The 71,525-nt window shown below is 45.0% G+C and overlaps 1 protein-coding gene across 2 annotated transcripts; it reads right to left on the bottom strand.

Moving 5' to 3' along the window:
• Positions 1-11,058: 11,058 nt before the first annotated feature.
• Positions 11,059-56,352, bottom strand: TRIM29 (tripartite motif containing 29). Of its 2 annotated transcripts, XM_087703786.1 has the most exons (9): positions 55,395-56,352; positions 37,644-37,739; positions 32,337-32,570; positions 31,356-31,554; positions 26,056-26,142; positions 24,954-25,070; positions 20,518-20,619; positions 17,900-17,976; positions 11,059-11,194 (listed from the first exon to the last, which is right to left on the bottom strand). In XM_087703786.1, exons 1-9 carry the CDS (start codon positions 56,235-56,237, stop codon positions 11,132-11,134), a joined length of 1,818 nt encoding a protein of 605 aa, XP_087559912.1. In that variant the 5' UTR covers positions 56,238-56,352; the 3' UTR covers positions 11,059-11,131. The 2 variants fall into 2 exon arrangements, with proteins under 2 accessions (XP_087559912.1, XP_087559913.1); XM_087703787.1 differs by lacking the exon at positions 20,518-20,619.
• Between the last annotated feature and the right edge of the window lie 15,173 nt (positions 56,353-71,525).

Below are 71,525 nucleotides of genomic sequence, written 5' to 3'. Positions count from 1 at the left end.
GCTGGCCCCTGGTGTAGTGGATAAGGAAAGAGACTCAAGAAGAACAACTCACTGGATTTTAGGCTGAACACACCCAAATCCTCACCACACTTCTCAATAGGCTTCACAAGATTCACGTGTGATTTTTGATCCTTAGATCAAAGCAAAGTTGGAAGCCTATTTTTCTGCTGTTGGATTTCCACCATTTCCCCAGCTAAAATACAACCACAAACGGAAATGCTTCTCCTGAGAGATTGAATTCTCCACCCCACCTTTTTTCTCCCTCTTCTAAAGGAGATTCACACCACAGTCCATTCATCAAATCACAGCCATCCAGAAGCTGGCTTGAAACAGGCCATAAATCCAGCCAACCATAAAACAAACAGCCTTTCAGCCACAGACAATGAATGAATGCAGGAAGATTTTTCAGAAACGTCTCTATCATGATCAATATGATGTTGAAGTGTAGGGCAGCCTCAAAAGACAGGCCAGGTTAAGCTAAAATGAGAATAGAGTGGTTTGTTGTTCATCAACAACAGGTATTTGAATCAGGCCGTTACCTTAAACCAGTGCTTTCCAAACCTGGGGAAACTTTACCCCGCATTGAATTAAAAAGTAGTTTTTCTTTGAGTAACCAACTACCCACCATCATATGGACTTTTAAATTGACCTAAAGATTGAGTTAGGGATGCAGTGGCTCAGTGGCTAAGATGCTCAGCTTGTTGATCAGAAAGGTTGACAGTTCAGCGGTTCGAATCCCTAGTGCTGTGTAACGGAGTGAGCTCCCGTCACTTGTCCCAGCTTCTGCCAACCTAGCAGTTCGAAAGCATGTCAAAAATGCAAGTAGAAAAATAGGAACCACCTTTGGTGGGAAGGTAAGAGTGTTCCATGCACCTTTGGCGTTGAGTCATGCTGGCCACATGACCACAGAGACGTCTTTGGACAGTGCTGGCTCTTCGGCTTTGAAACAGAGATGAGCATTGCGCCCTAGAGTCGGGAACAACTAGCACATATGTGCGAGGGGAATCTATACCTTAAAGATTGAATATCTATTTGAATGGAAGGAGTAAGCATGAGCTTAAATGGACTCCGGGGGATAGTAGAGGATAGGAAGGCCTGGAGGAACGTTGTCCATGGGGTCGCAATGGGTTGGACACAACTTCGCAACTAGCAACAACAACAAATGCGGTGTGAACCCAAGCAGAGGATTGAAAAAGACAGAACTCCGAATTATTCCCAGCGATGTTTCTTGAGGGGGTAGGGAAATAGCGCTAATTCCACTCAGGGGTCAATTTTGCTCAGTTCTGTTCTCATGGGTAGCAGAACAGAAAGAACAGCTGTACCAAGTCAGATCACTTCTGGTCTAAGACTCCTTAATAGAAAAGCGTCGGAAGCCACGAGCTGAATTCACCCATGAAATGAAAGAGTGGCACAGAGATTTATATTGTAGCATTTTAAAAAAAAAAATGGGGGAAAAGTTTCCAGAGTTTCTTTATCCCTGAAAGTTCTTTTCGCAAGGATAGCAGGAGGATATCTGAAGTTTTTAGAACATGGGAATCAGAGGTGGGTTCCTACCAGTTTGCACCTATTCGGTAGAACCGGTTCGTCAAATCTACCGAACGTGTTAGAAGAGTTTCCACCAGTGGACCCAGAAAGCAGGCCGCACCTACAGAAGAGGTTCCAAAATTGTTTGAAACCCACCACTGGTCCTTGGATATGATTATTCTACACTATCATGCTCATATTTATAAAACTCAGTGCCTCTGTGAAAGGGAAGGATGATTACTGCGTTTGTGGTGCAATCAGAACATTGCGTGTGTTGAAGTTGTTTTAACGCAAACCAAAGATGCCTTTTAAAAACAAGTTTACATCATATTCTTATGCATGCCAGTGCTGTGTGTGAGGCCATTTAAGGTGGTTCTGACAAGTTGGCATCTTCATATCCGGTCACATGAGTGGCAAGCCACTCCCATCCGGTCACATGGGTGGCAAGCCACTCCCACAAAGGAGGCCACACCCACAAAGGAGGTTCGAACCATTTTTGAAACCCACCACTGATGGGAATGCTCATCTTCCCCAAAAAATCTTGTGCTCCGATCCTCACGCCAACCAAGGAGGGCCTTTGCTCAACTCTGGGTTGTGTTTACATGATCTCCTCTATCAACAAATCCTGAATTAGATAAACAGAATTTGCATAAGGGTAATATTAAACACGTATAACAATGTGATTAACAGTGAAAAGCTAGGATTAAGTAATTTGATAAATGCTTGAAAGATCAGGATCGATGCTAGAAGTGCATATTGAAATATTGAATAATGAAAAAAAGGAAGGATCGCGTCTTAGAATGATAGGGGAATACATGTGATACAGTTAGTAATAGAATACTACTTCAATCTTAGAAAGTATCAGCAGACAATCCTACCTTTTAACGCAGAAGCAATTCTGCAGAATGATGTAGCAAAATATTTTTGTGTCAGGAAAGGGTTAAACTTGATTACCTTTGATATTCCTTCCAATTTTATTATTCTTTTTGTCATTCTGTCTTTGGAGCTACATTCAAAATTATTGAGAAGTAAGGATTTCAAGGTGCAGGAGAAGGAAATAAGATAGAAATCATTTCGGGAACCTGATGATACTTCAGGACATAGAGCTGATTTACACACAAATATCTAAGTAGAGAGTCTTGACGTAAAATAGCTTTACAGCTCTCTTCCTCCTACTTCTATTTCCAGAGGAAATGCCACCATCATTGGAAAAGTAAAAGAGATTTCTGGAAGGTTGCTGGAGACTGGCCAGGGGCCCGTAACACCCAAATGTCCAAGAATACAAATTGCCCAGAGCACTGGTCTTGTGTGAATCATCAATCTCTCTGTTTCCATGTTTCTCATCTGTGAAATAGATGCATTAGTGGATCTTCTTTGATCGTGCTTTTGTGCTGTTCTGGTCACAGATGAGTTTTGTGTCTTCCTTCTTTCTTTATTCTTCCGATTTTTAAAAACTGCTGTAAATTTGCATATTAGGAAATACCTCCGTTGCTCCTTCCTAACACACATATTAAGAGGATAGGATAGGATAGGATAGGATAGGATAGGATAGGATAGGATAGGATAGGATAGGATAGGATAGCATAGCATAGCATAGCATAGAATAGAATAGCATAGAATAGAATAGAATAGAATAGAATAGAATTTGGAGAAGGGAAGGGAAGAGAAGAGATATTGGAATAAATAGAGAATAGAATAGAATAGAATAGAATAGAATAGAATAGAATAGAATAGAATAGAATAGAATAGAATAGAATAGAATAGAATAGAATAGAATAGAATGAAGGGAAGGGAAGGGAAGAGACATGAGATGAGATATTGGAATAAATAGAGAATAGAATGGAATGGGATGGAATGGGATGGGATGGGATAATACAATACAATACAGTACAATACAATACAGTACAGTACAATAGCAGAGTTGGAAGGGACGTTGGAGGTCTTCTAGTCCAACCCCCTGCCTAGGCAGGAAACCCTACATCACTTTAGACAAATGACTATCCAACATCTTCTTAAAGACTTCCAGTGATGGAGCACCCACAATTTCCGAAGCCACTTCTGTTCCACTGGTTAATTGTCCTCCCTGTTAGGAAGTTTCTCCTTAGTTCTAGGTTGCTTCTCTCTTTGATTAGTTTCCAACCATTGCTTCTTGTCCTGCCCTCTGGCGCTTTGGAGAATAATTTGACACACACAGACCCCTCTTCTTCTTTGTGGCAGCCCCTCAAATACTGGAATGCTGCTGTCATGTCACCCCTATTAAGTGAGTTCACACCACCAAGCCACAACCGGCATGTTTTGTGAGCCCATCTACCCAGCTATGACTTGTAAATCATGGTAGAGTGTTACCCAAAGGGAGTCCATGGTGATTTATTTTGCAGGCTTAGCTTAGCATGACCTGGGACCTCTTTTTTTTTTTTCCAACCTGGTCCGAGTGCAATGCATAAATAAAGCTCACAGTTCTCTGTGTAACTCCTTAAGCCAATTCTACGTTTTGCTGCAAAATTTGGGCCACAGCGGATGGCATCTGTAATGGTCAGCTCAAAAGAAAGAAGGAGTTCTAAATTGCAGAGCCATTTCCAAATCCACACAGCAGGGAGCTATTAAAACAACTGAGAACCAAATCTTCTCTTCTACCTCCCTGGGCTTAGCAAGAATCATTCTAAAGAGCATTCTATTAACCTTAATCTCTTTAAACAGATATAAACTCATTTTGGAAAATGCAGGAGGTTAATGTGTAGTCGAACCTCCAGGAAGTGGTCAAGCAATGTAGCCGATACATGCCTGGAACTTGCAGTAATTAATTTCTACGTGTTCCCTGCTTTCTCCCCCATGTAAATTAAAAGAACTAATCTCTTCGATTGTCAATCAGCCGTCGCCCCACTTCTCTTAGGAGGACCGAGCTTCATCGATTAAGTGTGGCCCAGTCTCTTTGGATAAGAATTAACTGTTCCTCACGGTTCCACCACAAAAGCGCGCTCGACTAAACCGCGCCCGACTAAACCACGTCGCTGACGTCATCAACAGGGCGACAACAGCGCGGAGACAGAAGCACGCTGTAAACCCTAAACCTAAAATTAACCCCTAAACCTAACCCCCCTAAACCTAATCCTAAACCTAACCCTAAACCTAACCCTTAACCTAACCCTAAACCTAATCCTAAACCTAACCCTTAACCTAACCCTAAACCTAATCCTAACCCTAAACCTAACCCTAACCCTAACCCTTAACCTAACCCTTAACCTAACCCTAAACCTAACCCTAAACCTAACCCTAAACCTAACCCTAAACCTAACCCTAAACCTAACCCTAAACCTAACCCTAAACCTAACCCTTACCTTAAGTTGAATCGGCTTGCTTTCAAAGCGCTATTTAAAGCACCCTTCTTTCTCCGCGCTGGCTGTTGTCGCCCTGTTGATGACATCAGCGACGCGGTTTAATCGGGCGCAGCTTAGTCGAGCGCGGTTTTGACGGGTCACGGTTCCTCACCACCATCCCAGATCAATTTCATGCAAGCTGAAAACCTTGCTGCCAGGGTGGGGGAATTCAAAGAATTTGGATCCCCATCAAGATTGCCAAGGGGAGCGGTGGCTCAGTGGCTAAGACGCTGAGCTTGTCGATCAGAAAGGTCCGCAGTTCAGCGGTTCGAATAATGGAGTGAGCTCCCGTTATTCGTCCCAGCTTCTGCCAACGTGGCAGTTTGAAAGCATGTTAAAAATGCAAGTAGAAAAATAGGGCCACTTTTGGTGGGAAGGGAACAGCGTTCCGTGCGCCTTCGGTGTTTAGTCATGCCAGCCACAGAACAACGGAGACGTCTTTGTACAGCAGCTTAGAAATGGAGATGAGGACCACCCCCTGGAGTCGGGAACGACTAGGACGTATGTGTGAAGGGAACCTTTACCTTTACAAAATGGCCAAGTGTCCGAATTTTGACCAGGTGATCATGGGAATGCTGCAACAGTCATAAGTATGAGCAATGGTTATAGGTTACTTTGTGATGACCCAGGGTATGGCACAAAAGCAACATAGAACAGTTCTAACTCCCCTTTATTGCTCCAACTTTGACCCCAAATGTCCCCACGTTTAGTACAAGTCCTGAGGCAAAGCTCTCTCACACACCTTCGGCAATCTCTGGTTTGTAAGAGATTGTAAGCCAGGTTAACCAAACAGTAACCAGAGCAAGAAGTTCAGTGAAGCAGACAAACTGGGCCAGGACAAGACAGACCACAGTAATTTCCAGGCGTCAGCAGAGCTGTGTTCCTACTGGTTCAGACTGGTTTACCCAAATAGGTAGTAACTTAGTGGCCTGGGTCATTAGAACGGGTAGCAACCTAGGCCTGTCACGCCCCTGAGCTGGTTCTCCTACAGCGGCGCCATCTTGTTTTTTGGTTCCGCGAACAATTTTCATTGCAAACATTTATATATATTTTTCATTTTTAAAGATTTGGCGCATACGCAGATCTTTTTATTTGCAAATGCGGATGCGAGCAGAGTCATTTTTTTTCCGCGCACCAAACCGGGAGTAATGCTGGCAGCAACCCACTCCTGGGCATCAACAAATGCGCATGTCCCTGACAAATGCCCCTCCCACCAGGACCTCCTTATATCTCAGTCCCTAGGTGTGCCTTCTGAAGGGGACAGGGCATTCTCCTCCCTTGCAGCCAGATCTGTCTGCATTGGTCTCGCCTTCTCTCTTCTCTCTGTGCTCTAGGATCAGGAGGGAGTGGTCCTTGATCTTTGCCTGAGCTCTGTCTCTCCTGCTCCTCCCTGTTTGCAAGTCTTTCTAATCCTGAAAAGCCTCACCCGGACTTACTCAGCCCTTCCCTGGTTTCCTCCAAGGCCAATGGAGCCATCCTCTGGATCTCTGTCAGCTCTTGTTCCAGCTCATCTTCCCCCGCAGATTCAGACTCCAACCAGGGGCGATGACACACTTTTTCCTGGAGCGTTGTAACTTCAAGCAGTTACTAAATGAACTGTTGTAAGTCTAGGATATGGGGTCAGCAAACTGCGGCTCTGGAGCCGCATGTGGCTCTTTCCTCCCTCTGCTGCGGCTCCGTCACTGGTTGGGGCCACAATTTTGAGAAGTTTCGGGGGGGAGAAGCACAGTGCGCCAGGAGAAGACTCTATGGCAAGGGGAGGGTTTTCCAGTTGTCTCCACAATTGATAGGGCTTTCGGTTATGACAAGTAGAGGAAAAAGGACGTCGCGCTAGGAGAAGACTCTATGGTGGGGAAACTGAACTTCCAGTCAGCTCCAGAATTGAACGGGGGGTTTCTGGTTGGGACCTTTGTGGCTCCCGGTGTTTTCTTTTCTGTGGGAAATGGGTCCAAATGGCTCTTTGAGTATTTAAGTTTGCCGACCCTTGGTCTAGGACTCCCCGTATTATTATTATTGATACATTAAGGATGCTTTATGCTGCTGATAATAATCCATCGAGGGTAGCAGTAAGTGTCAAAGGGACAGAGCAGCCTAGAACAGAGCAGCCTAGAACAGAGCATAAAAACCAGCTCTACAGAGTCGAGGTGGCGCAGTGGTTAGGGTGCAGTACTGAAGGCCACTTGAGCTGACTGTTATCTGCAGTTCAGCGGTTCTAATCTCACCGGCTCAAGGTTGACTCAGCCTTCCATCCTTCCGAGGTGGGTAAAATGAGGACCCGGATTGTTGTTGGGGGCAATATGCTGACTCTGTAAACCGCTTAGAGAGGGCTGAAAGCCCTATGAAGCGGTATATAAGTCTAACTGCTATTGCTATTGCTATTGCTCTTACAGACTGAATAATGGAATCTATGACCTTCACACCCCGCCTATCACTGTCATCCTCCTCTTGTCCTTTGCCTGCATGTTTTCCTTCTCCGCCAGCTATAAATGGGGAAACGATGTTTTCCTCTTGATCCGAAAAAAGATCAGCCAACGTGACAGCCCAAATATCCAAACTAGCGATATTCAGGGGCAGAAAGCGGCAGAACGCAGCCGAGAACGGCGTGTGAACTGCAGTGAGGCAGTGACATCTGCTGTCCATTTCCGTCTCTGCAGACCTCCCAATTTTTTGTTGTTTTGGTTTGTGATGCTGTCGTAGCAAATTACAGTCACCCAGGTCTCGAACTTGGGCTAGGGGCAACAGGGTGAGCTCCCGTTCCTTGGCTCACCTCCTGCCCACCTAGCAGTTTGAAAGCATGCAAATGTGAGTAAATAAATAGGTACTTCCCACTTCAGTGGGAAGGTTACAGTGTTGCAACATATAGTCATGCTGGCCATATGACAATGGAAGTGTCTTCGGAGAACAGATGGATGGATAGAGAGATAGATGGATAGGGGGAAAGAAGGAAAGAAGGAAGGAATATGGATGGACAGATGGATGGGTGGAAGCAAGGAAAGGAGGGAAGGAAGGAAAGAAAAGAGAATAGAATAGAATAGAATATACTTTATTTGTATGCCGCCCTTTTCCCTGAGGGGACTCAGGGCGGCTCACAACTCAGGGGGAGGGGAGGACAAACAAGTTATAAACATGAAAAACAATACATTGTTAAAAGAAAGCACAACAGTCATGCCATTCGGGTGGGGTTAGGGTCTTTAGCCCCAGGCCTGCTGGGACAGCCAGATTTTAAGGGCAGTGCGGAAGGTCTGGAGGGTGGTGAGGGTACGAATCTCCACGGGGAGTTCATTCCAGAGGGTCGGAGCAGCGACCGAGAAGGCTCTCCTCCGGGTAGTTGCCAGGCGACATTGGCTCGTTGATGGGATTCGGAGGAGGCCTAATCTATGCGATCTTATTGGTCTAGTGGAGGTAATTGGCAGTAGGCGGTCTCTCAAGTACCCAGAGGGAAGAGGGAAGAAGAAGAAGAAGAAGAAGAAGAAGAAGAAGAAGAAGAAGAAGAAGAAGAGGAGGAGGAGGAGGAGGAGGAGGAGGAGGAGGAGGAGGAGGAGGAGGAGGAGGAGGGGGGGGGAAGAGGGGGAGGGAGGGAGGGAGGGAGGGAGGAAGGAAGGAAGGAAGGAAGGAAGGAAGGAATATTCCTTCAAGTCATTTTAAACAGGTCCCCCACATTCTGACATATACTGTAGGCCATCCAAGGGTGCTGATGTGTCTTTATTTTTATTGCATACATTGGAATGGACAAGGAAGTCTACTGTGAAAGGCCCCCAAAATAACAGTCTGGAATGAAACCCAACATCACATTCACTTCTCAACCCTGTCACCTTCTTACAAAGTTTATCCTTGGAAGAAATTCTTGATGCACCCACAACTGGCTCCGCTTCTCCCAAATCCTGAGATCCTCTCAATCTTGTGGGAGATGTTGAGGATTAGATACCAATTTTGAGATCAGACAATCTGGTTCCCCTGGCAACTCTAAGACATTCTTTCGATCTGGAACATTGCACAGGCATTCCACTCATCCTTGGCCTGATTCTTCGCGTCCAACGAGAAAGACACCAAAGGGAAGATGCACCCGCATGCCCACGCTTTTAAAAATAACTTCCCTCAAATGTAAACCGAAGCACTGAATCAAAGCACATCAGACAGTATCATCAGTGGAGAAGACGAACATAGCTAAGACATCTAATCAATCTTCTATGGATTTTTCTCTCTCTCTCTCCTCTTTTCTTCTGCAATTTGAACAACCAGGAGGAGGAGAAATTGGGATGATGGGCAATTCACGTAGCCTTTTTAAGCTACAGGTTCATCACCGTCACATGACTAGTGACCAGAGGGAAGCAGCTAATATTTAGTGTGCTTTGATTCTTTGATTCCAAAGCACCTGAAGGCAGGACAAGAAGCAATGGATGGAGGCTGAACAAAGAGAGAAGCAACTTAGAACTAAGGAGAAACTTCCTGACAGTGAGGACAATCAACCAGTGGAACAACTGGCCTTAAGAAGCTAGGGGTGCTCCATCACTGGAGGCTTTTAAAAGGGGACTGGACAACCATTTGTCGAAAATGGTATCGGGTCTCCTGCTTGAGTAGAAGGTCGGACTAGAAGACCTCCAAGGTGCCTTCAACTCTGTTATTCTCTTATTCTGATTGCTATGTCAAAGCAGATGGTTTGTTGTGGTCTGCCGGAGGCCTGCAACAGAGTCGGACAGTGAGGAGGTTGGGGAGGAACCTGGGCCAGTCCTGGAGTCTGGAGGAGGCTCAGATGAGGGCTCTGCATCAGAGTCAGAGAGGGGGCCAAGGCCATCTGGTAATTATGTACTTCCTCGGGAGCCTCCAGAGTCTGACATCAGCAAGTCAGAAGAACAGCGGGAGCCTGTTCCCAGTGCGCGCATGCGCAGAGCTGCCAGAAGACAAGAACAATTAAGAAAACAGGGTCGACTTGGGAGCAAGTGTCAGCCTCTGCTTTGCTGCTTGCTTTCGGCTGCCATTGAAACGGGGGTGGGGGCATGGTATTTGGGTGGGGAAATTGTTCAGTGCTGGAGTGACTGTAAGAAGGGAGCTTGTTCTCCGCATGCTGCAGAGAGAGGAGTTTCCCGCCAAGGCCAACTGTCCGGCATACCAACCTGATGATGATTTTTGAAGATGTCACCCACATGACACCTGTGGGGTGTACGAATTGGACTATGGGATGGGGTTGCCAAGGGGAGGGGGTTGGGTCGCATATTGATATCTGTGATTACGCACGCTTTTGCCTCAGATCTTGCTTTGCCTAGCTGCTATCTACTCATGGCCAGTAAAAGTACTCTTAATTCTGCAAAATGGAGTTGAGTGGTTTCTTTCTTGGTTACTGTGGGAAGCAGCCCTGACAGTAAGGCTTGGAGATGATTGGCCTCCACTCCATTTCTTTTTATAAGAAATAAAAAGAGGGTTTTGGGTACTAAGATTGTGATTTATGCTTTCTTAGGAACAGGGGTGGGTTTCTCGCCCCGTTCCAACCGGTTCGGTTGGAACGGGGCCGGCGGTGTCCTCGTGCACGCGCGCGGTGCATGCATGCGTACTAGCGTCTGTGCGATGTTCCTGCTCCTCCTGGAGGATCGCGCAGGCGCTGTATGCATCCTGCGCATGCGTGGAAGCGCAGAACTCGTCAAAACCGGGTAAGGAGCACGGGCGGGCGGATGGGCCCTTCGCCGTTCCCGGAAGTTACTTACTTCCGGGTTCGCCGACCAACCGGTTCGCAGGGACTGCCGCGAACCGGTTGAAACCCACCCCTGCTTGGGAAGCCTAGGTCAGAACATGACTTTAGAACAGTGTTGGCCAACCAAGTCTCCATTAATGTCAGCAAGAGTTGGACCTGCAGCTAGAAGTGGGCTGCTAAAGTCACAGTTTTAAGCAGCAGCTTGTTTGCTTAAACCCAACGTCTCGTGGGAATACTCTGAGTAAACACTGGCAAGGCATTAGTAAGAGCAAAGCAGTTACATGAGGAAAGGGGAATTCGTTAGTCAACCAACATCTATTTGGAGTCAACCTACTTCTCAAGGGCTGCAAAGCATGGATCGAAAAGAGCAGGGTGCCACCCACTTCCGCCCAGGATGAGATGTACATCCTTTCCTCTAGAGCATCCACCCACCCACCCACCCACTTTAAAAAAAAAAGAAAGAAAGAACTAGGACAATTTGATTAATACAATAGCAGGAATATCCATGGACATTCTGGTGAGATGTCTTCCTCTTCCACCACCGTCTTGTTCAGGGGGCTTCATTGGAAGTGACGCCATTGCCCTTGTTGACGTAGAAGGGACGGTAATGAGACTGGAAGGAGAAAACAGAGAAACAGAGCAGTGAGTGGGCTGGTCTCCACTGATCTCCATCAATCTATGTTCCTGTGGCACTAAATTATGTCTGCCTGCATGTCTGTCTGTCTATCATCTATCATCTATCATCTATCATCTATCATCTATCATCTATCATCTATCATCTATCATCTATCATCTATCATCTATCATCTATCATCTATCATCTATCATCTATCATCTATCATCTATCATCTATCATCTATCATCTATCATCTATCATCTATCATCTATCATCTATCATCTATCATCTATCATCTATCATCTATCTAGTGCTGGAGAAGACTCCTGCGAGCTCCTTGGACTACAAAGCGGTCAAAATGGTTAGTCCTAGAGGAGATCAACCCTGACTGCTCTTTAGAAAGCCAGATCCTGAAGAGGAAATTCAAATCCTTTGGCCACCTAATGAGAAGGACAGAGTCACTGGAGAAGAGCCTCATGCTTGGAAAGGCAAAGGGCAAAAGAAGAATGGGACAACAGAGAATGAGGTGGCTGGATGGAATTACCGAAGCAGTAGGTATGAGCTTAAATGGACCCAAGAGGATGGTAGAGAACAGGAAGGCCTGGAGGAACATTGTCCATGGGATTGTGATGGGTCAGACACAACTTTGCAACTAACAACAATATCTATCCGTCCGTCTGTCTGTCTGTCTATCTATCTATCTATCTATCTATATCTATCTATCCATCTATCCTTCCATCCATCCATCCATCCATCCATCTATCATCTACCTACCTATATCTATCATCTACCTACCTATCTCTCTATCTCTCTATCTCTCTATCTCTCTATCTCTCTATCTCTCTATCTCTCTATCTCTCTATCTCTCTATCTATCTATCTATCTATCCATCCATCCATCCATCCACCCATCTATCATCTACCTACTTATATCTATCTATCTATCTATCTATCTATCTATCTATCTATCTATCTATCTATCTATCTATCTATCTATCTATCTATCTGTCTTCTATCTATCTATTTATCTATCATCTACCTACATCTACCTACATCTACCTACATCTATCTATCTATCTATCTATCTATCTATCTATCTATCTATCTATCTATCACTACCTACTTTTATCTATCTATCATCTATCTATCTATCTATCTATCTATCTATCTATCTATCTATCTATCTATCTATCATCTACCTACCTATATCTTTCTACATCTATCTATCTATCTATCTATCTATCTATCTATCTATCATCCAATTCAATTTTTATCCTGCCTTTATTATTTTGAGAAACTTAATGCAGTGACCATATCTAATACTCCTTCCTGCACCTATTTTCCCCTGTGAGGTGGATGGGGCTTAGAGAAATGGACTGGCTCAAAGTCACCCAGATGGCTTTCATGCCTAAGGCAAGACTAGAACTCACCAACTCCTGGTTTCTACCCTACCACTTTTAGCCACTATACCAAACTGGCTCTATGAACATTTGAGGAGCCCCTGGGCCCAAGAAGAAGTCCTGGATCTTCTTAAGATAGACCCCTTTTGGAAGTTCTTACGCAATTATTGTAAGCTGCCCGGAGTCTTCCGAGAGTGGGCGGCATACAAAATTAATAAATACTAATACTAATACTAAACACAATAATTGTGCCCAGTCACAGCACATTAAATTGCCTGGAGACAAAGCATCATGGTTAAGTGCTATCTCCCACTCTCCTTAGCCATGCAGAACTTCTTATGTTGCTCCAAGCAAATGGACCTACTTCCAAATGAAGCTCTGATCTAGCCTCATTTTCCATTTGGGTTTTCTAAGAGCACTTTTGGGGTCCCTGTAAATCCAAGAGGCATGGCCTAAATCCTCAATGCTTCCTCTGGCCCTTCAACAGCCCGATCACGGTCTCCAGAAATCTCCCAGTGGCAGATTCCGAATTGTGAATGAGAGAGAAGGAGGGAGTTATTAAATGCATGACTGGAGAGTAATCGCACGGCCTATATTATTTTTAATTAAATTTAAATGTCAAGGAAATGAAGTCCATTTCATTTTGGTCTTGATTTCCTCCCACCCAGCCTGAAGAAAGCCTATACTCCGGCAACTCTCGCTCAGCCCCTCCAAAAATTAGTTGAGGCAGCTTCTTGTAGAGCAAAGAGATGATAGATGCAGGGATGGGCTTTGTGTATTTTAAAATTAATACTATTGTTGTTTCTAATGCCAGGCTCCAGCAAATCAATTCTGAGAGGGTCTCATTAAAAATTTAAATTACATCTGGCCCCCAATTTATTTCTTTTTGCAACCCTGAGCTGATGCAAATCTTTCCTTCTAAAGAAGATGGCCAAAACCAAGAACATCTTGTCATTAAAGGAGAATACCATGTTTCCCCGAAAATAAGGCAAGGTCTTATTTTCTTTTGACCCCCGAAATAAGCAGTTGGCCTTATTTTGGGGGAGGTTTATTATTTTTGAGGTGCTGGAAGCAGTGAGGATGGTCACCTCATGGCTGCTGCTGTGTTGCAATATTTTCAAGGATGGCTTACCGCATTTTTCGGAGTATAAGACACACCTTTTTCCCTAAAAAGAGAAGGTAAAAATCTGGGTGCTGAATACAGCATTTTTGGCCTCCCGAAACCCCGCGCCCTTCGAAAAATTGGACATGCAGGGGGTTTGGGAGCCTTGCAAAGTGCTCCCCCTGGGCTGGGGGAAGCAAAAACAAACAGAAATGGCCTGTTTTCGCTCGTTTTTACTCTCCCCCGCCCCCAGGAACACTCTACAAGCCTCCCAAAACCTATGCATGCCCTGTTTTATGGGAAAAAATGGGCCTGTTTTCACAAAAAATGGGCCATTTTTTGCTCGTTTTCCCCTCCCCCCAGCCTCCAGGAGCACTTTGCACGCCTCTCAAACTCTCAGTATGCCCCATTTTTCACAAAAAAAATGAGGTGTGCAGAGGGTTCGGGAGGCTTGCAGAGTGCTAAAACATTTTTTTTAAATTTACCTCTTCAAAATCTTGGTGTGTCTTATACTGCAGTGCGTCTTATATTCCGAAAAATATGGTATTTTAGCGCATGCATTCAAAAGCCCAATTGGGCTTATTATTTGGGGACGCCTTATTTTCGGGAAAGATTAAGATTAAAATTAAGATTTAGTTTATTTGTATGCCGCCCTTCTCCGGGAGGGACTCAGGGCGGCGAACAACTCAAAGGGGGAAAAAGGGAACATAAAATACAATAGACAGGGTATTTATAACCCAGGGTTGAAATGAAGGGTCTGAATTCATTCTTTTTTCTTCCTGATGATGTTTCATCATCCAAATTAGGTAACATCATCGGTGCTTTGAAATGCTGTCAGTCTAAAAGCATGAATGCCCTGCCTTCAATTATACATGACATCAGCATAATTTTGTCCCTTAAAAATCAGGGTTTTTTGTGCCATCAGCAATATTGAAGCACCCCAATATGATTCCTCCCTTTTTCTACAAGGATTGTGACATCTCACAATGACAAAATGGTGAACTCCCACGGATGTCACCGCACCCAACACCCCTTTATCTCATTCCCAAGTGCTGATGTGGCAGTTTTAAGCCATCTTTACTTGCACTGATGCGTTCTCTCTCTTCCTCCGGCACCATCCAAGAAGTTCTAGACATCTTGAGGGATCTAGAATCTGTTTGGCTTTATCTCCAATTCCCTCATAGCAGGGATCTCCAAATCGGGCAACTTTAAGCCTTGTGGGCTTTCAGCTCCCAAAACTTCGCAGCCGAATTCCAGAATTCCACAAGTCTTAAAAGTTGCCCGATTTGGAGATTCTTACCTTAGAGTCATGAGAACAGGTCTACGATACGTTTTTACACCAGAACCTGCCTTTCTGGACACTCCTTCCAAAGGCTAACTCCTCACCCTGGCTGAAGCGCCAGAAAGCTTTGTAACCAGTTGACAAACTAGTAAAACCAACTACTTTTTAATCACTGTTGATGAGCTAATTTCTCCCTGGCTTGACCCCTGGAATTCACATTTTACAGATCTTACTTTTAGAATACAGATTACTCAACGGTGTACCTACTTCAAGTGGTTTTTAAAAGCCCAGTTATTTGGCCCAGCAGTCCACCAATGCTTCTGCCAGCTTTGTAAAATCCAGTTCAAGTGTGTTTTGTCTAGGAACGCTTAAGCGTTGTTTATTTATTCATCTGATTGTTTGCTGTGGTGTCTAACTGGGGAATATAAATGGACTTTGCAAAGACAGGGTAGTGCTTCTGAATATTGACAAAGCTAGTGCATTGGGTCTGCTCTCTACAGGAACAACGTAAGGTTGTGGGGAAATTGCTGGAATGCAGAATAGGACATAAGGAAGGCACTGCCTTCCATAAGAAGTCGCTCTTGCAGTGGTGGGATTCAAATAATTTACCAACCAGTTCTCTGCCCTAATAACCAGCTGGGTAGGTGGGGCTCGGTGGTCATGTGATTGTGGGTGTGGCCAAGTCAATGTCACTCAGGTCGATGGGCACTTTGCCTTAGTTGTTACAATGGCAATAAGGGTTAACTGGAGAGGCAGTTTCTATAAGCAGGGCAACAAAGATTAGGCTAGAAACAACACCAGAATGTTTCCCTCCTGCCTTCCTTACAGGATTAGCCCTGTAAAGTGGGAAAAAACAAAAGATTTCTTCCAACAACCAGTTCTCCGAACTGCTTAGAAAGTTACCAACCGGTTCTCCCGAATAGGTGCAAACCGGCTGAATCTGACCACTGGGCTCTTAGTTCAATTTGCCATTCACCTGAGGCAGGTAAGGGATCCAGCAGAATAAAAAACCCTTTTTGCATATTTCAGAGGTTTGATGCTGGCACGCAGAAGCTCAGAATTCATTAAAGCAGGGATCCAAACCTTTTGGACCTAAGGAACCACTAAATTCATAATTTTAAATCCTGCAGACCACTAATATGATCTGCCTAATGACTGGCTGAGTGGGCGTGGGCTAGGTGGTCATATGACTGGGTGGGCATAGCCACCTTGATGTCATTCATGTCGAGGGGTGCCTGGCCAGCCTCTACTCGCCCCTCCCCTCCCAGCCCCTCCTCTCCTGCCTGCCTGGGCTCCTTAGGGCCCCAACAGGAAGCAGTTGCTGGAGCTAAGCAGCCGACATGAGAAAGAATTGGCAAAACAGCTCAGTTCAAATTGGATCTGACCGAGAAGGAGGCTCAGCAGAAGCACCTCAATGAGGACTTGGAGCATAGGCTTTCCAAGCAGAGGAAAGACCTGTGAGAGTACAAGGCCAGGTACTGGCGCCTGGAGGCTCAGTGGGCTGAGATAGCAATAGCAATAGCAGTTAGACTTATATACCGCTTCATAGAGCTTTCAGCCCTCTCTAAGCGGTTTACAGAGTCAGCATATCGCCCCCACAGTCTGGGTCCTCATTTCACCCACCTCGGAAGGATGGAAGGCTGAGTCAACCTTGAGCCGGTGAGATTTGAACCGCCGAACTGCAGATAGCAGTCAGCTGAAGTGGCCTGCAGTACTGCACCCTAACCACTGCGCCACCTCGGCTCTCTGAGATGGTGAGCCCATTCCAGGCCATGATGCAGTCCCACTGGAACGAGGCCCTCTGGCTCTTCGCCACCAGTGGTGCTTCCCTCCAGCCTTCACTCAAAGCCCCTCACCAGGAGGCTGAAGAAGACCCCAAGTCGGAATTTCTGCCCCCCTCCGACCCACACAAAAAGACCCCGAAGGGGGAAACTCTCTGCAGCAACACAAGCATTCATTGCACATATCCATTCCAGGGGCCGTAGTTTGAGGACCCCGAATTTAGGGCAATATAAAAAAATAGCAATAGCAATAGCAGTTCGATTTATATACCGCTTCATAGGGCTTTCAGCCCTCTCTAAGCGGTTTACAGAGTCAGCATATATTGCCCCCAACAACAATCCGGGTCCTCATTTTACCCACCTCGGAAGGATGGAACGCTGAGTCAACCCTGAGCCGGTGAGATTTGAACAGCCGAACTGCAGAACTGCAGTCAGCTGAAGTAGCCTGCAGTGCTGCATTTAACCACTGCGCCACCTCGGCTCTAATAATGCAAATAATTTTTCTGCGGACCACCACCATTTTCTCAGTTGGTGACCGCTGCATGAGAGCGGTGTTTCTCAACCTCTGCCATTTCAAGATATGTGGACTGGCTGGGGAATTCTGGGAATTTGAAGTCCCCACAGCTTAGAGCTGCCGAGATGAAGAAACTTTGCAATAGAATCACAGTGAGGCATACAATTTTTTAAAAACCCCTTTAGTATTTTCTGCTGTTTCTTAGGATGCTGGGCAGTTAATTGGTTTCAGGGTCAATATTTTCCTCCCAAAACAGAGCTTAGCCAATATCTTGTCCTTGATCCTTGTTGAGAGTTGTTTGGAAACCCTAAGCCAGTGTTTCTCAACCTTGGCGACTTTAAGTCCTGTGGACTTCAACTCCCAGAATCCCCCAGCCAGCACGGCCCTTGCAGCCCTAACCCTTTAGGGAAAAAAAAAAACCCAGGGGTGTTCAAACTTGACAGCTTTAAGACTTGTGGACTTCAACTCCCAGAATTCCTCCTCTCGCTCTTCATCTTGATGATGTGCGGCCGGGCGGGGGAGGAGGGAGCTGGAACCGGTTCTAAACAGCACTGTAGATTTGTGGAACCTCTTCTATAGAAGAGGTTAGAACTGGCAGGAACCCACCCCCTGGCAGGGCCTTACCAACATGCTTTGCTTGGAAGATTTCCATGTCTGTGGCTGGGCCTTGGCCGTCTGGTGCCTCACGATGGACGGATAAGCTGGGAAGGAGACACAAGGCAACAACCATTACTTCCAAAAATGTGCTTTCTCGGCCGCACTGGTGTGCTTTGCTGAAGTTAGCCCAGTCAAGCAATCCCAAGGAGCTTTTGAGCAAGACTGGTATCCAGATAGTCCTCAGCTTACAACCACTTATTGACCATTGAAAGTGACAGCCTGAAAAAAGTGACTTCGAACCGGTCCCCTCACTTGCGACAGGATCACAAGGATCCCCAAAATTCGGGCACTATCAAGCCACCATGTGTTTCTTTCACTGTCCTCACCTTATGACCATTTCAGCATCCCGTGGTCACACAACCGCCCATTGTCACCTTCCCAACCAGCTTCCGAATAGTAAGATACACGAGGGAAGCTGGATTGGCTTAATGACTGCCTGATTCACTTAAAAACCGCAGGGATAAGGGTGGCGAGAAAGGTCGTAGGATTGAGTGCGACTCGCTTCTCAACTGCTACACTGAGCACTGGAAATGGTGGTCCCCATTCTGATCATAAATGATTTTTTAATTCCCATTTCTCCGGCCTGAAAACTCAAACAAACAGGCCTTCCCACATGCAAAAACATATGGGTAAAGTCTAGGTAGTCACCATTATTGCTGAAAATTGTTCGGAATAATGAAGTTGGAAAGGACCTTGGAGGTCTTCTAGTCCAACCCCCTGCTCAGGCAGGAAACCCTACACCACTTCAGACAAATGGTTGTCCAACACCTTCTTAAAAACTTCCAGTGTTGGAACATTCACAACTTCTGGAGGCAAGTTGTTCCATTGATTAATTGTTCTAACTGTCAGGAAATTTCTCCTTAGTTCAAGGTTGTTTTTCTCCTTGATTCGTTTCCATCTGTTGCTTCTTGTGCTAACCTCAGGTGCTTTGGAGAATAGCTTGACTCCCTCTTCTTTGTGGTAACCCCTGAGATAGTGGGACACTGCTATCAGGTGACCCCTAGTCAGAGATGGTATTCAGCAGCTTCTGACCAGTTCTGGAGAACCGGTAGTGGAAATTTTGAGTAGTTCGGAGAACTGGTAAATACCACCTCTGGCTGGCCCCGCCCGTATCTATTGTCTGCCTCCCAAGTCCCAACTGATCAGGAAGAAATGAGGATTTGAAAGTATCCTCCCCTGCCATGCCCACCAAGCCACGGCCACCAAGCCATGCCACGCCCACCAAGCTACGCCCACAGAACCACTAGTAAAAAAAAATTGAATCCCACTATTGCCTCTAGTCCAGTAGTGGGTTCCTACCAGTTTCAGATTGGTTTGGCTGAACTGGTAGTGGTTTGGCGGGCTGGGTCGCTGGAACCAGCAGCACCGAGGCCTGCCACGTCCCTGAATGGTTCCCCTGGTGGCGCCATTGGTGCTGCCATCTTGTTTTTCAATTTTAATTGTACTGCTCATGCACACGTAGCGTGCGCATGAGCGAACTGTCAGTAGTGCCTGGTGGAATCCACCCCTGCCTGTTGTGGCTCGGCTGGAGCCTTTGGAGCTGTTATCAGACTCTGACAGCGAGGGGCCCTGTGAGTCACGCTTGGAAGAGGAGGAGGGCTCTGGACAGGGGTCTGACTCCGAGCAGGGCTCAGAGAGACTAGTTGGTCCCCAGGTAATGACTGACCCTTGGATCAGTGGGGAGGAGACAAGAGAGGCTAAGCAAGGACCCTCCTGTGAGTTGTTTCGGGATGCACGTAGGAGAAGAGCTGACCGAGGTAAGGCACAATTGAGGACTCATAGGAGGTGATTACACACAGCTGTTGCTCGTTAGAGTCTTCTCCTACAGATAAAAGGACTGATGGTGCCACGCCCTGGTTGCAGACATCAACGTTGTTTGTTTGTTCGAGAATTCAGTTTCGTGCCTGTTCGAGTTAGTGTTTATGATTCAAAGAGACACTTGGATAAGTGATTTTGCTTTCTGATTTGCTGTAAGAGTTTTGTTTCTGCATTTGCTGTGTAACCTTTTTTGCCAGAGACTTCATCTATGTTTATTTTGGGCTCGCAGCCAGCGTGAGCCGGGACTGATAAAGACTTTCTTTTGTCAGCTTTGTGTGACTGTAGTTTTGGAACAGGCTAAGTGGGAGGCCAGAACAGTTTGACTTCTGCCCGGACAAACCTCCATTTAATTAATTATGGAGCAATTACATGCTGAAAATACGCAACTGGCTCAGTCATTACCTGGGGACCAACTAGTCTCTCTGAGTCCTTCGGGATTGGGCGGCATAGAAATCAAATCAACTCAACTCAAACTCAACTCAACTCTGAGCCCTGCTCGGAGTCAGACCCCTGTCCAGAGCCCTCCTCCTCTTCCAAGCGTGACTCATAGGGCCCCTCGCTGTCAGAGTCTGATAACAGCTCCAAAGGCACCAGCCGAGCCACAACACCTGTCCTGGTCCTTCTCTTCATTGAACTAGATATATCCAATCCCTGCTATTCCCGGAGTCAATTGTGGTCGAGAACTACCTGTAACCAAGAAGACAAACGGAGAGGGGAAAGACAAGATAGGAATTAAGGGGCCAATGGAAGAAGAAACCCTGAAATACCATTCTTAGTATAGAGGCTGCCGTCAGATTGCTTGCTGAAATCCCCAGGTGAACTCTGGCCCATTGGGGGGAACTGATATGGCATCTTGGATCCATTGCCAACTGGAAAATAGAAGAAGCAACATGATGGTGAGATGGGTAGAATCCCCCAAGCCTTCTAGCCCATTGGCCGTGATCCCCCAAAAGTAACCAAGAAGGACTGATTGACTGGCTGATTGATTGATTCAATTTACGTGTCGCCCATCTCGGAGGCGAATTTGGCTTGAGGAATCCCGGAGTCTACACCAAGAGAAGATCAAGAATGGTTCAGGTCTAGCGCGAGGACCACCATGTAAGGAAGCAGATTAAGTTTTCTGCTCAGAAGCACTGAAGATCTTAATCTGTTACATCAAGAAGAGGAAAATTGAACACCTGAGCTCCATAGAGATCAGGAAACGGTGGGGAGGTCGGGGGAAATCTCCAGCCCTTCAAACTTTTGGGGTTTCCGTTGGCATAAGCCCAGATGCCAAGTTCTCCTCAAATTTTCCAGGGTGCCTGAAATCGTACACATATCCCTCCAAAAATATTAACTGATAAATATTGCATTAACTCGCATTGTTACTTTTTTAAAGAAAAGAAATCCGCCAATTAAGCACATCCAATGTTCTTTTTGCCCTCAGTTGAAAGGTCTTAGGCAGGGTACAAACAACGTTTCTCTCTTGACTGTGTCCAACTTGCCCTGCCTGGCTCTGCTGGTTGAAGTTTTGACATGGTGCAAAGTTGAATTTGAAATTGGGCTGAAGTGGTCTGTGTGTGTGTGTCTGTCTGTCTGTCTGTCTGTCTGTCTCTGTCTCTGTCTTTGTCTCTGTCTGTCTATCTGTCTGCCTCTGTGTGTGTGTGTGTGTGTGTGTTTCTCTCTGTTTTTCTCTGTGTGTGTTTCTCTCTCTCTTCTGTTACTCTCTGTTTCTCTCTCTTCTGTTTCTCTGTGTGTGTGTGTTTCTTTCTCTCTTCTGTTACTCTCTGTTTCTCTTTCTTCTGTTTCTCTCTCTTCTGTTTTTCTCTCTCTCTGTGTTTCTCTCTCTTCTGTTGCTCTCTGTTTCTCTCCCGTTTCTCTCTCTTCTGTTTCTGTGTGTGTCTGTCTGTCTGTCTCTGTCTCTGTGTGTGTTTCTCTCTGTGTGTGTTTCTTTGTGTGTCTGTATGTGTGTGAGAGAGAGAGTCTGTGTGTCTGTCTGTCTCTCTCTCTTTCTCTGTCTGCCTCTGTGTGTGTGTGCTTCTCTCTCTGTTTTTCTCTCTGTGTATGTTTCTCTCTCTCTTCTGTTACTCTCTGTCTCTCTCTCTTCTGTTTCTCTCTCTTCTGTTTCTCTCTCTTCTGTTTCTCTCTCTTCTGTTTCTCTCTCTTCTGTTTCTCTCTCTTCTGTTTCTCTCTCTGTGTGTGTTTCTCTCTCTCTTCTGTTACTCTCTGTTTCTCTCTCTTCTGTTTCTCTCTCTTCTGTTTCTCTCTCTTCTGTTTCTCTCTCTCTGTGTGTTTCTCTCTCTCTTCTGTTACTCTCTGTTTCTCTCCTGTTTCTCTTCTGTTTCTGTGTCTGTCTGTCTGTCTGTCTCTGTCTCTGTGTGTGTTTCTCTCTCTGTGTGTTACTTTGTGTGTCTATATGTGTGTGAGAGAGAGAGTCTGTGAGTCTGTCTGTCTCTCTCTCTCTTTCTCTGTCTGCCTCTGTGTGTGTGTGTCTGTCTGTCTTTATCTCTGTCCCCCCCTTTTTTCCTGACTCCCACTGAATTGTATTTGCGAAGGCATTCAAACATAACAGCCTGACCCAGGTGCCCTGCGGTTCTATTCAGCTGCAATTTCTCTTTGTCATCTTCCAGAGCACAGAGCAATTTTTTTTCCCTTTTGCTAAGCAAATGAAGCAACAGCAGGGAGGAGCCCCTTGCCTCAAGTCACAACATCACTGGGTCTAAACTGCTAAACTCCGCCAAGCCTCGGCATTTGCAAGAGCCAAGGTGGCGCAGTGGTTAAATGCAGCACTGCAGGCTACTGCTAGATCAGCAGTTCAGCGGTTCAAATCTCACCGGCTCAGGGTTGACTCAGCCTTCCATCCTTCCGAGGTGGGTAAAATGAGGACCCGGATTGTTGTTGGGGGCGATATGCTGACTCTCTGTAAACCGCTTAGAGAGGCCTGAAAGCCCTATGAAGCGGTATATAAGTCTACTGCTATTGCTATTGCATGGAGCACCAGCTAGTTTCAATCCATTTCCAGCAGCAAAACCCACCATTTGACCCAAGACAGGTTGGACAAAAGGTTTGAAAGAACTTAGGTGGAAGTAAGAGTTTTCCCCTGCTCAGTTGTGTCTGCTCATCTCCGGTTCTTAGCCAAGGAAGATAGGAAAGCTCCCTTGGAACGAGCTCCCCGTGGAGATTCGGACCCTCACCACCCTTCAGGCTTTCCGCAAAGCCCTTAAAACCTGGTTGTTCTGACAGGCCTGGGGCTGACGAGTTCCCCGCCCCCGCTCGAATTGTGTGGTTGTTGAGTGTTTTTTAAATTGTTGTAGTTGTTTGTCCATTGTCTTTTTCCTCCTGTTTGTATTCCCCCCTCCTTACTTGGTTTGTGAGCCGCCCTGAGTCCCTCTGGGAATAGGGCGGCATAGAAATGCAATAAATCAAATCAAATCCCTTGGGTAACCTAACCAGCATTGCTTGGAGACATTCCCATGGTCATGTGGCCAGCATACAGTATGCCAAAGGTTTACAGAACGCTGCTACAGTCCCACCCAAGTGGTACCTATTTATCTACTCACACTTGCATGCTTCTGAATTGGAAGGTGGGCAGGAGCTGAGGCACGTAATAGGAGCTCACTCCATCATGCATCATTTGGGTCTTGAACCTGGGCTGTTGACTTTCCAGCCAACGAGTTCAGTGTCTACATGTGCACCATGTGCCGGAGTACTGGAAACCCAAAGACCAGCTGGACAGCATGCGTATGCCTGTTTTTTGGGTCGATTTGGGGGCATTTTCAGGCCGTTTCTCGTGCTGTTTTCAGACTGTTTTTCAGGCCAAAAATGGTCTGGAAATGGCCCCAAAACCAGCCTGAAAACAGCCCAAAAATAACCTGAAAATGCCAAAATGCCCTGTTTTTTTTTGGCCTGTTTTGGCCACTTTTCAGGCCATTTCCAGGATGTTTTTCAGTGCTCTGGCACCTATGAAGACCAGCTCGCCGGCGTGCATATGTGCCAGAAACCAGAAGAGGTTCAAAGTGCTAGTCGTTACTTTTAAAGCCCTACATGGTATCGGACCTGGCTACTTGAGAGACCGCCTCCTGCCAATTACCTCCCAAAGACCAATTAGGTCGCACAGACTAGGCCTTTCTCCGGATTCCATCTGCCAGCCAATGTCGGCTGGCGACACCCCGGCGGAGGGCCTTTTCTGTGGCAGCTCCGGCCCTCTGGAATGATCTCCCTGCTGAGCACTACCCTTCCGGCCTTCCGTAAAGCAACTAAGACCTGGCTGTTCCGGCAGGCCTGGGGCTGTTGAGTTGTCCAGCCCCACTTCAGGTTTGTGACTGTTGTGTAATTTTAAACTGTTGTTTATTTTTTTTATATCCCCCTTCCCTTTTATATCCCGAGGTGGCGCAGTGGTTGGGGTGCAGTGCTGCAGGCCACTTCAGCTGACTGCTATCTGCAGTTCGGCGGTTCAAATCTCACCGGCTCAGGGTTGACTCAGCCTTCCATCCTTCTGAGGTGGGTGAAATGAGGACCCGGATTGTTGTTGGGGGCAATATGCTGACTCTGTAAACCGCTTAGAGAAGGCTGAAAGCCCTATGAAGCGGTATATAAGTCTAACTGCTATTGCTATTGCTATGTATTGTAAGCCGCCCTGAGTCTCATTTGAGAGTGGGCGGCATACAAAATTTAATAAATAAATAAATAAATAAATAAATAAATAAATAAATAAATAAATAAATAAGAGCAGCTGGCAACGGGGTGCCCACCCACAGAGAGGGCTCTGTGGGCCACCTCTGGCACATGTGCCATAGGTTCGCCATCCCGGCTCTAGGCAATTGCTTTATACTGTAATAGCAATAGCAATAGCAATAGCAGTTAGACTTATATACCACTTCATAGGGCTTTCAGCCCTCTCTAAGCGGTTTACAGAGGCAGCATATCGTCCCCACAGTCTGGGTCCTCATTTCACCCACCTTGGAAGGATGGAAGGCTGAGTCAACCTTGAGCCGGTGAGATTTGAACCGCCGAACTGCAGATAACAGTCAGCTGAAGTGGGCTGCAGTACAGCACTTTAACCACTGCGCCACCTTGGCTCGCCATGGTAATGCCACCGTTCTGACACAGGGGAAAAAGCAGACTGCAAAAGAGTTACAGACCTGGGCGCAGAAGCAAAGTTGGAGGGAAGGTGAAAACCTCCCAAAAGGTTGGACAAATTTGGGGGTGAGGCGTGACCAATTACCTTTCATGGAGAATGCCGAGTTCGCAGCTGCAATGGTCTCTTCGGCAGTTTGCATGGAAGAAAACTCCCAGCCGCGAGTGTTGTAATTTCCTCCAAGATTTCCTCCCAGGTTTCCCCCTAAAGGAAAGAATTCAAGCCAGGCAGCCATCAGCAAGATGGGTGAGCTTCTTTTGAGGTCGTCATTGAAACAAGGGTAAGCGGGAGATCGGAAGGAGATAATTGACTCTTTGGGGGAAGGAATTTTGTTCAGAAAACATGTTTTCATTTCTCCATAATGGCTTCCTCTGAGTGGGCATTTAATGACTCACTCGTGATTTATGCCTTGGTCCAATTAGGCGAGAACTTGCATTGCGGAAGGCAGAAATAGAGAGGTCAAGATGCTCTTTGTGAGCCAGGTAAGGAAATTGGAGAATTGTCTCTATTTACAATATTGAGGTAGAGGTAAATGTTCACCTCGCACATATGTGCTACCTGTTCCTGACTCTAGGGGACGGTGCTCATCTCCGTTTCAAAGCCGAAGAGTCAGCGCTGTCCGAAGACGTCTCCCTGGTCATGTGGCCGGCATGACCAAACGCCGAAGGCGCACGGAACGCTGTTCCCTTCCCACCAAAGGTGGTCCCTATTTTTCTACTTGCATTTTTTAACATGCTTTCTAACTGCTAGGTTGGCAGAAGCTGGGACAAGGAACGGGAGCTCACTCCATTACACGGTGTTAGGGATTCGAACTGCAGAACTGCCGACCTTTCCGATCGACAAGCTCAGCATCTTAGCCACTGAGCCACTGCGTCCAAATAGATTTGGACCAATTAGGTGGGCACTTACATTGTGGGAGACAGAAACAGACAGGTCAAAATGCTCTTCGTGAGCCAGGTTAAAAAAAACAGGGAGAATTGTCTCTGTTTAAAATATTTAGCCTGTCTATTTAATCGTGGCTTGCAGAGGAGGAAGTGAGGAGAATCAAGTTATCCTCTCCTGGTTTCTAGTCTTGGGACACTGGAGCAAAATTTTGCTTCAGATCAAAGTCAGGAAGAAGAAAAACCATCTCCAAAACACCCAAAGTGGACAATGGGGTACGTTGTGTAGAAAGGGTAGTTTTCATTACCTTTTGGTGACAAGAACATGGAAAACCTCTTCAGGTTATCTGGCTGATTCCAGTCGGAAAAGTTGTTCATCATGTAACGGTGATCGCCTACAAAATGAGGACACCGAAGAAAGAATCATAGTTGTTAGGGGATAGATACACAACCACCACAAAATGAGAAGGATGAGATGCAGCATTGTAAAAGCAGGGAAATCTGTATTTCTTAGCTAAGATGGAGTTCTTCCTTCATGTGGAAATCTAAGGTCAACAGTTGATGTGGGTCACCAATGGGCAAGATGGGTGTGGACTTCCATCGGTCAGAACTGCTCCTGTTCTGACCGAGGCTTCCCAAGAGCATGAAGCAAACTCCTTGTCCCAACAAAAAAAAAACCCCTATTGTTAATTGACTGTGAATTCTGCTCATTCACATCCAGAAAAGTCTTTCAAGGGAGGATTTACGGTCACAGACCTTATCTGGCTTGGAGAGCTGCCAGGGTGATATCTGCAGAACTTGGCCAGGAGTCTTGGAGAGTCACAAACCAATGAAGAGAACTAATTGTCCCCTGCAAACTCCACTCCCTTTTTTCTCCTCTTTTATTTCCTCTGGGAGGGGCCATTCACTGTCCACCTGTCGCCTTACTCCCAAGTCGACTCCTGTTCTTCAGCTGTTCCCTCCCTATGCATCTGCACACTGGGAACAGGCTCCAGCTGTTCTTCTGCCTCACTGATGTCTGACTCTGAAGGCAGATGATAACTGGCATAAGGCTCTGGTCCCCTCTCTGCCTCCGAGACAGTCCCTCATTGGAGCCTTCCCCAGACTCCAGGACTGGCCCATGTTCCTCCCCAACCTCCTCACTATCTGAATCTGCTGCCAGCTCTGCTTGCTGGTGTCGGGCCATAACAGCTCCATCACTGGAGGCTTTTAAGAAGAGACTGGACTTCCACTTGTCTGGAATAGTATGTCTCCTGCTAGATGACCTCCAGTTACTCTGACCGTTTAGTCAAGTGTCCCAATTAGTCGGGAAAAGGTGGCAAGTTAACCACGAAGAGAACCAAGCATTACTTGTTCAAACTCCAGCGTGCAGAGGTTGGTGCCCTGCAAGGATTCACGAGACAGCAGAAATCTCATTGGAAGCTGGCATTTTATAGTTTGACTCCCCCGCTTCCTGTGCCTTTCTTCCTGTTACAGCTCAGAGGGTAGGAAGTGATCACTTTGGGCATCGCCCATTAGATTCACCCTGTATCAAAACTGCAACGTAGTTGCCTTTAAATGAGATGCCAATTAAAGAGGTGAATATTAAGGTCTTCCGTTTTCCCCTTGTGGGCAAAAGTAGGTGAGTTAAGCAAGATGTTGTGATGGCTAGGTGTGGCCGATATTAATTGTAGAAGAGAATATTTGTGGTGTAAGGTTGAACGGTGGGGTCCTTGGTGCTTTTCTGAGATTTGGAATTTTCTTGCAGATGTTTCATTACCCATCTGGGTAGCATCATCAGTGCTACAAGGACACGAGGTTTGCTCTCTACACCACTCAAAAAAGAAAATAAAAAAAACTTGGAAAGGAAACAAGAAGGGCAAAAGATTTCCTCCGCAGGAATCAACATCCACATAAGGACGGATTAATGCCAAGATTAATACTACACCAACAAACAAACAATAAACAATTAGCAATAGCAATAGCAGTTAGACTTATATACCGCTTCATAGGGCTTTCAGCCCTCTCTAAGTGGTTTAAAGAGTCAGCATATCGGCCCCAACAACAATCCGGGTCCTCATTTTACCCACCTCGGAAGGATGGAAGGCTGAGTCAACCTTAAGCCGGTGAGATTTGAACAGCCGAACTGCAGAACTAGCAGTCAGCTGAAGTAGCCTGCAGTGCTGCATTTAACCACTGCGCCACCTCGGCTCCTTAATTAGTTACCCAGTCAAGGAAATACCAACTCAGACAAACACTCAAGCCCTAAATTGCAGCCTAATCAAAGAACCCACAAGAACACTTGCACCGACACGGACAGGAGAAGCCACTAGTGTGTAGACAGAGAGAAAACCCCCACTCCCTCCTAGTACTGATGATATTCCCTAGTTGGGTCATGAAACATCTGCAAGAAAGCAATCAGGCTCAGAAAGCAGCTAGGACCCTATAGTCCTCTTTCTCCTCCTTCTCCTCTTCCTTTTCTTCCTCCTGCTCCTCCTCTTCCTCCTCCTTCTCCCTGCACACCCCACTTCCTTCTAGCATTGATGAAGTTACCTAGTTGGGTAATGAGACAGCTGCAAGGAAACAACCAGACTCAGAGAGCACCAAGGACCACACAGCTGCTTTCTCCTCCTCCTCCTCCTCCTCCTCCTCCTCCTCCTCCTCCTCCTCCTCCTCCTCCTCCTCCTCCTCCTCTCTGCAAACCTCATTCCCTTTTAGCACTGATGATGTAACCTAATTGGGTAATGAAATGTCTGCAAGAAAACAACCGAGCTCAGAGAGCACCAAGGACCCCACAGTCCTCTTTCTCCCCCTTCCCCTTCCCCCTTTCTTTTTTCTCCTTTCCCCTTTCTTCTTTCTTTCTCCTTTCTCCTTCTCCTTCTCCATCATCTCCATCTCCTCCTCCTCCTCTTTCTCTCTGCACACCCCACTCCCTTCTAGCACTGATGATGTTCCCTAGTTGGGTCATGAAACATCTGTAGGGAAAACAATTCAGCTCAGAGAGCACCGAGGACCCCAACAGTTCAATCCTAAGCTACAAAATATTCTCTTCTATCGTTCTTGGTTTTGTCCTTGTTGTTAGGATGAAAATGTCAAGGTCATTTTCATTGTTGAAATTGCTACACGTGCCCCCAAAGCAGTTGTGTCCAGGGATGGAGAGATTGAAGTTTACAAAATGCCAAGCACAGTGTTGTGTTCAGAATCCTGGTTTTTTGTTTACGCAGCAACATTGCACACAGGGACAAACGGGGGAGGGGAGAAGATTCTGTCGCAGTGCTGCACCTGCCGTCGTGCAGATGTTGACCTCTTTGCAGAGGCTCATGGATCACAAAATCATTAGCCAAACAGATAAAGAAATACACAATACAAATATCAGGTTATTTTCCCTTCCCTGCCTAATGTAACGTATACCCCTTGCAGTCAAAATTGAGAGGACTTGCTTTATTTAAGAGCAACACTTTGAGGAACGTAATATACGCTGGGGGGGCTATTTAATACTCCCACCATCTGTCTCTTCTATTCCTAATAGCTTGCGTATTTTGAAAAAGATGTATCTCCAGTGCTCTGCATGCATTATCTCTACTCATAGTGTAACAGCCTTGTAATGTAGGCTCACAACAGCATTCCCCCTCCCGCTCCCCAGTTTATAGGAAAAAAAGGTGAGGCTGGGAAAACATCAGAATGATATTACTGCAAGCTCCAATTCTTTCCAATCAGTAGTGTGAATAAGGTTATAATGAATTGTGGAGAGACACACACACACACACACACTCTCTCTTTCAACTCAACTTTTCTCCACTATGGTCATTCTCAGGTATGTATAAGCTGCTGGTGTGGCTGAATGCTGGCTTAGCAAACCAGCAAACAAATCAGATACCTGGAATTGCATTAACCACTGTTCCTTCATATATTCCCTTATATCTCCATATATCTATTTACATGTATGTGTCTGTCTGTCTGTCTGTCCATTTACTCTATCATTTATCCATATCTATCTATCTATCTATCTATCTATCTATCTATCTATCTATCTATCTATCTATCTTTCTACTATCCATCCATCCATCTATCTCTATTATCTCATCTATCTATCTCTCATCTATCTCTCATCAATCTATATTATCTTTGATCTATCTATCTATCTATCTATCTATCTATCTATTTATTTCTATCTATCTATCTATCTATCTATCTATCTATCTATCTATCTATCTATCTCTATTATCTGGTCTATCTATCTATCTCTCATCTAACTATCATCAATCTCTATTATCTTTGATCTATCTATCTATCTCATCTATCTATCTCTATTATCTCATCTATCTATCTATCTATCTATCTTATCTATCTGTCTATCTTTCTTTCTACTATCTATATCTCTATTATCTCATCTCTCAACTATCTGTCTACCTATCTTTCTTTCTTTCTACTATCCATCTATCTCTATTATCTCAACTATCTATGTCTCATCTATCCGTCTATCTCTTTCTTTATCTATCTCTCATCTATCTATCTATCTATCTATCTATCTATCTATCTATCTATCTAGCTAGCTAGCTAGCTAGCTAGCTAGCTATCTATTATATCTATCTATATCTATCCATCTATCTATCTATCTATCTATCTATCTATCTATCTATCTATCTATCTATCTATATATTATATCTATCTATCTATCTGTCTGTCTGTCTGTCTGTCTATCTATCTATCTATCTATCTATCTATCTATCTATCTATCTATCTATCTATCTATCTATCTATCATCTACCTATCTATATATCTAACTGTATGTCTATCTATATTTATCATCTGTCTGTCTGTCATTTCTGCAGATGCACTGGGGTCTCCAAATCTCCATTGCTTAGGTGCATCTAAAGTCTAGAGAGAATTTTGGGACCTTTCTTTTGGCCAGCTAATAACTCAAGGTAGGTTTGATCAAAATCTTAACGAAAGAATCAGGGTGGAGGTTTCCACAGTGACTTTCAGCTAGTAATGGATCAAAGACTTTTTCAGCAAGTACAAGCGGTCTCCTCTCCTCTTCTTCCCAAATGAAAAGATGATAAAAATCAACCCTTGGCCATCTCCTCCCCTTGCCCTGGGCTAAGCATCTATCAAGATTCCTTATCCCTGTATCTGGAGGAATTCATTGTTTGTTCTCACTGCCCCTTACAAGGTGGTGAATGTTTATCTCCAATTTACAGATAAGTATCTCAAAAATGAGAGATCAAAATTGCATTCAGCATTTTTCTTCTTTTCCTAATTGTGATCTAGCGATTCTCAGGGTAGCAATCTGACTAAGAATTATGTTAAATGTTAGCTGGGATTATGAGTGATTGCACAACACAGGTAAAAGCAGAAAGACTCAGCAATAAAAGATTATTACTAGATCTACATTAAAAAAAAAACCAACTGATGTGATGCCACCCATGATATCATCCTCAAGCTTGCCTGAGGCGCTTTTAACTAGTACAAGTTCAACAATGTTCTCCTGGCTATGGGGAACAATGGATCAACATGGTACAGATGCTTCCTCCTGGATTTCACCATAACTACTTGCCCCTCCCAACCTGTGTGAACAAGGTGGCCCCTTTTCACAGTTGAATGGACATCCGCTCTCAGTTCCCCCTACCATTTTCCATGTGGTTCCTCTCAATGAAATTCCTGCTAAGGTCTGCCTTGCAGATTTTCTCAACGTGCCTCATGCATACATTCAGGAGGTCATCTCTGAGGATCCCCATTGCTGGACTCATGTTCTCTCCTTCAAGCAAGATGCTATATGTTGGCAGAGATGGAGGGATAACATAGCTTCTCATCATGGCTCCAAATTCCTGGGAAGAGAGAAGGGAGGAGAAGAGAGAAGAGAGGGGAGGGGAAGGGAAGAGGGAAGAGGGAAGAGGGGGGAAGGAGAGGGGGAGAAGAAAAAGGAGAAGGAGGAGAGGTGGTGTTGGTGATGGAGAGGAGGAGAAGGAGAAGGAGACATTTCCAATGTCAAGCTATATTGCAAAAACATAAGAGGCTGCCAATTTCAACACATACTTAATGGGATAGGTTTGCCTGAAATGCAAGCCAAATTAAATTCTTCCTTGGCTAATTAACGTTATTAAAGCTATCCCGGGTGGATCCTGCCCTACTGCCAGGCAGAGTAAACATGCATCCCCATTAATATGTATCAACAATTTTAATGGTAGGAGGGCAACATTGCTACCAGGTAAAAAAAACCAGACACATTGACATGGAAATAGAAGCTTTTCTTAGTCTAAGGCAGGGGTCAGAAACCCATGACTCTGGAGCCGCATGTGGCTCTTTCATCCCTCTGCTGTGGCTCCCTGTTGCCAGTTGGCTCTACAATTGATAGGGCTTTCGGTTAGGACAGAGGAAAAAGGATGCCATACTAGGAGGAGACTATGGTGGTGGTGGGGGGAAACCAGACTTCTGGTCAGCTCCAGAATTGAATGGGGGGGCTTCTGTTTGTGGCTCTTTGAGTGTTTAAGGTTGCCGACCCCTGGTCTAAGAAGATTGTGTCATGGAGTCAAGCCATTAGCAGTTGATCAGGCTGAAAGTCATGCTTGTTGATGGATGTTGTTGTCCCGAGCAACCGAGAAAACTGTACCTGTAGGAAGAGCACAGAGTCGCTGATTAGGCCAATCTGTTCCCTGGTTTCCTTGTCCTCCTGCAACAGTTTCACTCTGTCTTCCAGTTCCTCCACGATCTCCTTGATGTTCTCCACCGCCACCTTCTCCCGGTGATCCAGGCCAGCCTTGACCTCATCCCGCTGTTTCTCCATGTCACGGATCAGCTCTTTGAAATGCTGGTCTACCGTGGCTTTTTCGTTGGCAGTAAAATTCTAAAACGGAGACCGAAACCAAAAAGGGAGAAGAGAAAAGCCATTTTCCATTTTAAAAAAATCTGAAACAGGCATTGCACAGCAACTATTAATTTAAGATCTGCCTTTAGGACAGGGTTCTATGTTTTGAATAGGACGTGAACCTCTCTTTTTATGAAAAATCCTCGCTTGAGACCGAGGGATTTTAATCCTTTCTGAAAATTCTCACCATAAATCAAAGTCCCCGAAGACTTGGGGCATAATTCCCAGAGATCTCCAAAAGTAGCTTTCAAATTATAATTTCAAAGTATTCATACAGGAAAAGTTATTAAACACAGGGCCGGGGTGTAATCTTTAACTGGATGTAATCTTAATAGCAAATGACTGCAACTTCTTGGAATGTGGCTCTCAGATAAAAGAACATGTTAGCTTCTTTTTCCAGTAATAGGTTCACCAAAATTTCATTTCCATAGTCATGTATTTACCATGTTTCCCTGAAAATAAGACAGGGTCTTATTTTCTTTTGACCCCTGAAATAAACGGCCTTATTTTCGGGGAGCTTATTAATTATTTTCTCTCTTTTTTGGGGAAAAAGTTTTTTATTGTTTTAATTAAACAAAATATATAAAAAAAAGAATCATCTTTCATTGCATCTTGTAGAAAGCATGTCGATTGGTTACAAATAGTTTTTGTGCATTTCAACTACAATCATTACATACACTTCCTTCATATTGACTTATACAATTTACATCTGGAATCTTCATATATTCTACTACCATCAATGTATCACAATTCTCATTCAGCTAAAATTATTTGAACGTGCTTTTTTATCCAAAACCCTTTATATTTAAAAAACATAACTATCTACTGGCATTTATTAGCAATTTCAATAAACCTCCTGTAATATTATACTTTGTGACATATTCTAACAAAGAAATCAATTAATAAAATATCTGAACATTCCCCCCACTACTGCCAGCACATGTAGATCCCATTAAACATTATCCATTAACATTTCCTTGATGTTATTGTAATTAATTAAAAATTATTTACTATATATATATATATATCACATCTCCACTCATCAGACTCAAGAAAAATTTCATTTTTATATATAATCTAAACAAGAGCTTATTATTTCTGAGGTGCAGGAAGCAGCAAGCATGCTTACCTCATGGCTGCCGCTGTGTTGCAATATTTTGGGGGAGGGCTTATTTTCAGAGGAGGGCTTATTTTAGCAAATGTGCTCCAAAGCCCGATTGGGCTTATTATCTGGGGAGGTCTTATTTTCAGGGAAACAGGGTAAATATTGGATAAATAGAGAATCTAGAGGTGGTCGTTTCAATTTTGTCATTTTCACATTCTAGATCTATGATGGCACCTGAAACCATTTCTGAGAGCATGCAAGGCATTGCCCTGTCAGCTCCAATGTGCATTCATGTGCTGGCCAGCTGATTTTCGGCTGTTTTTCGCTGAAAAAAAATCACTGTTCTGGCTGCTTTCGTTGGAACAACCACTTCTGAGCAGCGTAGAATCCCAAGGAAGGTGAAATACAAAAAAGAAATCCAGTATTTAATACTACATATACTTAGAGCAACCAGGATTGCCTTTGCCCAGAAATGGAAAAATAAATTGAAAATGAAGATGAAATAATTATTTCATCTTCAAATGAAGATGAAATAATAAGAAAGATTATGGACTGTGCCAAAATGAATAAACTAACTAAAGAAATCCAGGGAAATGAAGAATCAGAATTCTACCAGCTATGGGATAAATGGTATAGGTGGATGGAGGAAAGAAATAAAAATCAATGAAAGAATATAACAAAACTCAAAAACAATAGTTATGCGTAAAATAAGAGGGTTTAAAATGGTGAAATCCAAATGAAACACAATAGAAGGGGAAATAATATAAGGTGAGCAGTATCAATTGATGATTGCTATTATAAAAAACAGGAAGTTCCTGTTTGTATTGCATTGTATAAATGTGGTGTACATCTAATTTGTGTGTTTGTGTGTAATTTACATGTTTGTTAATAAAAAAATAAAAATAAATAAAAAAAAGAATGCCAGGGAAGGAACTCTGCATTTTTAATTTTTTTAATTTGCCGAGCAAGGGGAAACCGCAGAAGTTGTCTGCCAAAATCATGCCACGACTTGCTGCCGAGTTCTAACTAATCCTCCCCTTGTGGCTTCCTCGTTCATTCGTAATGCTTCTCATCCCCCGTTCAAGTTGGGATAGGTTTCTGCTGAGAACTTTTTTTCTTCTGCTAAATTTCTCCCCCAAACGCAGACGGTTTCTTTGCGGTCCCAACAAGAAGTCCATATAGAGATGATGTTGTGAAATTCTGGGACCTATGTGTGGGTGTGAGTGAATTCAGGATTCTTAGGTATGTGGGTATCAGTGGTGGGTTTCAAATTTTTTTAGAACCTCTTCTGAAGGTGCGGCCTGCTTTGTGGGAGTGGCTTACCGGCCATGTGACTGGGTGGGAGTGGCTTGTCAGTCATGTGACTGGGTGGGCGTGGCCAACTTGTAAAATGTGGTGAAACTCACTTAACAACACTCTTGCTTAGCAACCAAAATGTTGGCTCAGAAACTCTGGCATTTGAAGCACATAAGTCTTAAAGCTGTCAAGTTACAAGACCCTTGTACCCCTAACCCTTTAGGGGGAAAAACCCCAGGGGTGTTCAAACTTGACAGCTTTAAGACCTGTGGACTCCAACTCCCAGAATTCCTCCTCCTGTCATGTTGGCTCAGGAACTCTGGCATTGAAGTGTGCCAGTCTTAAAGCTGTCAAGTTACAAGACCCTTGCACCCCTAACCCTTTAGAAAATAGCAATAGCAATAGCAATAGCAGTTAGACTTATATACCGCTTCATAGGGCTTTCAGCCCTCTCTAAGTGGTTTACAGAGTCAGCATATTGCCCCCAACAATCCGGGTCCTCATTTTACCCACCTCGGAAGGATGGAAGGCTGAGTCAACCTTGAGCCGGTGAGATTTGAACAGCCGAACTGCAGAACTGCAGTCAGCTGAAGTAGCCTGCAGTGCTGCATTTAACCACTGCGCCACCTCAGCTCAGGGATGTTCAAACTTGACAACTTTAAGACTTTAAGGTTTAGATAGGACTTTTAGAGGTGGGCGGGGTGATTGGTGAGCCAGCCAATCAGTGAGCGGCAGGCAGGGCCAGTGTGGTGCAGACAGGTGGGGAGAGAGAGCTGGATCCGGTTCTAAATGGCATGGTAGATTTGTGGAGCCTCTTCTATAGAAGAGGTCAGAACTGGCAGGAACCCACCCCTGGTGTGTATAGCCCCAGACTAGAGACTTCACTATTATAAAATTCACAGGAAATAATAGTAATAAGAGATCTGGATTAATTCTACTTTGGTTAGATCTCATTCCATGGAAAGAGGTATGTCCTGGGCACCACACCTTAAGAAGCATGTAGAAAACTGGAACAAGTTTGTCAAAGACCAACAATGACATCCCACCAAAAAGATTAAAGGATATGGAAACATAAAGAGAAGTATGAGTAGAGGGGAGATCAAACACCCGAAGAAGCAAAAGATTCAAATTTAATCTTCATTGTTCTGGGGTGAATCATTTGGAAAAATGGATTTCAGCTAAAGGGCAGCAAATTCTTACTTGGGGTGGGGAAAGCCTATCAAAAAAGTTATGGACCACAAAACCAGTTATATCCTGTTCCTACATGGGGAAAAGCCAACATGGCACAAATTAAAAAGTGATTGGTAGCATCTCTGCATGATGTCACTCGGGATCCATCACCTCTAGGGTGAAAGAGGAGACTAAGGAGTGAAGAAGTGGGCGTTTCCAACCAAGAGAAAATAACCCATGCCAAGTTCCATGGGGCTTCAGCACTGGGTCAAATAGACCTTGATGGAGCTGATGAGCAGAAAGCAGCATGTAGGAGATGACCAGGATAAACCCAAAGGAGGGGTCAAGCAATCAGTCATGAGTACCTTCGCTCCCACAAGAGATCTGAATCCCACCCTGAATTCCATGGATTTATCTACCGCCAATTTGCTTGGACTGTTAGTAGTTCGGATTCTTGTAGAGAGTTTACGCTTGCAATCAATCTTCATACTCATTTGAACTGCCTGGATTGTCTGATTTCCCTGGCACTTGACGCAGCATCATGAAATCCCCAAAGGACCATGTGGACGTAGGATGGGTGCCCAACCAACATGGGCCAAGGCTCAGTTGCCATGGACGATCTGATTGGTATCAAGCGAACTCGAAATGGGAAGCCAAGGGAAACCATGAGATGAGGATAAGGATGTTCGTCCCTCGTGTTCGAAGAGGACCTCATCAACTAACGGGTTGTGGGCTGTCCACGGTGTGTCCGCAGGTAGTTGGTAAGGCCTATGTTCTGCCACATGCCAGGACACCACATACACTGCAGTGGTGGGTTGCAAATCCCGTTCCAACCGGTACAGTTGGAATGGGGCCGGCAGCGTCCTCATGGACCCGTGCAGTGTGTGCATGGATTCAAGTGCCTCCATGATGCTCCAGCTGCTCCGCGGAGTGTCTCGCAGGTGCTGTATGCACCATGTGCCATGTACATGCACGGAAGCGCAAAAGCCTTTAAACTCCAGTAAGGAGCTCGGCCGGGCAGGTGGGCCCTCCGGAGCACCATACCGGGAGGGTATCCAATACTCCGGGCTGGCTCTGGTATGTGTGTACTGGGGCATACCCCCTGCAATCCACCACTGATACATTCCTATCTCGGGGGTGAAATTCAGCAGGTTCCGGAGAACCGGTAGCGGAAATTTTGACTGGGGAGGGAATGGAGATTTTGCAGTATCCTTCCCCTGCCATGCTCACCAATCTGCGCCCACAGAACCAGTAGTAAAAATAATATGAATCCCACCACTGCCCTAACGACCACGAGAAGACCGAAGAGCAGTGGTGGGATTCAAATAAATTAACAACCGGTTCTCTGCCCTAATGATTTCTTCCAACAACCAGTTCACCAAACTCCTCAGAACGTTAACAACCGGTTCTCCCGGAGTGGTGCGAACCGGCTGAATCCCACCACTGCCGAAGAGGAAGGACATTGGGGCCACCACACTCACCTTGATACGGTCTCTCTCCTTGTGCCACTTGTCCACTTCATCGTCAAGCTCCACGATCTTCAGCTGCAGCTGCTCTTTTTGCAAAGACAGTTCGGTCTAGAGGAGAAAGGAGAGAAGGAGAGGGATGAAACCACACAGCCCCAGTTAACTCTCCTATCTTTGGCCCCGAATCACAAGTGCCTCCAGCTATCGCTACTTGGCAGGTGCTGAGTTGGACTTGGAAACCACCCACGTTCCGATCATTCTCTGGTGGAGCCCAAAGCTCTGAGCTCCCCGAGCAAAGCTGTGAAGAATAAAGAGGCTTAGAAGCCATCAGATCTATATTTTTTTTATTAATCGCTTGGGAAGAAATGGGAGGGGGAGGAATGGACTTGTTCATCAAGAGGGGCAATGAGAAGTAGTAGATTTCAAAACCCCAGTTGTGCTTGAATCAAAGAACTGTGCCCAGGGTGCGCCTTTACAACTCAAATGCTTTCTTCGTGTAATTACGGGTGATGTCACCTTAATGTTGCAATTGATCGGGAGATGCCTTTGGTAGGAACAGGGTTGCAACAATGCTTGGGGATTTGGGCCTGGCGTGGGTTCAAGAGAAGGCAGAGGAGGGAAAGGGAGGCTGTTGTTGAGCTTGACCTCAATCCATCCATGCTCCTGCCCCTTCCCCGTTTTAAGGTGCGATGGGTTCCTTGGCAAGTCCATGAGCCAAGTGACAGTTTCCTAACACACGAAGGACCTTAGGAGAGAATATTTATGGCTCAGGGGTTGTTGAACTGTGGAGTCCCGGGAGCTCTCTGAGCTGGATTGTTTGTTTACAGACATTTCATGACCCAACTAGGGAACATCATCAGTGCCAGAAGGGAATGGGGTGAGCGGGGAGGAGGAGAAGGAGAAACGAGAAGGGAAAAAATGCTTTAAAAAGCTAAAAAAAATAACTTCCGATGAACAAATGGCTCACAGAGCTGCGCGATCATCGGAAATTTTTTTTTGACTACCAGTTCACGGAACCAATGACAATCGTCCCTACTGGTTTGTGCGAACCAATGCAAACCGGTAGCATTTCACCCCTGGATGTATACCCTGTTAACACTCAGTCCCATGTCAGTTCTATGTAGCGTATTTTTGGAGTATAAGATGCACCTTTTTCCCTCAAAAAAGAGGCTGATAATCTGGGTGCATCTTATACACTGAATACAGAATTTTTGGCCTCCTGAAACCCCACCCCTCTTTGCAAAAATGGCCATGCAGAGCCTCCAGAGTGCTCCTGAGGGCTGGGGAGGGCAAAAATGATAGAAAAACAGGACATTTTTTGCTCATTTTGACCCCCTAGTCCCCAGGAGCACTCTATAAGCCTCCTAAAAGCTATGTGTGCCCTTTTTTTGACAAAAATGGACCTGTTTTTGTGAAAAAAATGGGCCATTTTGGGGAGATCTGCAGAGTGCAAAAACTTTTTTTTTATTTGCCTCTTCAAAACCTTGGTGCGTCTTACAGTATACTCTGTTGCGTCTTATACTCCGAAAATTACGGTATTCACTTCCAAATGAACCCCTGGATTCACTGACAAGCCAACACGTTGCACCAACAAAGTTGATACAGTCCAGCATCCATTTCGAGCAGTGGTGGGTTGCTAATCCTGTTCCAACCGCTTTGGTTGGAACGGGGGCAGCGGCGTCCTCGTGCGTGCAATTCACGCATGCATCTTAGTGCCTGCGCGATGCTCCAGCTGCTCACGGAGAATTGCGCAGGCGCTGTATGTGCCATCCAGCTGCTTGTGGAGAATCACGCAGGTGCTGTATGTGCCATGTGCCTGCGTGGAAGCGCAGAAGCCTTCAAAGACCGGTAAGGAGCGCGGGTGGGCAGGTGGGCCCTTCGCCATTCCCGGAAGTTACTTACTTCTGGGTTCGCCGACCAACCAGTTCGTGGGGATCGCCGCGAACCGGTTGAAACCCACCCCTGATTTAGAGACACATGTAGTTGGTTCCTGAGGAGCTCAAATTGAATATCTGAAGGCCAACGATCGGCTTTGTTCATGATGTACAGAAATGCACTTTGTATAAAGGAGGAGGTGCCGTTTCGTATGCCATAGCTAATTAATTCATTAGCGCTCGGGCTTCACTTACGGCATTCACCTCCTCCATGCAAATCAGGCCTTCCAGCCTCAGGTAACATCCCAACTTTTGCTGAAGGAATGGATCAGGTTTTGCTTCAGCTGCACGGGTCCCCGAGGCTGCACCTGACCGCCCCCCAGGAACCACTCCAAAAGTTGCTTCATTGTAATTTTTAATTTGGCAGGAGAGGAAAAAGAGATGAAAGGCACGGAGGGTAATCATGTGAACTGTATGAAATTAACATAATTTAATTTGCATGGAAATTAAATTACAGGCCGCTTAATGCTGGGCCTTGACCGAGCTCCTGCTGGTAGCACCTTGTTTTCATAGTCTCCACCCATCCCTCTTCAGGTGGCCCAAGGCCCTTCAAAAGTTGGATCAGCTCAGGATGGGGACCTTTCCAGACTTCAGATCTCCAAGCCAAGCACCTTCTCTTTTCTATCTTGGATCAGACGATGCCTTGGCAGGAGCATAAAAGGCAATATTTGAAAGCTTCTCCCTTAAGATAGGGATGGGATGGGTTGAAAAAAAAAACGTTTCTCACTCATTTGGACGACTTGCAAAATTCGGCCTGCCTGAAGCAACCCTGACACCATTAATGAGAGTGCCTTTTCTCACATTTCTTGTCTGTTTGCAAAAATATATATATATCAAAATGCTTTTGTTGAGAGCTGGTGTATAGACTAATAGCTACTGTGTTTCCCTGAAAATAAGACAGAGCCTTGTTTTCTTTCGACCCCCGAAATAAGCACTTGGCCTTATTTTCGGGGAGGTCTTATTATTTTTGAGGTGCAAGAGGCAGTTGAGGAAGGAGGAGGGACTATATTTCAGGTTACAAGAAAGTCTCCTCTTCTTCCATGCTCCGTCACTGCACAAGCGGTTTGCACCCTGATTCCCATTAACAGTCAAAGCACTTGAATGACTTATCCTCTTATAGGAGGTGTGAAAGGCAAAATAATGCACAATAGGAGCACGCAGAGGAGACATTGCAACGGCTGGCATCCTTCCAATCTAGGCAGGAGTTTTAAAGAAAGGTTTGTTGAGCAGATTGTAACCATCCTGTTCTGGGGTGCCATAATGAGTTGGGGTTACTTACCCAACGTTATGACTTTGTCAGATGTGTGTGAGGTGGCAGGCTGAACCAAAGCAGGCCTCAAGCCTGAACCAAACTAGATTTGATTTGATTTGATTTAAAGTTTATTTATATGCCGCCCTTTTCCCTGGGGGGACTCAGGGCGGCTTACAACTTAAAAGGGGGGGGGGAGACAGACTTTTAACATATAAGACAAATACATAATTAAAACACAACATTCATACTATTCGGGCGGGTTGTAGTCTTAACACCAGGCCTGACGGGATAGCCAGGTTCTGAGGGCTGTGCGGAAGGTCTGGAGGGTGGTGAGGGTATGAATTTCCACAGGGAGATCGTTCCACAGGGTCGGAGCTGCTACCGAGAAGGCTCTCCTCCGCGTAGTTGCCAGTCGACATTGACCGGCAGATGGGACTCGGAGGAGGCCTAACCGGTGAGATCTAATAGGTCATGTGGAGGTAATTGGCAGGAGGCGGTCTCTCAAGTATCCAGATCCACTACCATAGAGTCTCGTGATATTAAGCTTTAACTGTTCATATATAGAAATTGCAAATGTTTGCTTTTAGGAAGTATGCACATGAAAACTGCTGAAGCAAAAGTCTCTATTTTAATGTATCTGCTGGGTTGACTGTAAAATCTGTCTGGAAAGACACAATTTACTTCCCCAAATGTGTGCTATAGTTGACCGTTGGCTGACTATGTATTATTACTTCCTGTAGACATAATATTGCTGTCACTCAGGGGCAAATCTTGAGGGGTGTATCCAAAACTAGCAGATGGCTTTATCTGAAAGCGATAAACTATATAAGGGATTTCCTGCCTGTCGCTCATTGTTCAGGCCATTTATTCTTTGCTATGAACCTGCGCAAATAAACTATTCCTTCCCTGAAGAGCTGGCTTGCGTGTCCTGTTTTTTCTACAACATGTGAACCAGCGAGGAAAAAAAAACCAGTGAAGCGCATAAGAAGAAGGGATTATTAAAAACTGTGCAAATAAATTGTGGACAGAATGGAAGTATTAATACAGGGTCTCCCTTCCAGCTAATCCTGACACTTTCCACGTGTAAAGAAAAAAAAACAGAAGGGACACCTGGGGGCCCTGTGAAGCTCCATGGAAGTCTAAACTTGGTCCTGATCATGTCGGGTGGAATCTCACTTTGATTCTGATGGCCTGCTCCAGGACTAAGAAATAATCTCTTCTAACTTCTGCTTCAGAAGGTAGAACTTCTACTGACTCCAGGGTCAGGCTTGTATAATGGATTAATTGGGGCAGTCTTAATTAGGGCTAAAGAGCCTTTTGTTGTGGGTGAAGAAGGAGACTGCAAAAGTTGGGTTGAAACTCAACATTAAGAAAACTAAGATCATGGAGGTAGTGACCAATTTTATTTCCCTGGGCTCCAAGATCACCGCAAATGGGGAATGCAGCTAAGAAACCAGAAGATGTTTGCTCCTGGCAACTCTAGACAGCATAGTAAAAAGCATAGACATCACAGCATAGTAAAAAGCATAGACAGTCAAGGTGATGGTTTTCCCAGTTGCAATGGATGGCTGTGAAGGTTGGACCATAAGGAAGGCTGAGAGCAAAAGAATGGAGGCCTTTGAACTCTGGTGCTGGAGAAGATTCCTGCGAGTCCCTTGGACTGCAAGGCCATCAAACCGGTCAGTCCTAGAGGAGATCAACCCTGACTGCTCTTTAGAAGGGCCAGTTCCAGAAGATGAAATTCAAATATTTTGGCCACATGTTGAGAAGGAAGGACTCCCTGGTGAAGAGCCTCATGCTGGGAACGATGGAGGCCAAAAGAAGGAGGAGATGGCAGAGAATGAGGTGGCTGGATGGAGTCACCAAAGCAGTTGGCGTGAACTTAAATGGACTCCAGAGGATGGTAGAGGACAGGAAGGCCTGGAGGAACATTGTCCATGCAGCCACGATGGATCAGACGCAACTAACAAGAACAACAAAAACTATGGCTGGAGGCACGCAGCAGGGAGATGGTGAAATGTACGCATGTTTTATTGGTGAGGCCTTGTGTCGTTCCAGTTTTAACAACTTTCTCCCAGGCCATCGTTCACAAATAATTCTTTCTGACCCAAGGACCTTCTCTTGGGAACATCTCCATAGAAAAGAAAGAGAGACAACACAGTTGGTGCCTTCTTTCATCACAATTCCACATAATGAAGATGTCTCTCTCTCCAATAGAGCTGTTGAAGTGATGAGATTGTCCTTCAGGTCCTTTCTTAATAATACTCATTTACCTGAAACTCTCTGGAGCACAATAACAACTCTCTTGGAAACCAAGCTCTTCAAATATCACAGAGTGGTTCCCCCTCCACCCTGGGTAGAACCACTCTTGAGTTGAACAAAAGTGCTCTCAAACCACTGCTCTCCTCCATCTGGGAAAGAAGTGTTACTCATCCTTCAAACACAAGCAATGTTCTCATTCACTCCCTTGATGTAATTACATATCATTTACACATTCAATATGCTCTGAACCCTAGCTTGGGAATGACACGGTGGATTTTCTGCAACTGCGTTGCTACAGGTTTCCGAACGGCCCAAAGATACACATGTTGGGGAGAAGACAGGAAGCATGAGGAGTGCCTGCACCGTCCCAGCATCTGCCTATTCTCAAGCTATCTTCAAGATCTATCTAGGGAAGGTTTTCCCAACCTTGGTGATTTCCAAGTCATATAACTGGATGCCTAGCCATTGCTGAGAATTTTGGAAGTTGAACTCTACTCACTTTCAATTTGCCAAGATTGCAAAACACTGATCTCTCATGTTTGAATGGGTGTGTCCAATGTTTACTCCGGAACAACCTTCTTCAACCTGGAATCTTTCTGTAGCATCAAAACGACCAATGACCATGACTTCTATCAGCACCCAAGGATTTGTCTCACCTGTAAGAGGTATATAGGTTCCATCCTAGGCTACAATTCTACATATCCAGTCTTGTTTGACGATTGGCTCTGTGGAGGTATCAACAATGTCCCTGCTTTTGAACGTCATTTACACACTGAAGTTGCACAGATTCAAGACGATGTAAAGGTAAAAGTTCCCCTCGCACATATGTGCTAATCGTTCCCATCTCTAGGGGATGGTGCTCATCTCCATTTCAAAGCTGAGAGCCAGCGCTGTCCGAAGACATCTCCTTGGTCATGTGGCCGGCATGACTAAACACCAAAGGCACACAGAATGCTGTTACCTTCCCACCAAAGGTGGTCCCTATTTTTCTACTTGCATTTTTACATGCTTTCGAACTGCTATTTTGGCAGAAACTCGGACAAGTCACGGGAGCTCACTCCGCTATGTGGTGCTAGGGATGCAAACCGCTGAGCTGCTGACCTTCTGATTAACAAGCTCAGCATCTTCGCCACTGAGCCACCATGTCCCTCAAGACGATGTAGGTTAGGGAAAATGAGCTTCCAAATAGTTGGGTTCCTACTTCAGAAGACCTATTGTGGAAACAGATTTGAAGCTTTGTCTCTGAAAGCTTAGGATGAATAGTTTCCCAGCTTCTTGGATTTCTCTCCTTCTCCATGGCGTCCTTTCACCTCTCCTGTCCTCCCTAGATGACCTGAGAAGAAGCTTTGCACAGAGTGGCTTGTTGTATGGTGTCTTTTTCTTATCCACTATAGACAACAAAGGTGAGAAGGGGGGGCGGGAAATGGGACCAGGCACCATTCAGTTGCCACATTGGACAAGCTTGTGTTTGTCCTAGGCAAAACACGTTGCAGAAGAAGACTAAGCAAATGGACCTTCTGCAGAAGGTTTAAGGCAGTGGTTCCCAAACTTGGCAACTTTAAGACTTGTGGACTTCAACTCCCAGAATTCTCCAGCCAGCAGAGCTGGCTGGAGAATTCTGGGAGTTGAAGTCCACAGAGCTGGCTGGAGAATTCTGGGAGTTGAAGTCCACAAGTCTTAAAGTTGCCAAGTGGGGAACCACTGGTTTAAGGGAATAGTTAGGAGTAAATCTCAAATAGCCCAGAAATGGCCATCTTCAAGAACTCCCTGTTAATTCATCCCTAGAAATAGAGAAGAGCAGCTGATTAAGAATCAGTCCAGCCATCTCAGTGAAACTTGGCCACAGTATCATATAATTAGATCTGGAATATATTAGGAGGGAGGACCAGCAAGGTTAGAAGTCAGTCAACGCTTTGATTAGTTAAACAGGCAGATCTGCTGCATGCAGAAACCAAGATTAGCCATCTGGACTGCCAGCCAATGCTTAGTGCTGGTTGGTGCTCAGAAAAGTTCTTGGTGTGCTCCCAAATGCCTGTAAGCTTTGCATGTGCCTTCTCCAGGCTGCCATGTTCCAGAACGGGGAAGATATATGAGCAGGCCTTGCAGGAGATTTCGGCAAGATCACGTGAGGTCCTCCTGAAACCCAAAGAGATGCAGAAAATGGCCGCCTTTGAAATTCCTCCCAGCAATTCACCGGGATTGAATTTCTTTCTAGCCAGATTCCCAGGGTGTGTTCACACAGCACCATCGTGGGAACTGGAGCTCCGTTCTTCTTGAGAACATCAGGTGACCTAGCCTTGGCATGCACGTCAGCTGTTGGCTTACCATTCTTCTAAAGACAAGGCAACACTCGGGGGTATAGTGTTGGTTCACAAGCTTTGGAGAGGGATCCTCCGTGGGTGAAGGACAAAGTAGGAGGTATCTGGCATGCCTATTTCACACAGGTTTTAACAGGTGTCTTCCTGAATAAGTGGCCTTTGAGCACAGAAGCAGCAAATAATATACAAGAGTGTAAGGAATCATAAAGAGGCAGCACCTCCAAGAAAATGAATGCTACTATTGTCACATATTTCATTTCTACCTTGATCAAGGCAAGAGACCAATAATTAATGGTGCATGAATGAATAGGTAAAAGTAAAGCTTCCCCACGCACATATGTGCTAGTCATTCCCAACTCTAGGGGGCGGTGCCATCTTCATTTCAAAGCTGAAGAGCCAGCGCTGTCCAAAGACCTCTCCATGATCATGAGGCCGGCATGACTCAATGCCGAAGGCGCACCAAACGCTGTTAGCTTCTCACCGAAAGTGGTCCCTATTTTTCTACTTGCATTTTTACGTGCTTTCGAGCTGCTAGGTTGGCAGAAGCTGGGACAAGTAAGGGGAGCTCACTCCGTTACGCAGCGCTGGGGATTCGAACTTCCAAACTGCCAACCTTTCTGATCGACAAGCTCAGCGTCTTGGCCACTGAGCCGCCACGTCCCTTCCATTCCATGAATGAATTTCCTGAAGGAATGAATGGAGGTAAAAAAGTTGTCTAAAAGCCAAATCTTTCCATATCATTTTCAGATATTCCGAAATGGGATGAAATCATCATTGGAGCCACTATAAACGTTCCGGCATTCTACGGCATCTTATTTTCAAAATAAGATGGAAATGAAAATATTTTTCTGTTAGTTTTGGATTTTTTTCCCCTTCTAAGCATTGCTTTGAAGCTCAGTTTTCTGTTTTCTTAGTTGCTCTAAAATATTGCACTTAGCTTCAGATTTCTGCTCTGCTGGATTCTCTAATGGGTGTGTGTGTGTGTGTGTGTGTGTGTGTGTGTGTGTGTGTGTAGTTTTGTAGGAACCATTTCAGCCTCTTAAATTGAGGAAGGAGGAAAAACAAGGAAATCTAATATTAGAGGTTTTCATCACTACAAGGAACTTGTTTTCCGGAAAACTGATGTCTCCCAATTTACAACTCGAAACCATTTCGCCCCAAAAGTAGTTTGCACTAAAAACAACCTATTGTTCACCAGGTGTGTTTGCTGGGAAAACGTACAATTCTAACTGCTGTGAGGATTGTAACTAAATTCAGAGATATTAGAAAGGATGAATAAGGACCAAATGGGACATTACCAAGGTGGAGGGGGGGGGGGAATCCAACTCCTGGCCTAGTTCAAGAGTGTGGAATATATCAAAGAGATTGGAGATAAGTCGGCCAAATTGAAATCCTATTGACTTGACATGTCACACTAAGCCATGTTTGATTAATTTTGGTTTATGGACCTCACAACCGTTGGTTACGCAATAGATTAAGCGGCTTACAAATGTGTGAGCAGGCCCAGGATTTAATTCAGCCATCCCATGATCCTGTTTGTTTTAACCATGGCTTGTTCAACAGGCATTCATACATTTAGCAATAGCAATAGCACTTATTAGATTTATATACTGCTTTACAGCCCTCTCTAAGTGGTTTACAGAGTCAGCCTCAATTTGGGTCTTCATTTTGCCGACCTTGGGAGGATGGAAGGCTGAGTCAACCTTGAGCCTGGTGAGATTTGAACTGCTGAATTGCAGGCGGCCGGCAGTCAGCAGAAGTAGGCTGCAGTACTGCACTCTAGCCACTGCGCCACCATTGGCTCATTTCATATAACTGTTCTATTATGTAGACCATTTAGATTCATTTTAATGCTTTTTTCCCCCCTGAAATGGCAAAAAAGCACTTGCAATAAGTAAATGACCTATAAAAGTATTTGGTTCAATAAATGTGTCTGGAGAAACCACAGGGAGTGCAAATAACGGCATTTGTCTATGGGCAGCTTAGCATACGATGCGAGTCCATAAGTCATGGGAATTGTCATCCTCATACCAATGAGCACAATTTAGCCCCATGTGGCTTAGTCAACAAAGCCATCATGGACCCACTTCATCCACGTCCCCAAGCCAGAAATGCGTGACCCGTCAAATGCGCGCTCGACAAAACCGCGGCGACAAAACCGCGGTGACAAAACCGCGGCGACAAAACCGTGACGTTGAAAGCGCTCCCACAAAAGAGCGCCGACAAAACCACACCCACAAAACCGCAATTAGGGTTAAGGTAAGGGTTAGGGTTAGGGTTAGGGTAAGGGTAAGGGTTAGGGTTAGGGTTAGGGTTAGGGTTAGGGTTAGGGTTAGGGTTAGGGTTAGGGTTAGGGTTAGGGTTAGGGTTAGGGTTAGGGTTAGGGTTAGGGTTAGGGTTAGGGTTAGGGTTAGGGTTATTACGTTATTTTCACGTTATTTGTTGGCGTGCTTTTGTCGGCACGCATTTGTCGGCGCCCTTCTGTGGACGCGATTTTGACCTCGCGGTTTTCTCACCGCAGTTTTGTCGGTGCGCTTTTGTCGAGCGTGCATTTGTCAGTGAACCCAGAAATGATGGCTTAAACCACTTCCAAACACCACGTCCCTTCTTGTATCGTCCATCACCTTCCCCACGTACACCTGTTAGAGACACTGCTGTTTTCTACCTTGTGCATTTATTCAGATTCCCATCTTAGATAGAGCCAAGGTGGCGCAGTGGTTAAATGCAGCACTGCAGGCTACTTCAGCTGACTGCAGTTCTGCAGTTCGGCTGTTCAAATCTCACTGGCTCAGGGTTGACTCAGCCTTCCATCCTTCCGAGGTGGGTAAAATGAGGACCCGTATTGTTGTTTGGGGCAATATGCTGACTCTGTAAACTGCTTAGAGAGGGCTTATAGAGGCAAGGAAGGAGGGAGGAAGAGGGAGGGAAGGAAGGAGAGAGGGAGGAAGAGAGAGGGGGACAGAGAGCGAGAGAGGGAGAGCGAGAGAAAGAGGGGAGTGGGGAGACAGAGAGAGGGAGAAGGAGAGAGAGGGAGGGGGAGGGAGAGAGGGAGAACAAGAGAAAAAGGAGGAGAGGGAGGGGAGAGACAGAGGAGGAGAAGGAGGGAGTGAGGGGAGGGGAGGGAGAAACAGGGGTAGAGAGAAGAGAGAGGGAGATAGAGGCAAGGAAGGAGAGAGGGAGGAAGAGAGAGAGGGAGAGGGAGGGAGAGAGATTTCTATTCGCTCCACTAGACAGTCTACCAACATTCAACAAGGGCATTGGACTACAACAACCATAATTCTGTTCCAAGTTCCCCAGTGGCCAAATCCTCCTTGCTTAAGGAGCCCTCGGTTGAGCCAGTTGCTTTGGAAGAAGAAGTTGGGGGAAGAGAAGAGAAAGGGATACTCTTTCATTTCTATTTCATTCATTCAGCTCCTTTGGGGTGTTTGAATCATTTTCTCCAATTACCTAAAAATGCAACTTCCGCAGCTGCCTTTGCTGGGTCATCGTCCCCAGCGCCTGGCCAAGCGAGGGCCTCTCTTTTTGTTGTTGGGGAACCAGAAATTCGAGATCTCTCTTTCTCTCTCCCTTCTGTGCAATTACTTAATTCTTTTTTAATTGCTACCCTGACGGCCTCCCGCCTACACATTCCCACATCGCCCTGGTCCTCTTTCCAAAACCTTTTGTGGCCTTCCAGCTCTTTGTCCTCCCTTCTGCAGCCCAGAAATTGGAGAGCCTTTGCAACGTTACTCAACCTGGCCCACTTTAAGATGGGTGGACTTCAAGTCACCGAATTCCCCACCCACCTCAAAGTAGCCCAGGTTGAGAAATTTGGGGGGTGGGGGTGGGGTGGAGAGTCAACAGGCTAATTTAGGACACAGGATCCCATGTGAGTTGGCCACCAAGACCAGAGTTTTAGTCTTCTGAGATGTTGGACTCTGAAGTCCATCTTCAGGGGAATTCTCTCTCACCAGAATGTCTGTTTTGAGTGATGGAGATTCTCAGTCATCCAGGTCATGGTTTCAAAAGTCACCTGGACTTTCTCTGTTTTTCCTGGAAGATGTTTTGCTTCTCATCCAAGAAGCTTCTTCAGTTCATATTCTATGTACAGAAGAGCCAAAAAAAAAAAAAACCCCACAGATTCTGGAGAGAGAGAGACACATTCCCTGAGGTTGGGCTCCAGCACAAATCTGAAAGTTTGAAAGACTAAACTTCTGGTCTTGGTGGCCGACCCAGATTGGAAGCTGCAACATTAATTTGGGATACATGTATTTGCCTTCATTCATGATTATGATGCTGCATGGATTTCCTTTTCCGTAAGCATTATCTTGACATTTAGCAATAGCAGTTAGACTTATATACCGCTTCATAAGGCTTTCAGCCCTATCTAAGCGGTTTACAGAGTCAGCATTTTGCCCCCAACAACAATCCGGGTCCTCATTTTACCCACCTCGGAAGGATGGAAGGCTGAGTCAACCTTGAGCCGGTGAGATTTGAACAGCCGAACTGCAGAACTGCAGTCAGCTGAAGTAGCCTGCAGTGCTGCATTTAACCACTGCGCCACTTCGGCTCTATATTTGTCCCCATCCTTCCCCAAAAGCAAATCTAAAAAAAAATGACATCCACAGTGTTTATATTGTGTATAAAAATCACAAAGAAGTTAGCTATGACCATGCTATTGAAGCCTCCAGTCTTGTTATAGACTCTGACAAATAAAAATGGATCGGGGCATCACATCATGCCATTGCTGAGATCATTTTAACTTTGTCGATCCGTCTGCAGAAACCCCTGCGTAGAAGTTCCTCCTCTTTTCTCAAAATAACTCTGGGAATGTTGCTCAGGTGAGCGAAAACTACACATCTAGGGTCCTCCATGAAATTTCCAAGTAATTTTCATCACCAAAACATTGGGGTCTGCTTCATGCAACACAACAACCCCATGATGGACCATGATGGAAACTAAGTTCAAATCTCTACAAAGAATCAAGAAGCAACAGATGGAAATTAATCAAGGGGAGATCCAACCTAGAACTAAGAAGAAACTTCTTAATGGTGAGAACAAGCAACCAGTGGAATGACTTGGATCTGGTGCTCCATCACTGGAGGCATTGAAGAAGAGACTGGACATCCACTTGTCTCAAAACATAGAGTCTCCTGTTTGAGCAAGAGGTTGGACTAGAAGACCTCCAAGGTCCCTTCCAAATCTGCTATTCGATTTGTTTCAGTTCAATGTTGTTTATTATGATGAATGGTTCAAGGATGTTTAGGTTGTTTAGCCTAATGAAAAGAAGGACTAGGGGAGACATGATGGCAGTCTTCCAATATTTGAGGGGCTGCCACAAAGAAGAGGGGGATCAAACTATTCTCCAAAGCATCTGAAGGCAAGACAAGAAACAACGGATGGAAACTAATCAAGGAGAGGAGCAACCTAGGACTAAGGAGGAATTTCCTGACAGTTAGGACACATCAACCAGTGGAACAACTTGCCTCCAGAAGTTGTGGAAACTTTTAAAAAGAGATCGGGCAACTTACTTGTCTGAAATGGTGTAGGGTCTCCTGCTTGAGCAGGGGGTTGGACTAGGAGACCTCCAAGGTCCCTTCCCACTCTGTTATTCTGTTAAATCATTGACATGGTGTTCTGACTAAGTTAGAAAGTTGAATAGTTCTTAAAAATAGCTCCAACAAAAACCTGTTGGTAACTTAAAACACCCCAAAGTCCTTGTCCCCCAATTCCCCAACATAGAGGAAATCCTGGTCCCGCTAGAAACGGAGTCCGTCCATCTCAGAACTAGGCAACCAGCTGGGTTGGGCAACGCTTGATTCAAGCTGAATGTTCAGGGTGGTGTGTGAACCCAGCATCTTGGATTAATTCAGCAAATTGAGGTTCAATTAACCATGAGTAATAGGCTGGGCGAAGCTAGATGTGAGTGAGATATTTACATTGTAGGTCTAGCCAGCGTGATCAACACCTTCCCCTCCCTGGTGTGTGCCCCACAGCCACATAAGATTGTCCACCACAGGTAGAGAGCCCTGGCTTGTTTAGAAGTGCATGACTAAACCACGTAGGTGTACCTACTAGCAGTACATGTAGGGGCAGGAGGGGAAATCTGAAACTTCTCCGTCAAATGAAATTTGGCCAGATTTGTACTACAATTTCTTTGCTATATAAAGAAATGGGTGTGTTCTTAAGGATTTGTCATATTTTAGCAGTTTTTAAAGGAGGAGGAGGAGGGAGAAGAAGAAGAAGAAGAAGAAGAAGAAGAAGAAGAGGAGAGGAGGAGGAGGAGGAGGAGGAGGAGGAGGAGGAGGAGGAGGAGGAGGAGGAGGAGGAGGAGGAGGAGGAGGAGAAAAGAGAGAAAAAGAGGAGGGGAAGAGTTTTTAAAACTTCCATTAGCTGCCTTCCATTGAGGACCTGGACGCTGCACGAGTCAAAAAGAGGGCTGTGAAAATATCTACAGACCCCTCACATCCTGGACACAAATTGTTTCAACTCCTACCCTCAAAACGATGCTATAGGGCATGGCACACCAGAACAATTAGACACAAAAACAGTTTTTTCTCAACGCCATCACTCTGCTAAACAAATAATAATTTATTATCATTAATAATAATAATAATAATAATAATAATAATAATAATAATAATAATAAACAAAAATAATAATTCATATTCATTCCATATTCTATTCATAATTCATATTCCATTCCATATTCTATTCTATTCATAATTCATATTCTATTCTATTCTATTCCATTCCACTCCACTCCACTCCATTCCATTCTATTCTATTCAGTGTTCCTTTAAATGAGTGGAGCTGAAAGCTTTTTAAAACTCAAAGGAGGTTAGTCACTCCACAAGGATGGGAAAAAAGGCAAAAAGAAACCAACAAATGTTTCAAATGTAAGTTGGGTTGGTATAGTAACATGACACTTTTTTAAATGCTTCCTCTGCCATCCACGAGACTCCAAAATCCGTGTAATCCTGCCAGATTCAAGCAAATTGGAGTAATTTGCCTCTCCTAATCCTTAAAGCATCCATCACTGACGACAAGACGGAAAAGGAAAAAGTCTGGTGGAATTGCAAACACTTATGGGTTTTTCACAAGTGGGTCAATGGGTTCACGGGTCGTACTACAAACCAGCTTCTTTAACTGTGGCTTACTAAATAAATTGCCAGCGAACCGAATCTGAGGCCAAGTCAACCGAAGCCTAGAGAAATGGGTTCTTTAAAGCCAGGGTCTCCAAATTTGGCAACTTTTAAGACTTGTGGACTTCAATTCTGGGAGCTGAAGTCCACAGGTCTTTCAGTTGCCAAGGTTGGAGATTTATTTATTTAGTTTGTTGAGCATGTACGAGATAACAGGTATAAGTATAAACATGGGCATGAACAGAGGAAATGAGTACAAATAAACAAGGACAGTGGGACAGAGACAATAGCTACACTGGTGCACTTATGCACAGCCCCTTACAGACCTCTTAGGAATGGGGTGAGGTCAACAGTAGACAGTTTGAGGCTGAAGCTATGGGGATTTGAGGATGTAACAACAGAGTCAGGTAGAGCATTCCAGGCGTTGACCCCTCTGTTGCTGAAGTCGTATTTCCTGCAATTGAGTTTGGAACAGTTTACCTTGAGTTTCTATCTATTGTTTGCCCGAGTATTTTTGAAGTTGAAGTAGTCATTGACAGATAGGATGTGGTAGCAGACAATTGTGTGTACTACACACTTAGGTCAGCCCTTAATCGGCATAGTTCTAGGTTATCCAATTTAAAGCAGGTGCTTGCTTTAAAAGATATGAAGCCCCCTTAAAGCTGCCCAACGTATAGCAATAGCAATCGCAATAGCAATAGACTTATATACCGCTTCATAGGGCTTTCAGCCCTCTCTAAGCGGTTTACAGAGAGTCAGCATATCGCCCCCAACAATCTGGGTCCTCATTTTACCCACCTCGGAAGGATGGAAGGCTGAGTCAACCCTGAGCCGGTGAGATTTGAACCGCTGAACTGCTGATCTAGCAGTAGCCTGCAGTGCTGCATTTAACCACTGCGCCACCTTGGCTCTGGTATACCCCATACCTAAAATGCATCTGCGTGGGCTGGTTCTCAACTGGGCCGTTGTTAAGAATCAAACGGGACGAGAGAAAAGAGGGGAGAGAAAGAATGAGACGCTCAGATCATCTGCCAATTCGGAAAATGTTAACGTGAGAAGAAAGTGAAAAAAAAAGAAAGAAAGAAAGAAAGAAAGAAAGAAAGAAAGAAAGAAAGAAAGAAAGAAAGAAAGAAAGAAAGACGTAATTTGAATACTTGTGGCTTTACGGCGCATGCTGAGATCTACTCTGTGATTGTTTTAAAGTGGTTCAAGCATGTTGCCTCTCGTCGTGAACGAAGCACTGAAACCGAAAATTATTTCCTCCTCTCAAGCACCTCTCACTCAAGCAGCTTGCGGTGATGCTCGCGGAAATGTCCCTCGTGTGGATTTCAAGATGGGATGAAGCGAAAAACAACCCATGCTTCCCCCCCCCCCCGCCGTCCATATCTGCGTTATCAACCGATAGATTTCCAGAACAATCCAGCAAGAATCAAGTCCCAGCATGCCTCCTTGGGCGGAGGCCTTGCAAGCAGGTTTGGGGGAAGGGGGTTACGGATATGGGGATAAATAAAAGCAAGTTATGGGGTCTTTCATGATTTGAGCCATAATCATAATCATAATCGTTACTTTAAAAAAAAATGGAATTATTTTTCCAGTGGTGCGTATTTTGGCCGAGAGGTCAAAGTAATAATTAGTCCACAGTAGATTATCTCTGCAGGGATTAAGGGGGAATGAGATTTTTTTTCCCCCAACCATCTTTTCACAAATGAATATTATATGCATGGCTCCTCTGTCCTATGCAAGTTGAATGTTTCACATTTGAAACCCAGAGGTTGCAAGAGGATTCTTCGGGATGATGAGGGGAAGGGAAGGAGAAAAAGGGAAGGGAAAGGAAAGGAAAAGAAAGGGAAGGGAAAGGGAAAGGGAAAGGGAGGGGAGGGGAGGGGAGGGGAGGAGAGATGACAGAAAGGGAAGGGAGGGAAAGGGAAGGGAATGGGAAGGGAAGGGGAGGGGAGTGGAGGGGAAGGGAAGGAAGGGAAGGGAAGAGAAGGGAAGGGAAGGGAATGGAGGGGAATGGAAGGGGGAGGGGAAGGGAAGGGAAAAAGGGAAAGGAAAGGAAAAGAAAGGGAAGGGAAGGGAAAGGGAAGGGAGGGGAGGGGAAGGGAAGGAAGGGAAGGGACGAAGGGGAAGAGAAGGGAATGGAGGGGAAGAGGAAGAGGAAGGGGAAGAGGAAGGGGAAGGGAAGGGATGGCATGGCATGGCATGGAATATTGGAAAAAAACCTACTTTCTATTTATTCAGTCCTTGCTAAAACTCTACATATCTCTTCAAGCCGAGTTATTGTCTCCCACCAACTTCTTTGTAAACCCACCCGAAACATTGCTGGTACCTTTCCAAAGAGGTTCCGGTTTTAAGCAACTCTACGCTGTCTAAAATCCACCCCATTTCCCTCCACCTCAACCCAAGGGTCATAACTTCAGCTCAGGATCTTTGCGGCAAGAACCGCGTATTAACTGGCTTAAATAAAAGCGAGCCCTGGCCGCCTTTCTTCCTGAAAACCAGGTTTGGCTCGCACGGGCATGTCCTCTGCATGGCGACGGCAGCCTCAAGGCACCCTTTGAGAAGGAGGACAAGCCGAAGCCACCGTTCACCCAGGGTAAAATTACCTGGAATGAAATGCTTCTAGATGCAAGCCATGTCACCAGGCCCAGGTAGAAATCAGCGCACCTTGAGCAATTCAGGGATGGATATGGCCAGGTCAATTAGCTCTTTGTAGAGCCCAGAGACAGGAAAGCTAACTGGCTAACTACCACTTAGCATTCAACCTAGGTTATTTGGTCCCGGGTGGGTAAAAATGCTTCCTTGGAAGAACTGGGGTGAGGAAAGAAAGCGAAAGTCGGGTTAAAACCGTAGGCCAAAAGGAAAAATTACAATACCTCCTTTCCCGATTTCTCAATCTCCACCGTCACGGTGGTGTGATTCTTGTGTTCTTGGAACATGCAAAGGTAACAGATGCAGACTTGGTCAGTCTGGCAGAAAAGCTCCATGGTCTTGCCATGAATGGGACATTTCCTGGCTTCAAAGTCTTTGATGGGATCCAGGAGCTGATGGTCTCGGAAAGCTGCCCCTTCGAAGTGGGGCTTCAGGTGAAGCTCGCAGAAGCTGGCTTGGCACACCAGGCAGGACTTCACCGCCTTCTGCTTGTTGTCGATGCAAGAGTCGCAAAGGACCTCTTCCAGAACCACCCGGGGTCTTCCAGTAGGTACCCTACCGACCCGGTTGAAGTTGGTCCTCTTGGTCTCTCCGGTTTCCCCCAAGGTGATGATGGGTTTTCTTAGATCTGCAATCTGCCCACTGGAGAACATTGACTTCTTCCCTTCTCCTTCGCCGCCGAAAGCTTTCTTGGTCTCCACGTTGAACAGGGGCTTCCTCAAATCTCCCCGCTCGGGAAAAGTGACCTGGGACCTCCGAGCTTCCCCCACGGCGGGAAAACCTGACTTCTTGGCATCCGCGAGGTCCATGTTGAAGTAGGTTGACCTCTTCTCATCAGACGACTCCACAAATTGGATGATGGGTCTCTTCCAGTCATTTCCAGCATACATAGCATTCTTGAGTTGGGTTGTCTCCTGGTTTGGTGCCACATTGTTTTTGTTGGCTTCTTTCTCAGCTTTGTTTGGACTGCTGGATTTCTTCCCTTCTTCCATCTCTTTCTTGGGCGAAGTGGGGGTCTTGGCTTCCTCCTGCTTGCCTGTGGTCCCGTTTGTTCTTGGCGTTTCCATCTCGTGGGTCTTTATCCCCCTGCGTTGGGTTTCTGGCTCCCTCTCCACAGCTCTGTGAAGGATAGAAGAATCAAACGGCAGCCTAACTTGCGCCTTTAATACAGAAACAGTCAAGTTCTCAGGCCTTGATCCCAGCGAGGAATGAAAAAGGAAGGCAGGGAAAGCATTACCTAAATGCCACACCTGGAAAATGGGGAGGAGAAGGAAACACCTAGATTATACAGGTAGTGCCAGAGAGAAGACAGGCAAAGAGATATTACAAAAGGCATCAAGGAATCCTGCTTAATTATAGAAGGTGCTCCACACCCAAAAATATACCTGTCTAACCAGGTGAGGGAGTGAAAAGCTATTTATGTGTCATACTACTTTCTTCTTTCTTTCTTCTTCTTCTTTCTTCTTTCTTCTTTTTCTTCTTCTTTTTCTTTTTCTTCTCCTCCTCCTCTTTTTCTCTCTTCTTCCCTCCTCTTCTTCTTCTCCTCTCTCCTTCTTCCTCCTCCTCTCCTCCTCCCCCTCCTCTCCCTCCTTCCCCTCCTCCTTCTTTCTTCTCTTTCAAAAATTATTTTCATTATGAGGCTGCCAGCAGGCCTTCTACCTGCTTCGAAAAATAACTACTTCTTGACAGCAGGAATGCATAAGTAGAATTAGCCAGAGAGGTGAAAATATCCACCAGGCAAGTTTTATTAAGCGGGACGCATGAACGTAAGCAATTTAGTTTGCAATTAAAATTCATGAAGAAAATAAGAAACCAGTTGCTAAACATCAAGAAGGAGAGAATGGCACCCTCAGCGCCAGATGCCATCAGGGTTCTCCGTGATAACCAAAAACTTAGTAGAAGTTGATCATCTCAGGCTCTGATATTCTCCTTCAGGTATTGTCTTTTCAGACCTTCAAAATTAACCCTCATCTATTTTATTTCCGCAATATAATTGCAAGCTCTCACGCTGTTTCTATTTAAATCAACGAGGAAGGGCCGGAGACAGAGGAGCAGGGTTGAAAATATAGCTTCATGTTCACCACAAAGACCTGGTACGACTCATCTTGTGGGACAGCAGAGACACTGAAGAGCATCCTTCTCACCTCCTCTATCTCCACTGCCCTGACCTCATGAGTGACATAGACACATTCATCTTTTCCTGAAAATAATACCTAGGATTAGCTGGGGTGACCTTCCCTGCTTCTTCATCAAGATATCCTTCAGCCAAATTAGACAGGCTTCAAGGAATCAGCTTTCACTGCGTTACTTTCTTTGATCCTGGCTTGGCCAGAATCAGGCCCTCCAAGGGGAAATGTAGAAGAGAAAGCACCTGTTATCCTGAGATGGAAAAGCTTGAAAAAATGTACTCACAGAGGGAAGAGACCAAAGTCTTTTCACATCATCTTTCTCGCTGCTGAAAAATCAAACTCTCGCAACAATCCGCCAACACCCAAAGTAACACATCAGCCCTACGTGGATTTAGGCAGTGCTTTAAATAAAGCCAATAGCAATAGCAGACTTATATACCACTTTACAATGCTTTACAGCCTTCTCTAGATGGTTCACACAGTTAGCATATTGCCCTCAACAATTTTGGGTCCTTATTTTACCAACCTCAGAAGGATGGAAGGCTGAGTCAACCCTGAGCTGGTGAGAATCGAACTTCTGGCATTTGGAAGAATTAGACTGCAATACTAGCCACTGTGCCAACACAGAAGAAAGGGAGTGGGGGAGGAAGGAAGGAAGGAAGGAAGGAAGGAAGGAAGGAAGGAAGGAAGGAAGGAAGGAAGGAAGGAAGGAAGGAAGGAAGGAAGAAATAGCAATAGCTCTTAGGCTTATATACCGCTTCACAGTGCTTTACATCCCTCTCTAAATGGTTTACAGAATCAGCATATTGTCCCCAACAATCGGGGGTCCTCATTTTACCGACCTCAGAAGGACAGAAGGCTGAGTCAACTTTAAATCTGGTGAGATTCGAACTGCCAAATTGCAGGCAGCCGGCAATCAGCAGAAAATAGCCTGCAGTACCGCACTCTAACCACTGTGCCACCGTGCTAGCATCCTATCAAATAGCAACAGCAACAGCAGTTAGACTTATATACCGCTTCATAGGGCTTTCAGCCCTCTCTAAGCGGTTTTACAGAGCCAGCATATTGCCCCCAACAACAATCCGGGTCCTCATTTTACCCACCTCGGAAGGATGGAAGGCTGAGTCAACCTTGAGCCGGTGAGATTTGAACCGCTGAACTGCTGAACTAGCAGACAGCTGAAGTGGCCTGCAGTACTGCACTCTACCCACTGCGCCACCTCGGCTCTTCCTAAATGATCGCGTCATCCCACTCCATGGGTGTGGGGGAAGTGGGGAGAATTGTCTATAGGTCATACTTAATCTTCCGGCTCAGTCAAGTATGCAAAACACCTAAGATTTAGAGGGCCCGTCCAGGGAGACACTTCTGCTCCTTCTCTCAACAATTAGCCAAAGAAGCACTGCAGAGGAATGTCACTCGTTGTGCTTGACTTTCCCGTACACGTTGCCAAGATCAGGCATTTGTCAACCGCCACCCCGTGGCTCACGTCTCCGCCAGCGCTGTGATCCTTCTTCCCTTTGCCTTCCACTCCAGACATGTCTAGACGCTGTGGGGTGGAGTGAAGTGCTAGGAATGAGAGTGACAAAGTGCCCGGGTCAACGCCTCCTGGTTGTGGCGCTACGGAAGCTTCCTCTCTTTGTAAAAATATATATATATACAATACTGTCATTATCATAATCGCTGGGCAAATGTTCCATTTATCATCGTAGGCAATAAAAGCCTAGTCACGCCAGGCTGCGGGCCAGAAGAAAGCATGTGGGAATCCGATGCGTAGTCAGCCAGGAGGGTGTTTCGCGGCCCTTCTTTCAGTGAAAGAAACCTGTGTGACTTTTGTGTTGGGCTGCCTTCAAGGCGAGGTGTTGCCTATCAAGGTTGTGTAACCTTCAGTCAAGGTTGCCTCCAGATTTTGCCGAAAACTAAAGTCAGCGCTGCAATTTTTTTTAAGGCATCTGTAGATTACTTGAGGAATGTCAAAGGATGCCAGACAGGTTCCAGAGTAGCCCAGTTGCTTAAGGAACAGGTTGGGGGATTCTATCTTTTAGAGGGGTCTTTTTCCTGGGGCAGAAAAAGGGGGTTTTCAAATTCCCAAATATAAATATACAGTGTTTCTAAGGGTCTTTGTTTCGAGGACTAGGTCACTACATCCTGGGTTGTTCAAAATCAGATAAATTCAGTCTAATCCAACACATTGTTTGTGGGGTTCAGTTGGAAAGTTCAGAAATGAAATTCTTCAAAGTTCTTCTCCTTTGCTCTGTTTCACAATAAAAAAAAACTTCCAGAAAGTTTTGATCATCAGAATATACAGTACAACAGTTGTGAGGAACTTTCTAGGCCATCTAGTCTAACCTGCCACCCAAGCAGGAGACACTACACCATTTCCGACAGATGACAGTCCATCCTCTTCTTGAAAGCCTCCAGTGATGAAGCTCCCACAACTTTCCAAGGCAACTTGGTTGATTGTTCCAACTGTCAGAAAATTCCTCCTTATTTCCAGGTTGAATCTCTCCTTGTTCAGTTTCCATCCATTATTCCTTGTCTGGCCTTCAGGTGCATTGGAGAATAGTTTGACCTCCCCTACTCTCTGTGGCAGCCTTTGAGATATTGGAAGACTGCTATCCTGTCTCCCCTGGTTCTTCACTTCCCTAGACCAGCCAGGCCCAGTTCCTGCAACCGTTCTTCATATGTTTTAGCCTCCAGTCCCATAAAATCATCCTGGTTGCTCTTCTCTGCACTCTTTCTAGAGTCTCAACATATTTTTTATCGTGTGGTGATCAAAACCGGATGCATTACTCTAGGTCTTACTAAGGCGTTATAGAGTTGTATTCGTTCTCCCCACTTTTGCTAAGATAGACCTTGGAGGTCTTCTAGTCCAACCTTCTGCTTAGGCAGAAAACCTTACGCCACTTCAGACAAATGGCAGCCTAGTCTCTTCTTTTTTTAATAATATTTTTTTTATTACATAGACAACACATACACACAACAATGAAAAAAAAAACACAAAAAACCCCATCATCACATACAGCATGTTGTTTGGTTACAGGTGTTCTAACATTTATCATTCTTATACATTTATTATTTCATTTAATAGGTTATAATATACAGTTTGGGTTGCTTTGTTTACCATCCCTTCCTCCAGTTGTAACACCACCTTATTTTCCCTTTCTTTTCTCCCTCCCTCCCTTCTCTACTTTCTTCCTTCCTGCTCTCCTTTCCCTCCCTTCTTCCTGCACCTTTCTCCTACTCCTGCTCTTCCTCTTCCCCTTCCTACCCTCTCTCCTCCTCTTTCTCTCCCTTCCATCCTCCTTTCCTTTCCCTTTCCTTTCTCCCTCCCTCCCTTCTCTACTTTCCTCCTTCCTCCTCTCCTTCCCCTCCCTTCTTCCTGTACCTTTCTCCTACTCCTGCTCTTCCTCTTCCCCTTCCTACCCTCTCTCCTCCTCTTTCTCTCCTTTCCGTCCTCCTCTCCTTATCTCTTTCTTTTCACCCTCTCTCCCTTCTCTACTTTCTCTTCTTGAAAAGCTTCCCGGGATGAAGCTCTCACCACTTCCGAAGGCAACTTATTTTCCATTGGTTGATTGTTCTCACGGTCAGAAAATTTCTCCTTTGTTCTGGGTTGAATCTCTCCTTGATCAGTTTCCATCTGTTGTTCCTTGTCTGGCCTTTGGGTGTTTTGGAGAATAGGTGGACCCCCTCCTCTCCATGGCAGCCCCTCAAATATTGGAAGACTGTTATCCTGTCTCCCCTAGTCTTTCTCTTCACTAGGCTAGCAATGCCCAGTTCCTGCAACTGGTCATCTTATGTTTTAGCCTCCACTCCCCTAAATCATCCTGGTTGCTCCTCTCTACAATTTTTCTTCTTTTTATAGTGTGGTGACCAAAACTGCATGCAGTACTCTAGGTGTAATCCAGAGGTGGGTTGTTGGCTGTTCGGCCCAGATCGACCGAACCTATAGTAGCGGCAGAAGGAGGTGCCGCCCACCCGCCCGGATGCATGAGAGCACACAAGTGAACTGGTAGTAAAAAATTTGGAAACTAGGGGAATGTTGGAGGGAAGATGGAAAGTTGGAGGGGGGTGAAAGAAAGGGTGTATGGAGGGTCGAAGGGGTACATTGGGTCTTTATTTTGGGGGGGGTTTGTTGACAAGAGGAATGGCTGTGTTTATTGTTTAATGTTATATGGGCCCGGTTATGCACAGTATATATGTGACTGTACGAAATGAAAATGGAAAATAAAAACACATTTACAGAAGAAAAAAAAATTGGAAACTCACCACTGGTGTGGTCTTACTAAGACTTTATATCTGCACTATGTGTAGAACCGTCCAAACTGTTGCTATTGTTATCCATTACTCTTCCTGTTATTTCTGGGTCTTGTTGCTGTGCTTTACAATACTGTAGTGCAGAGTGCAGAGAAGAGCAACAAAGATGATTAGGGGACTGGAGGCTAAAACATATGAAGAACGGTTGCAGGAACTGGGTATGTCTAGTTTAATGAAAAGAAGGACCAGGGGAGACATGATAGCAATCTTCCAATATCTCAGGGGCTGTCACAAAGAAGAGGGAGTCAAACTATTCTCCAAAGCACCAGAAGGCAGAACAAGAAGCAATGGGTGGAAATTAATCAAGGAGAGAAGCAACTTAGAACTGAAGAGAAATTTCCTGACAGTTAGAACAATTAATCAGTGGAACAGAAGTTTGCCTCCAGAAGTTGTGAATGCTCTAACACTGGAAGTCTTTAAGAAGATGTTGGATAGCCTTTTGTCTGGAACAGTATAGGGTTTCCTGCCTAGACAGGGGGTTGGACTAGAAGACCTCCAAGGTCCCTTCCAACTCTGCTCTTGTATTATCGTACTTTAACATTGTTTTAATTTTGCATAAGTTTTTTTCTCTCTCTCTCTTGGGGATCCCTTGGGCTTCTACCCTTGAAAAACTGAAGATATTTTGCTTATTACAAACGCACATCAATCTTTGCCGGAATTCCCCACAAGAACCACCCAGGCTTTAGGCTTGGTGAAAACCGTTCCCACAAACACGTTAGGCCTGTTTTCACTTTTCCTTTACTTGGTTTGTGGCCCAGGATGAGGATTCAGCTTTTGCTGCGCTCAACTGGCTGTCGAACGAGGGCTTTTCTGAATTTTAATTTATCTTTTAGTACAAAATATATCTTTTTTTAAAAAACCAGGTAAAAACAATGCGAAGTTTAAAGTGGAAAAGATATAAGTATGAAATAAAAGAGGAAAAGGAAGAAAAAAAGTATAAAGAAGAAACTTTAGACCTTCTTGACAGCAGTTAGAATTGCATTTATCTTTATCCAGATTATGAATATTTAAGTTGTGGCTCCTTTCTTTGCATATTCAGAAAGAAAGAAAGAAAGAAAGAAAGAAAGAAAGAAAGAAAGAAAGAAAGAAAGAAAGAAAGAAAGAAAGAAAGAAAGAAAGAAAGAAAGGCAGGCAGAAAGAAAGAAAGAAAGAAAGAAAGAAAGAAAGAAAGAAAGAAAGAAAGAAAGAAAGAAAGAAAGACAGACAGAAAGACAGAAAGACAGAAAGAAAGAAAACATCAGGCAAGGGAGGGTGGAGGGAGGGGGAGGGAGGGAGGGAAGGAAGGAAGGAAGGAAGGAAGGAAGGAAGGAAGGAAGGAAGGAAGGAAGGAAGGAAGGAAGGATAACAGAATAACAAATAACAGAATTGGCAGGGACCTTGGAGGTCTTCTTGTTCAACCTTTTGCTCAAGCACGAAATCTTTTGCTATTCCAGACAAATGGTCCGATCTCTTCTTAAAAGCCTCCAGCGATGGAGAAGGGAGGGAGGGAGGGAAGGGGAAGGAAGAGAAGGGGAGGGGAGGGGAGGAGAAGGGAGCAAGGAAGGGGAGGGAGGGAGCAAGAGAAGGAGAACGAGAGAGGGAGGGAGGTATCTCCAAGTTCATATTTAAGACTTGCTTCAAGGAAAATTATATTTTAAAAAGCTGCTGTTGTCATTTGCATGTTTCAGCTAATTTATGGGGGGGGGGACTGCTTGTCTTCAGTTGCATGGAGAATCTCCATAGGTTAAGGGAAGTAATAAATGAAAACAGATATGAATATTTCTTTTTTTAATTGCTCTCTTACATCTTTCACGGATGATCGATGCAGAATGCTGCTAACCAGAGTATTAATGCAGCCGGATTGACACCCCTCCCATCCATCGCCAGCGCTCAGCCCCAATGCTAAAAGGGGGGGAGTCTGAATGTACCCCAAGGAAAAGCTGCCCATTTCTGTTTGATTTGAAAAGAGAAGCGGAAAGGAGGGGGGGCTTAACTCAGACTCAAAGCGCTAAAAATAAGTGGGGCGGCACACAGCCTTACTCGGGTTCAAGTGCTGATGGCGGGTCAGGGGGCCATTTAGAAGATAAGTGTTGTTGGAAGAAATGTCCTTCTGGGTTCAGTTCCAAGTGGGGGGAAAAGACACTGGATTCATGGAAGTTGCTTGGAAAGAAGGTTTTTTTTTTAATTGACAATTTTTGAAAAAAAAAACTTTTACAAATGTTTACCTCCCCACCTACCCTCCCCCCCAAACCCCAAACCCCAACCTCCCCCGCTCCCCGACTTCCCAGAACCAATACAGGGTATAAATCTTTAACAAAGATATTCTAAAATAAACTTACAAAAAAGTTAGTATCATCTTTCATTTGAGCTTTAAGTCCTCTTTGCTAGGCTAACTCTAAACAGATTATATCATTCCTTGTTTCTTCAGTCATAAACTATCTGGAATTTCTTAGTCCCGTATTTATTTTGAGTATAGTCAATCCACCTTCTCCACTCCAGTTTATATCTCTCGTTTGAATGGTCCTTGAGATATGCTGATATTTTAGCCATCTCTGCTAAGTTTGTTACTTTTAATGTCCATTCTTGAATAGTAGGCAAATCTTCCTTCTTCCAGTATTGCGCCACCAACAGTCTTGCTGCGGTTATTAAATGCAAAATCAAGTTAGTCTCTATAACAAGTACGATCAGTAATTATACCTAACAAAAAAATAACTGAGGGGTAAACTTTATCCTTTTTTTAAGAACATTTTGCATAATCCACCATATTTTTATCCATAATGCTTTTACCTTTTTACAAGTCCACCATATATGATAGTATGTAGCATCGAGACAATCACATCTCCAGCATTTAGGTTGTAAATTCGGATACATAGAGGCCAGTTTTTCAGGATCTAAATGCCATCTATAAAACATCTTATAAAAGTTTTCCCTCAAATTCTGGGCTTGTGTAAATTTTACATTTCTTACCCATATCTTTTCCCATGTATCCAAGGTTTATTGATGGTGGACATCATGGTTTGAAGTCCGGGGGGAAAATGGGGATCACATGCCTTGAAGATCTTGAAGGGGGGGGAAAGGGAGAGCCTTAGTTTTACGCCCTCTCTGGGCTCCATCGCAGAGCTTCCCATTCCTGTGCAAGAAATGCACTCTGATTGGTGGTCAGGTCTTAGCTAACTTTGTAGGCTTTGTAACTTTGAGTACCAAGCTTGGTTGAGCTGTGGCTGGGTAATGATATAATGAAAGGGCTTTGGGATTCCTATTATGGCTCTGCCGGTAGATCTTTGTTATGTAGAATACACTGGCTCAGGCCTTAATGGCCCGTTGACAAAGGTTTCTTCCTCCCTTTCAGAGGAAATATTCTGCCTTTTTAATATTTCCCAGCATATTTCATTTTTCTGGGAGAGGTGTGGGTGCTAACTTCCTACAGCATAAATGATTAAACGATGCAGAAAGAGGGCTATGAGGTTGCCACGCCCTTCGTTGGGGTAATTTCACTCTATGAAAGAAATACTTGGGAACCTGGGTGGGAAAAACATGTTCAGACAAGAGAACGGTTCTCGGTACAGTTGACTCAAAGCACCAGCGTTCCCACCCACTCCTTCCTCTCTCTCTCTCTAAGTAATTTCTCTCTTTTCTTTCTTCTTCCTCTGCTTTTTTTTTGATGTTGAGGTTCAATAAAATAATTAGAGAGGAGACTGAAGGTAAAGCTCAGAAGGCCAGCAGATGTAGGAGGAAGAAAAGAGAAAAGGGAAACAGATCGTCTGGTAAAGAAACAGAAGAATAGAATAGAATAGAATAGAATAGAATAGAATAGAATAGAATAGAATAGAATAGAATAGAATAGAATAGAATAGAATAGAATTCTTTATTGGCCAAGTGTGATTGGACACTCAAGGAATTTGTCTTTGGTAGAATAGAATAGAATAGAATAGAATAGAATAGAATAGAATAGAATAGAATAGAATAGAATAGAATAGAATAGAATAGAATAGAATAGAATAGAATAGAATAGAATAGAATAGAATAGAATAGAATAGGAAATAAAGAATGAATAGAATAGAGTAGAGTATAGTGGAATAGAATAGAATAGAACAGAACAGAAAACAGAATAGAATAGAATAGAATAGAATAGAACAGAATAGAATTCTTTATTGGCCAAGTGTGATTGGACACTCAAGGAATTTGTCTTTGGTAGAATAGAATAGAATAGGAAATAAAGAATGAATAGAATAGAGTAGAGTAGAGTAGAGTAGAGTAGAGTAGAGTAGAGTAGAGTAGAATAGAATAGAATAGAATAGAATAGAATAGAATAAGAAATAAAGAATGAATAGAATAGAATATAGAATAAGATAGGATATGGAATAGAATAGAGTAGAATAGAGTAGAATAGAGTATAGTGGAATAGAATAGAATAGAACAGAACAGAAAACAGAATAGAATAGAATAGAATAGAATAGAATAGAATAGAATAGAATAGAATAGAATAGAATAGAACAGAACAGAACAGAATAGAATTCTTTATTGGCCAAGTGTGATTGGACACACAAGGAATTTGTCTTTGGTGCAGATGCTCTCAGGGGGTTGAGGAGGAGAGGGAGGAGGGAGGAGAGGGAAGAGGAGGAAGAGAACTTTGGGGTTCTTGGTGCTCTCTGAACTCAGTGGTTTTCATGCAGATGTTTCATGACCCAACTAGGGAGCATCATCCATGCTGGAAGGCAGCTGCTAGCTGACTTGCAGGTGTTCCATGACCCAACTAGGGAACATCATCAGAGCACTGTTGTTGTTGCCTGTTTTGGGTCATGAAACATCTGCAAGACAATCGACTAGCTCACAGACCATCAGGGACTTCAGAAAAGACATTGCTTTTGCCTGGTTCATCACAAATCTTTTCTGATACCAGTTAGAAGTGTTAGATGATCCTTCAACCTCCCTAATTCTCAGATGTGTCGGGCCTCATTCCACATGTTCGGTTATTTGGAGATTTCCCAAGAGAAAGCCTCCCGAGGAGCCAACTTCCAGTGGGAACGGCACCCATCAAAGGAAAACAGCATGTTCGGGCCAAACCTTCTGGCAGAAGAGCAGGCAAGCACAGTTGATGACTTTCTTCTCAGCAAGGTAGCATCCTTGGATGAAAACACCCAGATCTTGCTGGTCTCTTCTAGCAGTCAGCAGTCAGACTCCCTCCCTTAAATCAGAAAATAATGTTGAATTACCTCTGAATAAGCAAACCAAGAAGGACTAGGAGGACGTAGCAAGAATGGGGAAAGCGAGCATACTGGAGTTGCTTTGGAAACTTCGTTGAATCTAAACCCAAGTTGGAACAGTCTGTTGTCCTTGCAATATAGCTGGACTCCCAACTCCTGTTGGTCTTCTTGAACTCCAACTCCTAGTTGTATCTAAACCCAACTTAGAACAGTCTGCTGTCCTTGCAATATTGCTGGACTCCCAACTCCTGTTGGTCTTCTTGGACTCTAACTCCTGCTTGTATCTAAACCCAACTTAGAACAGTCTGCTGTCCTTGCAATACTGTTGGACTCCCAACTCCTGTTGGTCTTCTTGGACTCCAACTCCTGGTTGTATCTAAACCCAACTTAGAACAGTCTGCTGTCCTTGCAATATTGCTGGACTCCCAACTCCTGTTGGTCTTCTTGAACTCCAACTCCTAGTTGTATCTAAACCCAACTTAGAACAGTCTGCTGTCCTTGCAATATTGCTGGACTCCTAACTCCTGTTGGTCTTCTTGAACTCCAACTCCTAGTTGTATCTAAACCCAATTTAGAACAGTCTGCTGTCCTTGCAATATTGCTGGACTCCCAACTCCTGTTGGTCTTGTTGGACTTCAACTCCTATCCATCTCTGGAGCACATCGGTGGCCAGGGGGATGGAAGACGTAGACATGGGGGGGGTCTCCTGTATCTAGCATAAAGATGGCAGGAGATTGGACTCCTTTTCAGATGATGATGTTTATTTCTAGAGGACTTTATCCTTTTAAATACCTTCTTCTATTTTGAAGGACTTTCCAGCCAAAGGTCTCTTTACAGGTAAAGCCACCCCAGAGAAGAAGACTTGAACTTCCCCATGAATAGCAAAAGTGCAAAAACATAATTTCAGAGCTAACACCTGGGCGGTCAACTGAGTGGGTACCTAGGTCATAGTTTCCCCTGCTACGGGGACATTATTCTATTTCTGTTCCAATTATTCTAATTATTTCTAAATGTGCACTTATTGCCTTTAATTAAAATGCACATTTCATCCCAACCGGTGCCCCCGTGCCCTCTTAAATATATTTATTTATGTCGTACATTTACATAATTTTTTTTCCAGTTTTCTTCCAGGCAGACCATAACAACCTACAGAGTTGTCCTCTTGTCCTTTAAAGAAGATGGTGAAAGGCAGGAAGAAGAGCCAGGATAGCTTCCAATGCTGCTGAGGTATCCGACGCTGGTCTCCTGTCTTCTCACTTATCTCCTCAGTCCGAAGATCTATGGTCATCTAGAGATGGAAATGAAAAGTCAACCACTGTAGTTCAAGCATATTATCTTATCCATGTCTTATATACTACCCTGTTCCCCTGAAAATAAGACCTCCCTGGATAATAAGCCCCCCCGAAAATATTGCAACACGGCAGCAGCCATGAGGTGACCACGCTCGCCACTTCCTGCACCTCAAAAATAATAAGGCCTCCCCGAAAATAAGGCCAAGCGCTTATTTCACGGATCAAAAGAAAACAAGACCCTGTCTTATTTTCGGGAGAACATGGTAGCAGAGCGATTCCAAGCCACTCTCTGGGTGTTCTCCTCTTGGAGAACCTCAACAGATCAAACTTCTGTAGACCACTACTAAAGACCCTAAGACAGGGGTGGGTTCTGTCCAGTGTTACTGCCGGTTCACTTGTGAGTGTGCTTTGCACACGCTGGATGTGTAGTTCAATGGAAATTGTTCTGCACATGAGCAAAACTAAAAAAAAAAAAGATGGCCACAGTGGTGACTGGGGAACCATGGCCAGTCTGGGTCGTTGCCGGCTCTGTGATCCAGGCCGGCATACCACTACCAAACAACCACCCCGAAATGGTAGGAACCCTCCTCTGCCTGAAGAAAACTCTTGAATCCAGAATGATTGTCCCTACTTTTTTTATTATTATTATTATTATATAATCTCATAACTGTTATTAATAATATGTATTTATAACAATTTTTCCCTACAGTTGACAATATACTTGAAGATTGCTTTTTTATCATCCCATAGATCCATCTTATGTTACAAACGGACCACATTCTTCACCCCCCTCCCTTCTTCCCTCGTTTCTCTTCCTACTCCCTTCCTCCCTCCTCCTTCTCCTTCCCCTCTTTTTCCTCCTCTCTCCTACTCCTCCTTCCTCCTCTTCCTTCCCTCCTTTCTTCTCTCCTTCCTTCCCTCCTTCCTTCCCTCTCTCTTCTCTCCTTCTCTCCTTCCTTCCCTCCTTCCTTCCCTCCTTTCTTCTCTCCTTTCTTCTCTCTCCTTCCTTCCCTCCTTCCTTCTCTCCTACGTTCCCTCCTTCCTTCCCTCCTTCCTTCCCTCCTTTCTTCTCTCCTTCCTTCCCTCCTTCCTTCCCTCCTCTCTTCTCTCCTTCTCTCCTTCCTTCCCTCCTTCCTTCCCTCCTTCCTTCCCTCCTTTCTTTTCTCCTTCTCTCCTTCCTTTCCCCCTTCCTTTCCTCCTTCCTTCCCCCCTTCCTTCTCTCCTACGTTCCCTCCTTCCTTCCCTCCTTCCTTCCCTCCTTTCTTCTCTCCTTCCTTCCCTCCTTCCTTCCCTCCTCTCTTCTCTCCTTCTCTCCTTCCTTCCCTCCTTCCTTCCCTCCTTCCTTCCCTCCTTTCTTTTCTCCTTCTCTCCTTCCTTTCCCCCTTCCTTTCCTCCTTCCTTCCCCCCTTCCTTCTCTCCTACGTTCCCTCCTTCCTTCCCTCCTTCCTTCCCTCCTTTCTTCTCTCCTTCCTTCCTTCCCTCCTTCCTTCCCTCCTCTCATCTCTCCTTCTCTCCTTCCTTCCCTCCTTCCTTCCCTCCTTGGCCTTTCTGCTTGACGCTCCTTCAAAGGTATCCCGCTTATCCCTCCTCTCAAAATTCCTTCCGACACCCTACTTCCCAACCTGTAGAGGTGTTGAAAACATTTCAAGGCTTCAAACAACTCAACTTGTTCCCAACTGGGGGTGGCCAATCTGAACATATCAAAGTTGTTTGGATGTCAAAGCAGAGCAGAGCAGTCTAAACACGCCGAAACAGATCCAACTTTAAGACAGGTCACTGTGTCCTCGGGTTTCACAGTAGAACAGCCATGTTTTGGCTCACACCAGTTTCAGGGATTGGTTGGGATACGGTTTGGGGGGGCAAAAAATGGCCGGAGACCTGTCCCACGCACTCCCCAGAAAATAGAAGCTCCCAGCCTGCTTTGCACTTCAGTTCCTATAGAAGAGAGTATTCGTAGCTCAGGGTTGAACTGTGGGGTCCTTGGTGCTCTCTGAGCTTGGTGCTTTTCCTACAGATGTTTCACTACCCATCTAGGTAACATCATCAGTGCTAGAAAGGAGTGGGGTTTGTAAAGGGGAGGAAGAGCTCTCTGAGTTGGGTTGTTTTCTTGCAGGCATTTCATGACTCAGCTAGGTAACATCATCAGAGCTAGAAAGGAGTGGGGTTTGTGGAGAGGAGGAGGAGGAGGAAGAGGAAGAGGAGAAGAAGGATGGTGGAGTCCTTGGTACTCTCTGAGCTTGGTGCTTTCCTACAGATGTTTCATTACCCATCTAGGTAACATCATCAGAGCTAGAAAGGAGTGGGGTTTGTGGAGAGGAGGAGGAGGAGGAGGAAGAGGAGGAGGAGGAGGAGGAGGAGGAGAAGAAGGAGGAGGAGGAGGAGGAGGAGGATGGTGGAGTCTCTGGTGCTCTCTGAGCTTGGTGCTTTTCCTACAGATGTTTCATTACCCATCTAGGTAACATCATAAGAGCTAGAAAGGAGTGGGGTTTGTGGAGAGGAGGAGGAAGAGGAAGAGGAGAAGAAGGATGGTGGAGTCCTTGGTACTCTCTGAGCTTGGTGCTTTTCCTACAGATGTTTCATTACCCATCTAGGTAACATCATCAGAGCTAGAAAGGAGTGGAGTTTGTGGAGAGGAGGAGGAGGAAGAGAAGGAGGAGAAGGAGAAGAAGGATGGTTGAGTCCTTGGTGCTCTCTGAGGCTGGTTGTTTTCTTGCTTTCTTGCTTTCTTGTTTCGTGACTCAACTAGGCAACTTCACTATTTCACAACTTCACAGTGCAGCTTCCCTTCTTGCATTCCCCGCTGCCTAATAAGGCCTGCAGTTGACCTCTTCAACATTTGGGGTTGGAGTAGAGACCCCTCTAAAACATCCTTCAATCTCACACTTGCTGGACATTTCAGGAGCCGAGAGGCAGAATAACAAGAAAAAAAAACCTTTAAAAAATAGCTCTGCTCTTTATCTTCCACCACCCACTTGATTTATTTTTCTCTGTCCGTCGTCCCCTGGCTGTGTTTGTGTGAAGAGGAGTGGATGCCTATTTTTTATTTTATTTTTGCAGCTAATTACAAATCACTTAAACACTCCATCAAGTCCAGACTCAACTCCACGGAGCGTCATGGGACTCGCTGACGCCCAAAATTTGTACACTAGCATAGCCCCAGGGAGACGCCTGGCCTACATCAAGGCAAGGGAGGGGCCGGCTTCTGAATCCACCCAGACCCCCCTATACGACTCCCCCCCCGGGGTTATACCTGCTCTGCCAGCTATAAAAATGCACCGTGATTTATCTCAACAGCCGTTCTTTGTAGAAGCAGGAGAAGGGAAGTCGTCCCATTCTCTTGATTTGGTGTTGGGTCAAGATATTTGTCCCACCTTCTCCTTCCAACAGTCTGGCACACTGGTGGGATTCAGCCGGTTCGCACCTATTTGGGAGAACCG

This window comes from Thamnophis sirtalis, unplaced genomic scaffold (assembly GCF_051295495.1).
Source record: "Thamnophis sirtalis isolate CommonGarterSnake01/CBP01778 unplaced genomic scaffold, rThaSir2_p1.2 scaffold_2, whole genome shotgun sequence".
In the NCBI taxonomy this organism is placed as follows: domain Eukaryota; kingdom Metazoa; phylum Chordata; class Lepidosauria; order Squamata; family Natricidae; genus Thamnophis; species Thamnophis sirtalis.
The sequence above is the reverse complement of the archived record's forward strand: the minus strand, read 5'-3'. Positions and strand labels throughout refer to the sequence as shown.

Excerpts from the sequence above, each read along its gene's own strand:
- TRIM29 (XM_087703786.1), bottom strand. The coding sequence starts at position 56,237 with ATGGAAACGCCAAGAACAAACGGGACCACAGGCAAGCAGGAGGAAGCC. Across the intron at positions 31,555-32,336 it reads ACTCTGTGCTCTTCCTACAG|GAATTTGGAGCCATGATGAG; the intron begins GTACAGTTTTCT and ends CTCTCTTCCCAG. Across the intron at positions 26,143-31,355 it reads GAGGAACCACATGGAAAATG|GCGATCACCGTTACATGATG; the intron begins GTAGGGGGAACT and ends CTCATTTTGTAG.